Source organism: Spinacia oleracea, chromosome 4 (genome assembly GCF_020520425.1).
Source record: "Spinacia oleracea cultivar Varoflay chromosome 4, BTI_SOV_V1, whole genome shotgun sequence".
Taxonomy (NCBI): domain Eukaryota; kingdom Viridiplantae; phylum Streptophyta; class Magnoliopsida; order Caryophyllales; family Amaranthaceae; genus Spinacia; species Spinacia oleracea.
The window spans coordinates 139119325-139190848 of NC_079490.1; the positions used below are offsets into that span (position 1 = coordinate 139119325).

The 71524-nt window shown below is 36.7% G+C and overlaps 6 protein-coding genes, 2 long non-coding RNA genes and 1 other non-coding gene across 11 annotated transcripts; 7 read left to right on the forward strand and 2 right to left on the reverse strand.

Moving 5' to 3' along the window:
• Positions 1–7359: 7359 nt before the first annotated feature.
• LOC110797946 (uncharacterized) lies at positions 7360–8252 on the forward strand. Its single transcript, XM_056842315.1, has 2 exons — positions 7360–7710; positions 7791–8252. The coding sequence occupies exons 1-2, from the start codon at positions 7360–7362 to the stop codon at positions 8250–8252; spliced, it is 813 nt and encodes a 270-aa protein (XP_056698293.1).
• Positions 8253–9927: 1675 nt separating this feature from the next.
• Positions 9928–10819, reverse strand: LOC130472561 (uncharacterized). The gene is made up of 2 exons (XR_008933126.1): positions 10510–10819; positions 9928–10169 (listed from the first exon to the last, which is right to left on the reverse strand). It is a non-coding gene; the product is annotated as an uncharacterized lncRNA (long non-coding RNA).
• A 1857-nt stretch (positions 10820–12676) lies between these two features.
• LOC130471951 (secreted RxLR effector protein 161-like) lies at positions 12677–13472 on the forward strand. The gene is made up of 2 exons (XM_056842316.1): positions 12677–13067; positions 13393–13472. The coding sequence occupies exons 1-2, from the start codon at positions 12677–12679 to the stop codon at positions 13470–13472; spliced, it is 471 nt and encodes a 156-aa protein (XP_056698294.1).
• An 845-nt stretch (positions 13473–14317) lies between these two features.
• On the forward strand, positions 14318–14390 carry TRNAA-UGC (transfer RNA alanine (anticodon UGC)). Its single transcript has one exon. It is a non-coding gene; the product is annotated as a tRNA-Ala (tRNA).
• Positions 14391–14459: 69 nt separating this feature from the next.
• On the reverse strand, positions 14460–20353 carry LOC110797952 (putative beta-glucosidase 41). Of its 2 annotated transcripts, XM_022003085.2 has the most exons (13): positions 19947–20353; positions 19799–19865; positions 19463–19521; positions 16760–16835; positions 16582–16653; positions 16315–16402; positions 15946–16201; positions 15744–15859; positions 15429–15652; positions 15297–15328; positions 15109–15211; positions 14878–14986; positions 14460–14781 (listed from the first exon to the last, which is right to left on the reverse strand). In XM_022003085.2, the coding sequence occupies exons 1-13, from the start codon at positions 20097–20099 to the stop codon at positions 14583–14585; spliced, it is 1554 nt and encodes a 517-aa protein (XP_021858777.1). In that variant the 5' UTR covers positions 20100–20353; the 3' UTR covers positions 14460–14582. The 2 variants fall into 2 exon arrangements, with proteins under 2 accessions (XP_021858777.1, XP_056682622.1); XM_056826644.1 differs by lacking the exons at positions 16582–16653; positions 16760–16835 and having other exon boundaries at positions 16315–16358.
• Positions 20354–21368: 1015 nt separating this feature from the next.
• Positions 21369–32799, forward strand: LOC110797951 (organelle RRM domain-containing protein 2, mitochondrial). The gene is made up of 4 exons (XM_022003084.2): positions 21369–21595; positions 28713–28781; positions 28868–28974; positions 32556–32799. Exons 1-4 carry the CDS (start codon positions 21451–21453, stop codon positions 32658–32660), a joined length of 426 nt encoding a protein of 141 aa, XP_021858776.1. The 5' UTR covers positions 21369–21450; the 3' UTR covers positions 32661–32799.
• A 6224-nt stretch (positions 32800–39023) lies between these two features.
• LOC130460086 (uncharacterized) lies at positions 39024–44180 on the forward strand. 2 transcript variants are annotated; one of them, XM_056827738.1, is made up of 5 exons: positions 39024–39533; positions 39613–39673; positions 39750–39876; positions 40524–40587; positions 42679–44180. In XM_056827738.1, exon 5 carries the CDS (start codon positions 42686–42688, stop codon positions 43328–43330), a length of 645 nt encoding a protein of 214 aa, XP_056683716.1. In that variant the 5' UTR covers positions 39024–39533; positions 39613–39673; positions 39750–39876; positions 40524–40587; positions 42679–42685; the 3' UTR covers positions 43331–44180. The 2 variants fall into 2 exon arrangements, 1 of the variants encoding a protein (XP_056683716.1); XR_008919992.1 differs by lacking the exon at positions 42679–44180 and adding an exon at positions 41573–41706 and having other exon boundaries at positions 39048–39533.
• A 2326-nt stretch (positions 44181–46506) lies between these two features.
• On the forward strand, positions 46507–49170 carry LOC130459488 (uncharacterized). Its single transcript, XR_008918902.1, has 5 exons — positions 46507–46992; positions 47072–47132; positions 47209–47335; positions 47983–48046; positions 49032–49170. It is a non-coding gene; the product is annotated as an uncharacterized lncRNA (long non-coding RNA).
• Positions 49171–55094: 5924 nt separating this feature from the next.
• Positions 55095–59550, forward strand: LOC110797950 (uncharacterized). Its single transcript, XM_022003083.2, has 2 exons — positions 55095–55646; positions 59363–59550. Exons 1-2 carry the CDS (start codon positions 55282–55284, stop codon positions 59418–59420), a joined length of 423 nt encoding a protein of 140 aa, XP_021858775.2. The 5' UTR covers positions 55095–55281; the 3' UTR covers positions 59421–59550.
• The last annotated feature ends 11974 nt before the right edge of the window (positions 59551–71524 follow it).

Below are 71524 nucleotides of genomic sequence, written 5' to 3' on the forward strand. Positions count from 1 at the left end.
CCCAGCCAAAGCCATGGGCGCGCGCAGACAGCAGCATGGGCCGAGCGCTGTGTGCTCAGCGTGGGCCGCAAGGCCTGCGCGGGTGTACGGTGCTCGTGCAATGCTCGTGTGCGAATCCTAAAGCTATCGGGATTCGATAAAAGATTAAATCCTAAACCTATTAGATAAAGTTTATTTAATAGAGTACGTCCTAGCAGGATTCTAATTAAATTAATTAGTATCCTAATAGGATTCCAGTTCCTTTTCCATACCTCTATAAATAAGTGCCTAGGGTCATTATTTACAGATACGATTGAAGTATTCAAAGGGTAAGTTTTTAAAAGAAAATTCAGCCATACACTTGCACAACAATAGCCGAAAATTCCTAGCACCTTAAGGGCGATTCTAGTTGGTCAATCTTGAGGCGGATCCGGACGTACTGTGGACTATCTACGGAGGGACGACACTTGGAGTCCTAAAGACTTGTTCTTGTTCGGTTTGGGCGCAACTAGGGAAGGCACGCTACAAAGTGTATGCATCTATACTATGCTAAATGATTATGTGTAAATAATATGCTTTCCTGGCTTTATGGTTTTTCCGCATGATTTATGTATTGTCATATGTATCATAACCTAACATATATATTATTAATTTAATAGAAAAATAGGCATGCTGGATGATAGTGATTTTTTTTTATAAAATCAAGTATAAGAGAGGCAAATCATAGTATCGATACGTCCAATTAGAAGTATTCAAACCCATATATATAATTAAAATTTATAAATTTACGGGGGATTACAGGACATGAGATGTACATATCGATTCTGATATGGACATGATCTGCACATACTGGTTCTGATCAAGACATAATGGTTCTGATCTGGATATGAAGGTTCTGATATGGACATTATGGTTGTGATATGGACATGATCTGCAGTTACCGATCATACTGGTTCCGATTGAACCAGTTCTAATCTAGGCATATCAGTTAAGATCTGGACATATTGGTTCTTACCTGGATATATCGGTTTTGATCTGGACGTATCGATACTCTAGTAATAATAACAATGATATAATTATATACCAATAATAATAATAATAATAATAATAATAATAATAATAGTAATAATAATAATAATAATAATAATAATAATAATAATAATAATAATAACCTAATCTGAACTTATTTTCTTTGATCTGATCTATTTTCTGATCTATTTTCTAATCTGATATGATATGAACTTATTTTTTCTCATCTCATCTGATTAAATCTGAAATAAGTAATAAGGTCCTGAAATAAGGTGAACTAAACAGGGCATTATTTTACTTGATTAAAATATTTATCCCAACCCCACTTGCTTTATTATTTTATTTCATTCACCTATTATTCCTTAATACCGTGCACGGCCAAGTGTGTCTCCTATTTAAGCACGGAGGGGGTAATTTATTCTGGAGATGATACGATGTATGATTATCAATTATAACTCCGTATTTTGTTAGAGAAATAGCCGGAAAAAGTGATAATAGGAAATTGGAAAGTGCATCAAATCTATATATAATATTAGATCTTGACATAACATCATTGCGTCATGTCATATGCACACATAATTGTTTATTTTGTCCTCACAAAAAAATATGTTATTGCCTGTCGTTGAACCATGACCTTTCATATGTTAATGGAAAGTTTTATCCATTACTCCAACAATACAACTTATGACTCTAAAACAATTTTAAAAAAAAAGTTTTTCTTTTGAATATATAAAAATTTAATGCCTAAATTTATCTATTTGAGTAACAGTTTATGATAACAAAAGTTTTCTTAATTTTTATTCATTTATTAATCAAATCATATATCTTTTATATAGATTTGAATTGAATAAAAAGATCAAACTATATGCGACACTTTGGGACATCGCCCGAGCCGCTAACTAGTTAGATTCTAAAAATCCATAATAATGTACTCCGTATTATTACCATTACAAATAAAATAGGAATAAATCTTATATATTGGGCTTGTTTTCCAATTGCCTGTTGGCTGGTGGTTGTTTCATTTGACTTGTTTGACCGGCTGTTTGTGTTGCTTTTTATGTTGGTTGTTTGACCGTATATTTTGTAAAAATGTGTTTGGTAAAGTTGGATGTTGGGTACTAGCTATCATACAAAATGTAATTACCAAAATGAAAAGTCACAACCAATGTAACAATCTAATATTACTAACTTTTGAGTTTTGGCAGAAAAACCGACTTTTTAACCAAGAAAAAGTCATTTATTAAACATGTACCCAAGGGAAGATTCTCTCAACAATTATTTAAGAAAATTGATGGCAACCAAAAAGAATATATGGGCCCTCAAACCACCCCACGCCCGCACATCGCATTCCCAAGGCCCAACCCCTACCTAACCCGGTCGGCGCTCACGCGCACATCTGTGTGCGTATGTGCACCATACCTCTCTTCCAACTCTTTTTCTTTTGCTTTTCAACAGAATTTCCAACAACATGTACAATCAAATTGCTTGTTAAGTTCACCTTGCATATAGTAGTAAGGAAAAAAAGTCTTAGAAAGTGGATTTTTTTTTTTTTTGAAATAAGCTCAATTTTGCATAAGTAAAGGAGTTTACAAACTAAGGCCCTTATAGACCATTACATATACTACAAAACAAACTAAAAACATAATTTTATTGATTTCTAAGGTAGCATGCTCTTCTTGGTTGGCACCCCGATTGTTGACTTGACTTTGTTTACATTGCCACACTGAAAGTAGCATACCATGCAAAGCCTTTCTTGATGCTTTCTTTGTGGAAGACTGGGATATTGGGACAATACCCTGGAGGTTCCCTTAAATACTGAAACACTTAAAATCCAAAGAAAGAAGTAGAAGAGTAGTAATGACACGAGCCGGTTGCAAAGGAGTTGTGATTTGCTCACAAGATACACGAGTCACTAAAAGTAACTAAAAAAGCGTGCTTTGAACAACAGCGTTGAGATATAATGTTTTGAAAGCGACAAACACAGTCATCGCTAACCTAAAATGAGAATTAAAATAAGTTAATCCCATAGACGACCTAACAACCAAGACACATGTAAACCTAAACCCCCTCCCACACATATCTCCTTTCCTCAACATAACACCCAAAACAGAACCTCCAATGATGCTAACACCACAACAGGTCATTCGACCATTTGAAGAAAAAAAATGCCCATAAGAGGAAATGTCATTAACACACATTCCCTTAAATTTCCTATTACCTAATCCCAACACACCTACTTCAATCTTCCAGATTAGGACATCCCACATAGGACTCCCTAGAAACATCCATGAACTAAGAAACCTAACTTTAACTGAACCTACAACAACCTCATATTGGTAAAAAAAACAGAGCTACCCAAAGCAATCTACATTCAACTACACACAACAACCTATGCATCCACCATAAACACAGTAAAACAACCAAATAAGATAACAAATCCATAATCATTGAGGTTACTAAAATAAGAGGAAATTAAATAGCCTTAAACTGAATCCCGGACCTAACCTTTACCTTTATCGACAAGATCGGGAGTTTCCCGACACTACAAGACGACGACGGTTAGGAAAACTTTAGAAAACAGAGTCTTAATTCCCAAACACCAAGAATACAACCCAAACCCAGAAAATCTATCCCAACAATTAAACCCTACCCATAAAAATTAACCTTTACCTGCGAATAAAACACCGACATCACTTTACCTTTACCAATGACTAAAGCAGCGACGATTAAGAAGTAGATGGAATAGATTAGGTTGAAACTCTGGTCCAATAACCTTCAAAACGGATGAGCCGAAACCCTAGCTTGGTTGGATGGCGGCGCAGCAGCAAAACCCTAGATTCGGAAGTTCCCGATGAGAAGGCCGACGCCCTAAGTGGAGGTGGAAACGTAGGATGTAAGCTTGACTCCTTCTTCGTCTTCTCCCTCGGAAACCCAACAAAACTACTACGAAGAGGACCAAATTCGAAACCCTAATTTCAAAATCTGGGTAAAAACCTCCTTCTAGCTATAACAATCGAAAAATTAAAAAAAAAAACTAGTGTTGATTCTCGCCGGCGACCTGAGATGATAGGCGAACTCAGGCCGCCGATGAGCAAGGAGGCTAGGGTTTGTGGTTTTTTGAAGAGAGAAGGCAGAGAGTTTTTGAAGAGAGATAGATAAAGTTTTGGAATCGTTTTGGATTGTGGTAGAAAGTGGAAAATTGTTGCATCGTTTGGTTGAAAACAAAAAAAAAATCATGAACCACTTGAAGCTGTATACATGTTCTTTTGTAAGTAAGTTGCATTCATGTGAAAAGTTGTGGATTCCCATATTTAAGCAAGTTCCTTTTCATTGATTATTGAACACGTTTCAATAGCATGATTTTAATTGTATTACTTTAATAATCAATAAATCTAATTACAGAGTATAAAAGTTAATATTTTGAAAATATATGTTGAGATCGACAAATCTAACAAGATTAACATGACTATAATTTTTCCTTAAGTGTAAATCATTAAAGGTAATTAAAATGAAATTTATAAGTAGTGTAAAAGTCAAAGTATTATAATAATACACGACAGAGAGTCGGAGAAAGTATATTTGAGATCCAAGGAATTTCAACTCTTAGAATTCCGAAATCAACCTTGTACGACAATCAAATGGAATTTGAATTTATAATTGGATGTTTATTTAACAACTACAGTTACATTACAAGGACAAAGTAGTTTGTAAGCAACATGTTATGAATTAAAGCCGTATTAATTCAATAAAGATCGAAAGATTTTGATTTGTGATTTTCTAGTTGGACAATAAATGAAGAACAATAAATACTCAAATAAATAACACCAAATTTATAGTGGTTCACTCATAAATGAGCTACATCCACTTTTGGGAGGGGGATTAATGCTTGTATTAAACTATTAATCACTTCACACTTTGAGGAGGTATTACAAGTAGAAATGGTGTGAGAATGAGTTTAGATCTACTTTATCTCTGTAACTCTCATGTGTTTATGTGTTTCTCTCACTAAAAACTTTCTAGACAAATTAGAAAATAGGTTTAGTTGGTATATATAGTACCAAAGAAGAAATTGGATCAACGGAGTAGAAAATGCCACGTAGCCCAAAACAAAAGGCGAGAAGAGATCTCGCTCAGTTGTGCGCGCGCACAACCCTTCTGTGGGGGCGCACAACTATTCTGTGTGCGCGCACATGCCATTTTTGTGCGTGCGCACAAAATGCCCTAAAACAGGCAGTATCTCCGTTGAAATTTGTGCGTACGCACAGTACAGAGGAAGCCAATTCTTCATTTCCTTTCTTCCTTAAATTCTTCTTTGCATAATTAGTAAACCAACTATATTCCTCCATTAAGGGTTTAATTCAACTATTCACAACCCAACAATATATATCCATGTACTATCTAACATAGACCTCAAGTACGTAATTAGAAGAAAATTGAGTTAAATCTCTTGGTGGTTGGATTAAATTAATAAATTTTTATGTTAAAAAATACGAGTAATAGAAAAATACGTATCTCCATAAAAGAAATTCAAATAAGTGAAAATCTGGTAAATAATACGTACTATAAATCTTAATTTTCCTTGATCATTTATGCACGTATAAAGTATCATATTTCATACTCTAAATAAAAGTCTCTATCAAGTCGAGTATTTTGGTATATGGACAACAAATAATTTTTTTTTAATAAAATAAACAATTTAACACATGTTAAGAGTCAAACATTTACACCATAAAATGTGAATGTCCAACCTAGCATTTAATGTATTGCAAAAATGTCTTGCCTCCTATTCTAGGTAAGCTACTTAGTAGCTTGAAAAATGAATAGTGGTATTACCACTATAAATACCAAAGCATTCTGATCATTCTAAGCAACTCATACAAGAAATTCATCAGTTGTGTAAACTTCATCAGATAGTAAAAACTCTAGATTTCTTCCTATTATCTCATAGCACGTTATCAACACCAGTTTTTCCTCAAGTATATTTTTACCTGTTACTCAAAATTTAGAAAAAGTGGTATATATTCTTAACAAAATGTTTTTGAGGAGTATGCTCTATAGTTGCCCATATTTGGGATCCTCTATATCAAAAACTCTAAACACCCGTTTTAATCATCAAAGAAAGTCCGCATTATTTTCGGTGTTATGGGCATCCTGGTAAAAAGAGAAAATGCTTATGTACTATATTTATGACACTTGGTTGTTTTTCTTATTCATGCATAGTTGTATACATGTACTCTTACGTACTACTTGCATGCATAGTAATATTAGCCATGCATTATCATTACATATATATACTATTCCTTTACATGCCCACATGCATATAGCTAGATTAGACTTAAAATAAAATAATTTTTTTTTTGATAAAAGAGATGTAGCCTTTATTTTCAGCTATATCTTTATTTTTGTTTTTCGAACCCACGATCTCTTAAACAGACTAGGATTCTCGGACAATTACGACTTGCATCCCGGGGGATATCCTTTGACAAATTTAAATCTATATATACAATATTTCTTTTCAAATCCACACTGACATTTTTTTTTCTAGTAGTAATTAATAAAATTATTAACCCCTTTAGACTATTATATACCAGTTTACCGTAACAAATTGTATAATACAATCATGATTTATCCCCTATAAAAGGGGGATTACCCGTCCCATTTTCACCACACAACATCTTATCTCCTTCTTACTTTTTATCCAAAATCACAAATTTTCCTCTTATTTTCCTCCTCCATTTTTTTCCGATCAAACATGTTTCCGGCCGGCGACCCCAATCCTCCACACGTCTTCACCTTCGAGGAAGATTTAAGAAAATTAAAACAATATTTTGTTTTAATGATGGCCTTAGTAGTCCTTCTTATGGCATTAATTATTTTCATAATTTTCAACAAATGAAGATCTCCATTTTTTTTTATGTTTTTGTTTATTTCCGGCAAGTAAGAACAAAAAGCAAATTCTTGTAGTACTTCATTTTCCATTTTGATGTATTAATTGCATTTTGTTGCATTTTGTATTTTTTTAACCATATATGTAATATTATTATTGTCATTGTCAACTTATTTTTTGCTTAAATTAACGTTATTATAATGATTTATTTATGCGTGATTCATATTAATTAACTAAGGGGGAGAAGAAAAGACAACATTTTAATGATAGTTAGTTATTATGAATATGATTAATTAATTATAATGTTGATTACTAAGTTTAATGATTATTTGATTGTAGTTAAAATGGGAGATTTGATGAAAAGACAATTCAATGTGCTAGACTTGTCTGGGCACAATTTTCTGGAATGGAGTGCACAGATGAATTTAAAAGCCCAATGACTGGACCATACCATAAAAGATATAATGGTTCCAGGCACTACAGAAATCAAAACTGCCACCGAGCAGGAAAAGGACAAAGCCACAATCCTTATAAGGCATCATTTACATGACAGCCTGAAAACTGAATATCTGTTAGTGGAAAATCCCAAAGAGTTGTGGGATAGCCTTAAAGAAAGATATGGACACCATAAAAGGGTGCTCCTACCAAAGGCTCAATTTGACTGGACCAATCTGAGGTTCCAGGATTTTAAATCTGTCAATGAATATAACTCAACACTATTCAAAATTGTATCATTACTGAAATACTGTGACCAAGCGGTCACAGAAGATCAAATGATAGAGAAAACCCTCTCCACATTTCATGCGAACAATATTGTATTGCAACAGCAATACCGAGAGAGAGAGGCTTTAAGAAATACTCTGAGCTGATTTCTATACTACTGGTTGTCAAACAGAGCAATGATCTTCTGTTGAAAAACCATAATCTTAGACCAACTGGGTCTATGGCATTCAATGAATCAAATGCTGTTGAAAGCTCAAACCCACCTGAGGCAAATGGTGCACGTAGAGGTGGACGTGGAGGATATAACCACCGCGGTAGAGGACGCGGAAACCACCGCGGGCGTGGCCGTGGTCGTGGTCGTGGCAGGGGTTATCTCGCCCCTAGAAACAATAACCACAAAGGGCATCAACAAGGAAATCAAAAGCAGACCCCCTCAAAAGAAAAAGACACATGCTTTAGATGTGGCATGCCTGGCCATTGGGGGAAAACATGTCGTACTGCCAAACATTTGGTAGATTTGTACCAAGCATCCATAAAAGGCAAAGGAAAAGTTGCAGAGACAAACTATGTAAATGAGGAAAATACCTCAGTGCCAAGCTTTGATGTGTCTGATTTCTTCGTGGCAATAATTTGATATTTGGGGATAATAGTAACATATAGATACCCCCATCTAAAATTATGTCATGTATTGTTCATATGTATTTTTTTTATGTACTTTTCGATTACCTTGTCATGAGTTTTTAATCAATAAACCTTTTATTATCATCATTTCTCTAAACTAATTGCATATTTATTTATGAAGATATGAATCTACCTGAAGTTGGTTCCCAATACCAATGCCTTCTCGATAGTGAAACAACGCATACTATCTTAAAATATAGAAAGTATTTTTCAAATTTGACAAAGTTTCAAGCAAATGTCAATACTATTTTCGGGACAGCAAAGCTAATAGAAGGACCTGGAAGAGCTTGCATTGTGCTCACAAATAGAACAAAATTGATTATTAATGACGCTTTATATTCGAGTAAATCTCGAAGAAATCTCTTAAGTTTTAAAGATGTGCGTCAAAATGGTTATCATTTAGAAACAATGACAGTGGATCAAAAAGAATAATTATGCCTCACGGCAGAAAAATGTGGCAAGAAACATATTTTTGTGAAATTTCCAGCATATTCTTCGAGGTTATATCGTATAGATATACGGCCAATTGAAATAAATATGATATCTAACAAGAAGTTAGATGACAAGAATTTTCTCACATTATGGCATGACCGTTTGGGTCATCCTGGAACAGGAATGATGCACAAGGTTATAGCAAATTCAATCGGGCATTCAATAAGGAATGTTAAAATACCCCGATCAAAAGAATTGGCATGCTCTGCATGCTCACTTGGCAAATTGATTATAAGGCCATCCAAAAACAAAATTGCCACTGAATCTCCATCATTTTTAGAAAGAATTCAGGGAGATATTTACGGGCCAATTAATCCTGCAAGTGGACCATTAATCCTGCAAGTGGACCATTTCGATATTTGCTGGCCAATTAATCCTGCAAGTGGACCATTTCGATATTTTATGGTATTGATTGATGCTTCAACACGATGGTCACATGTGAGTCTCTTGTCAAGTAGAAATGTTGCATTTGCAATTCTACTTGCTCAGATCATCAAATTAAGGACTCAATTCCCAGACCATACAATAAAGAAAATAAGACTCGACAATGCTGGGGAATTTACATCCCAAACTTTTAATGATTACTGCTCGTCGATTGGAATTTTTGTTGAACATCCAGTGGCTCATGTGCATACACAAAATGGTGTCGCTGAGTCACTTGTCAAGAGACTACAATTGATTGCAAGACCATTGTTAATGCGATCAAAATTACCCTCATCTACTTGGGGCCATGCTATTTTACACGCGGCAACGTTAATAAGATTGTGACCGACAGCTTATCATGAGTTCTCACCATTACAATTGGTATATGGTTAGGGATGTCAATGGGGCGTGGCGGATGCGGATGTTGGTGCCTCCATCCCCATCCCCATCCCCATCCCCACCACAAATTTCCATCCCCATCCCCGCCCCATCACCCATGACGGTACAAAATTCATCCCCATCCCCGCCCCAACGGGTACAAACTAAAATTCATCCCCGCCCCACCACCCGTCTGGGTATCCAACCCCGCCTCATCCCCGCCCCGTACTCGCCTATTTTTTTCTTATTTAACATAAACCTAACAACTATTATATAATGAAATATAACTTTTAAAAAATACCTTCCAATTAAAAATAACATATTAACATTTGGAATGGAAAAAAAAACTACCTGCCAATCATCCATAATAAAATCCATCCAAACAAACATAAAATTCTCACATATTATCCCATACATATAAATCCAAACATAAGAAAAAAATAGACTTCTAATACATCGTAGTTGTCTTTAATTAAACTTGAATTAATCGATCTCAATCCATGTTAATCGATCTCACTTTCACATTCATCTTCTAGTTCCTCCACCAATTTTGAGTACTCCATCTGTTTCAACTCACCTGCATATTTATATACAAGTTTTCAATAATTCAAGAGAAGAGTACAATGTCATTTTAGTTAGGTTGTTAGTTTATCAGACTTTATCCATATAAACAACTAATTAAACTAGTAGTAAACATGAAATTTGAGAGAACGTGTAAATTCTTATTTAATGGTGGTCATATTTCAGCATAGCTAGATAATATTTACGGTATACAAAACAAAATTTGAGACAAATAAAGAATGACGTCTGTTCCCAATTAGCAAAACACATTACCATGTCGAAATAGATTGAATTAATTGAGATCTATAGAGCTAATTAGTAAAAAAAATTAAAATCGACGACAAAAGTAAACTAACCTCGTGTACTGGAGTCTGGAGGGAACAACGAAGAGACTAGATGACCGAGAACTTCCAATAATCCAAATCCAAGCTCATGAGAACCAAAAAATCAGAGAACCGCAAGAGAAGATGGAGAGCAGGAGGGAAGAGAGAGAATGAGTTTTTGAGAGTGACGGCTACTGAAGAAATAATATTAGGGTTGTTCAACTTCAGTCAATTAGTCTTTTAGTCTTCTTTAACTTAGGGTAGTACTTCGTATATGATAATAATCTAATATGACTGATTATAGGGTCTTTGGTCATCTCCAATAGGATAGGCCGAAACTAAATGGGTGGGTAGTATTTCAGTATTTGACAATTTGGGTCGGGTTGGCGGATATTAAACGGGGCGAGAGGGGATGGGGCGGGGCGGGCGGGGATGGGGCGGGTCCAACATAAAATCCACACCCACCCCATCACCCATGGCGGGTACGATTTTTATACCCATCCCCGCCCCATCACCCGCCAAACATCCCCCCATCCCCGCCTACTTGGGGCGGATGCGGGGCGGGTCTCCTATAAAACCCGCCCCACTGACATCCCTATATATGGTCGAGAACCAAATGTCTCACATCTAAAAATATTTGGTTGTGCCGTGTATGTTCCCATTGCTCCACCCCTACGCACAAAAATGGGTCCACAAAGAAGGCTGGGAATTTATGTTGGGTATGATTCTCCCTCCATAAGTAGATACCTTGAACCAATGACTGGCGATTTATTTAAAGCAAGGTTTGCTGACTGTCATTTTAATGAGTCAGTATTCCCAGCCTTAGGGGGAGAGAAAGTGGACCCACGGAAAAAGGAGATTGAAATCATATGGAACGCAACATAGCTGTCAATATTTGATCCACGAACAAATTCATGTGAACAAGAAGTCAAGAAAATTGTTCATTTACAAAGTGTTGCAAATCAATTGCCTGATGCATTCACGGATACAAAGAAAGTGACAAAGTCACATATTCCAGCAGAGAATGCACCTGCACGCATTGAAATTCCCATTGATAATAAGGCCATTGAAAACGAGTCTATGGCACGACGAAAACGTGGAAGGCCATTTGGTTCAAAAGATTCTAAGCCAAGAAAAGTAAAGAGGCCTGATGGAGTAACAAATGAAATCAATATTGATCCTCCAAAAGAGGGTCATGAAAGACCAAATAAAGAGGAAAATATTGATAAAGATGATCCTTCTAAAGAGGAGGAAGAAAAACATAAAGAAGTCGATAACGATGAAATTTCAATGAACTGTGTTTCAACCAAGAAACATTACAACCGGAAAAATGTTATCGTTGACCAAATATTTGCTTACTCCATTGCAATTGAATTGATATCTGATAATAATGACCCTGAACCAAAAACAGTGGATGAATACCGTCGCAGACATGATTGGCCAAAATAGAAAGAGGCAATTCAGGCAGAATTGAAATCCCTTGAAAAACGAAAAGTTTTTGGGAAAGTATCCACTACACCAAAGGGTGTAAAACCTGTCGGACACAAATGAGTTTTGTGAGAAAAAGGAATGAGAACAATAAGGTTACAAGATACAAGGCAAGGCTAGTTGCCCAAGGTTTTTCTCAAATAACAGGGATTGATTATGAGGAGACATATTCTCCAGTAGTTGATGCAACTACACTAAGATTTCTAGTAAGCTTGACAGTTTCGAAAGAACTGCAAATGCGATTAATGGACGTTGTGACCACTTATTTATATGTGTCACTTGACGCAGACATTTATATGAAGGTCCCTGAAGGACTAAAATTACCAGAAAACCACAAACCTAAAGAAATGCTTTCCATAAAGCTGAAAAGGTCACTTTATGGGCTAAAACAATCTGGAAGGATGTGGTATAATCGTCTTAGTGAATACCTTGTGAAAGAAGGATTCAAAAACAACCAAATCAGTCCCTGCGTTTTCATTAAGCGGTCCCAGTCAGGATTCGCTATCATTGCAGTATATATGGATGATTTGAATATATTATCATTGGAACTCCAAGAGAACTTGAACAAACTGCAAAATACTTGATGAAAGAATTTGAGATGAAAGATCTTGGAAAAACCAAATTTTGTCTTGGACTACAAATTTAGCACTTGAAAGAGGGAATTTTTGTCCATCAATCAAATTACACAGAAAGGGTACTAAAACGCTTTTACATGGACAAATCACATCCAATGAATTCCCTTATGATCGTTCGATCTTTGAATGTGAAAGATGATCCATTCAGACCTCGAGAAGAAAATGAAGAAATTCTTGGTCCTGAAGTACCATATCTAAGTGTAATTGGCGCTTTAATGTATTTAGCTAACAATACTAGAACCGATATTGCTTTTTATGTGAACTTCTTAGCCAGGTATAGCAATTCGCCAACAAAGAGACATTGGAATGGAATAAGGCATTTATTCCGGTATCTACGAGGAAAACCAGATCTTGGTCTACTCTATCAGTCAAGAAAAGATGCCACCCTCATTGGATATGCAGGTGCTGGATACTTATCAGATCCACAGAAGGCCAAGTCACAAACTAGATATCTGTTCACTTATGGAGGTACTGCAATATCCTAAAGCTTTTTGTAGAAGCTTACAACTTCTTCCTCAATCGAGCGGGATCCGAAGATCAATCGAATTGAATTGACAACAGAAACTCTCAACGGATCTTCTGCGCGCTGGGCATACTTCACCTGACAACGTTATTCAGGAGTTTCATCAGCAATGGTGAGAGTGGGAAACCTACTCTCCAACATACATTGCAGTGGAGGACCCCGCCAGTGGCATACTTTTGTTTATGGATAAATGCTCTCCAACGGCAAGGTTGAGCTTAACCTTTGAGCGACGTACCGAGGACAGACTTTGACCTTACTTTTTTTTGGCAGGGTGTCGAAGTCCTGAAATCAACGAAACAAACATTGACCGCTACATCATCAAACCATGCGGAATTGATTGCTCTTTATGAAGCTGGACGAGAATGTGTATGGCTCAGGTCAGTAATATCCAAGAAGGATGTGGAATGAACTCAGTAACAGAAAATCCTACCATCATCTACGAAGACAATACTGCATGCATCGCACAAGTAACTGAAGGGTACATCAAGGGTGATCGAACAAAACACATATCTCCAAAGTTGTTCTTCACACACGATCTCCAGAAAGAAGGAACGATTAACGTCCAACAGATTCAATCGTGTGACAATCTTGCTGATTTGTTTACCAAATATCTTCATTCGAAGAGGTTTGAGCAGTTGGTACACAAAATTGGAATGCGTCGTCTTTGTGAGATATATTAAATTGAGGGGAGTATTATATGCACTGCACTCTTTTTCCCTTCGATCAGGTTTTTATCCCACTGGGTTTTTCCTGACAAGGTTTTTAATGAGGCAGTATACAAAAGCATATAATCATAAAAACTAGTACATCGTTAAGGATGGACACTCAAGAGGGAGTGTTAAGAGTCAAACATTTACACTACAAAATGTGAATGTCCAACCTAGCATTTAATGTATTGCAAAAATGTCTTGCCTCCTACTCTAGGTAAGCTACTTAGTAGCTTGAATGAATAGTGGTATACGACTATAAAAACCAAAGCATTCTGATCATTGTAAGCAACTCATACGAGAAATTTATCAGTTGTGTAAACTTCATCAAATAGTAAAAACTCTAGATTTCTTCCTATTATCTCATAACAACACAAGATTTCTAACGGAAGCAAAGATAATTGGCTTTTCGGTTAACTTTACAAAAATCAATTAAATGTTCCTAGATCTTGTAGATATATAACAAAAGTTAGGTACTTATATCCAAAGGGGATGTAGCTCAAATGGTAGAGCGCTCGCTTTGCATGCGAGAGGCACGGGGTTCGATCCCCCGCATCTCCATTACTTCTTGTGCTATAAAGTTGTATTTTTTTTTGGAGTATACACAAATTCTTGCGGATAAAACGAACATTCATACAACGTAGATATTTTCTTTAGAATTTCAAGTAATACTCTCTATGTCATATCATGTACATTGAGCAAATGTAATTGCCAATTCAAGAACAAAGAATATACAGAAGAAACAAAGCTAAGTTAGTATTCTTTGTGAAGCCTAATATCATCGAACCTAAGAAAACTCTTGAACCACTTGACAGAACTCTTAGGAATTCTTGTTAGATTGTTCTTGTAATCCACATAGTAAAGTCCAAACCGATGCGTGTAGCCAAGATTCCACTCCCAGTTATCTAGCAGTGACCATATGAAGTATCCTCGTACGTCACAATTATCTTGCCTGGACATTTATATATCAAATTAGCACATCTTTTTCTGAATACTCACCTCACAAATATGTCGTACTAACAAGCATACAAGTGAATTTCGTGTATACCTTATGGCGGCAGAGAGATTTGAAAGGTAGTCCCTATGAAAATCAATCCTTTTATCATCTTGTAAGGCATCGTTTAAGGCTACATGTGGCGCGTCTTGTTCATCCATGCCTAGCATAATATACTCCAATTTTTATCAGCCTCTAATTGTTTTACAGATTAACATGAAACTTTCAAAAGGTTGAAGGCTGAAGCTATACTATAAACTAAAAAGTAGGATAACAGTAAGTTACCATTTTCAGTAATGAACATTGGTAGATTGATATACCTATCCCGCACATACTTTGTCAAAGAACGCATTCCCCAAGGCACGATGGCTAGCCACCTTGAAGCAGCCTAAGAGAAAAAAATACAACAAAAGTGTAAATTAATTTCCAAAACCCTGGTATAGAATATGATCAGGAATATGTTGGGAGATTACCCTTTCTCCGATTGGTACACCAAACCTATAATCTGGATCCATAGAAAGAACATCATTAATCAATACAAAATTATATAGTTAGGAACTTAATTAGCATTATTAGGAAGAGATTTAAGATGGCTGATCTCTTACGAGAAGTAATGACTGCAGAATCAGTTGAGGCATCTTGGAGTAGAAATTTTCTGAAGCGGGTTCTGTCATTACGAACATACAATGTGGTGTAATGGTTTATACCAACAAAATCCAGTGACTTGTTCAGTAGATTGGATATCTCAGGTGAAATCTCAGGAAGCCTGCTTCCCACAAGCTCCTGCATCGAATTGGGATATTGACCAAAGAAGAGTGGATCGAGGAACCTGATCATTTTACATTCTTTGTGTTATACAGTTTAGAGTACGTAGATCAATCTCATTCAAGAAAAGGCATGAAATTTAAGAAATCACCAACCATCCAAGAGAGAAATCCATTGCCCGCTGTGCTGCATCTTGGTCCTCCTTTTTACTTGTTATTGGTTCATACCATTTCGCATCTAATGCAATCCCAATTGATCCTCCTTGTTTTTCCTAGCCAAATCAAGACCTTTTTTTGTTAATGTCTTTGCACAAGTTTTAAGGAGGGAAAAAGATAGAGAGAAAAGGCAAAATTATACCTTGAAATTCTTTTGGTAAGCATGGTAGACAGCAGCATGAGAAAGGAGAATATTGTGAGCTGCCACATAAGGCTCAACGCCTGACTTCCCCTTCTTACAAAGCAAATGACCAATAAATGAGCACCTCCCGGGAGCTTGGACCCCGAAATCATAGCCATTGATAGAAAATCCATGGGGCTCATTGAAGGTCACCCAATGTTTCACTCTATCCCCGAAAGCTTCAAAGCATGTTGATGCAAAATTCTCAAAGTCTTTACTGGAAAAATTTAAGCAAGTTGTTTTCATCAAACACATTTAGCTAGTCTTACTTATAATTACTTACCAAGTATGAACAAAAGTCCACTTATTTCTTAAGTATATGTTACTCACATAACTTGATTGCTCAACCATCCTTCATAACGGTCTTCAAGAGCCTGTGGAAGATCCCAATGGTATAAGGTTACATAAGGCTGGATTCCTGATTAAGAAAAAAAAATAGTTAATGCAACTTTCCCTTAATAGAAAATTTGATTAAGCCCTTTTATAGAACTATTATTAGAATAAACTACTAGCAGACCACCAATATTTGTCACATCGCTAGTCTGAACTACACTATTAACTTGACAATCAATTCCAAATGGATAACAACAAAGTCACCTTTCTCAAGCAAAGTATCAATAAGATTGTTGTAGTAATTTATCCCTATCGGATTCGGTTCTCCTGTACCATCTGTGATGTAAAAGGGGAAAAAAGCAGCAGTTTAATACTCCGTATTTTTCTTTTTTATATTCATCAAACAATACTTCTTTTTTATATTGTTTGAGAAAAATCTTACTAGGGAAAATTCTTGGCCACGAGATCGAGAATCTGTAAGAATCCATTCCCATATCCTTCATCAACTCTACATCGCTCTGTTTATTATTCGTCCATTAACAAGGGACAAAGTAAAGAAAACAATGGATGTTAATACTACTCCGTATCGTATAGTACATTCTTCTTTTTTAAAACATGAAAAGAAGACATAACATTTGTTTAACATATGGAGTACTCCATTTGACTTAGCTTGGTCATATTATCATGTAACAAGCTGAAAACTTAAATTCTTTGATAAACATAAATCTATACCTAGTCTATAAAAACTCAAACCATAGTGACATGTGTGACATGTGTCCAACTGTCCACTTCCTCATCATCTCCATCCTTTTCCCATTATTTTCTTTCATTGACTAATTATAATGTTATTATTCAATATTAGTACTTGTATTAAAATTGCGGCAACTCAAAAGACAACTTTGAATATGAAAATAATAAACAACTCAAAATTCACCCATAATAAAAACATAGAAGTAAATAACCACAAATAAATAACATTCGTAATTATAACTTAATACTCCGTAATCGTTTTAAATTCTTAACTTCGGGAAATAATAAGAGTCGCATAAATCTATCATCTCCTTTGCCCCCTATAAATAAATTTGACTACCAAACCTTTTTGGTTATATCATTCGCACGATCAATTGATCAACATACATTTCAGAGGTAATATGCCTTTATTTCGTGTTTTTTCTACCTTTTTAATGACTATTTTTTTGTAGTACCTTTTTCAATGACTATGTCTTATTTTTTCCCTTTATTTTTATTATTTTAATTAATGATCATTTTTCTTTGCCATGTTGGAAGAAATTATATTGTATATCACGTTATCACTGTAGTTGAGTGTTACTCCTGAATTTTGTTTAGGCTGAATTTATAATAACATTAAAGTAGAAAAAGAGTAATAAACATAAAGTGGCTATAATTATTTATATTTTACACTAAGCAAATATTTGTGAAAGTACCACATAAAAAAATTATATTTTATGATACCTAACAGTTGTATGTGAGGGATAAAAGTTTTCACACTTTATATATATAATGCTCACGTGCATTGCACGGGTCAAAATACTAGTTAATATATATAAAAACCATTCAAATTAGGTAGCCGACCAATAGGTCCATTAGGGTACATTATCATTAGAGGGATAGAAACTACTCCCTATGTGCTACATTATTTTATACTAGTCTTATATGCACGCGATGCGTGCAAATATAAGAAACAGATTTGTGCTATTACATTTAAAACTGAAATAACATGTAAAAAATATAATATAAATGCGATGCGTGCGAATATAAGAAACATATAAGTTAGACAGAGGTGAACCCATATAAACAAATTGATTAAAATGGTAAAAGTTTATTTAAGGGACTAGATTGATTAAAATGCTTTTTTGGGCTTTTTCTATTGGGTATTATTTAAGTGTGGATGGTATTTTAGTAATCCAAGAGGGACACCAAAAGTGGATTTACTAAAATAACCTCAAGTTCGGTTGGTCTCTCTCTTTTTCTTTTCTTTTTTCTGACTTGGACATATTATCATGAAATGAAACAAGCTACAAACTTACATGTCCTTTATTCTTTGATTAACACAAATGCATTTTAAAATCATTCAAATTAAGTAGCTCAGTAGTACTCCACTAGGCTACAAGTCATCGACCTTAACCACTAGGCCAAGCCATCAGTGGTAATTTGGTAGTGTACATTGTAGGTAGATAATGCAACATTAAGTATTCAACGCTTCGTATATACTTGGTAGTTGGTACGTACGTAGTACTCGTAGATAAGGAAGGTAAAGGTAGACCTAAACCACACATTTTAAAATCAACGGGCTCATATTAGTGGGAAGGGAAAATCAGGGACGGATATTTATCCCAAACCTTTAAAATGCATGCATTGAAAATACTATGCTTATCAATAGTGTTTTGAGTGTTAAAACCTTGAAATTCACTATTCACAAGGGATTGAAAATTGAAACCTTCCCTTTAGAAGCTCTATATTGACATTTGCAAAGGTCTTGAGTTCAAATCCCCTAACTTACATATTCTTCTTCCTCTTTCCCCAAACCTTTATACTTACAAAATCGTTCTACGAGTTGACATTATTGGAATAACGAGTTGACATTATTTTAAATAGCAGGGTATTTCAATTGTGACTATTATTAGTAACTAAGTTACATTCTACATTCGTTAAATTAATTCTTAATTACTTAATTAGGCAACATAATTACCCAACTTATTTTGCAAATTGATTTCAATTTCTTGGGGGACCACGCGCGAGGTCCAACAACTAGTGAGAAAAAATAGGGGGTTTTGAAAAGATAATATATGAGACATTGATTTCATTCAATGGTTGATATTGCTCAAACTCTATCTTGTAGAGTTGTTTTAGAACACTAGAGGATCCAAAATCTAAAGATATCGGTACTTCTTGATAGATCTCGGTACATCATTATTGTTGTTATTTTCTTTTAACGTCACTAACTAATAGTTCTTCCGACCTTAAACAAAAGACACCATTGATTTTTCTAATTTTCTTTTAGACTTTGTTATCCAACTTTACATTAATAATATGCCAAATACGGTACTAAATACTCTGTCTTTAACAAAGAAAACTAAATTTAAACCTAAACAAACAAAACAATCCCAAATTTGACAAAATTTACCTTGAATCTATGGTATTGATCAACAGCTACATCCGCATCGCTAAAATCCAATATCCTCCCTTCAATTTAATAGAAAATAACAAATTAATCAATTGTGCTACATAATACTTCTACTTAATCAAAATTAAGAAATTAAAATACTACCCCTCAAACGAAAACAAAAAAAAACAAAAAAAGAAAAAAAAGAAAACTACATAATGCTTCAATTTAATCAAATTAATGAAGCAATTATATTACATAATATCCTAAGAACATTAAAATTAACAAATTAATTAGTAATTGTACTAATAATTAACCTTCAAAAAAAATTGTACTAATAATTAAAAATAATAATACCTGGGAGTCTGGAGAAAGTATCCCATATGCTCTTCCCTCGATTTCCTTCATTTACAGCTCCTTCAAACTGCAGATTTTTTTTTATGAAAACAGTCAACTTTATTAAAAAGAACTAAAATCGATAAAATAAAAAGAAAGAAAAAAGAACCTGGTAAGCTGAAGAAGCGGTGCCAAAGATAAACCCATCTGGAAAATCAGCTCTACTAATAAATTCATCACCATTAGCAGATTGAATTGGTATTGCACAGAAAAATAACAAGTTTGCCGCAAAAAACAGAGCAATTTTGGGTGCAGGCGTCATTTTCTATTAAGATTTTAAATTATGAGAAAATTGAAAAACATATACTTATGCAAAAATATTTGCTTTGAAGATTGAAATTAAAGAATTAGATATTTATTTTATTATGGGTTGCTTGGAATTAAAATAAATTGAGGTGGACAGGTGGTGGGACTTTTTGGGAAGGTTGCGGGAGTTTAAGGCTAAGCTAATGTTTTGAAAGTAATGTGTGGTTTTATAGTTACATTTGTGTGGGAGGGGCGTACTTTCAGTACAAGTTTAGAAGATGAGATGGTCTTATAGTACTCTTATCCCTATCTTTCTAGGAAATAGAAATATGGATTAATTTATTGAGTAGGTGACGGGAAAAGATTCTTATTAGATTGACACATTAACATTAGACATAAAGTTATTTTAAAGTGGAGAACAGATGATAAATATTTTTGTTGTCTGGAACTTCTTAATAAATTTGATGTTATGATTTGTGACCATGAAATAACGAGACTAAACATTCACTATTACAGTTTATATGATGCTCTCTATTAAAAAGACTAAACATAAAGCTAATCCAATAATTATCTTACAAATATTATAAGTTCTAAGTATAGTATTGAATTAACTTGATAAGATTCTCTCTATTAAAAAGACTTGTTAAAATCATAAAATAAGAATTTCATTGTATACTTCTTATTGATAAGTCTTGTTTATTGGCCATCCTAATCTCCAAAGACAAGAACTTAGACATTCAAATTTATAATTTGGTCGGCAAAGGGAGTTGCTTGAATTAGAATGGTTAAATGAATAGAATCATTAGACGAATGGTGAGGTCTGTCTGATCAACAATATAAAGACGATCTTTTCCAACTTATACCAAGTTAAATGTGAGGTCTGGCTGATAAAAAAATCTCGGATCTATTCCACATAAATTGACTAGCGTCCACTTAACTGCTTGAGTTTTTACAAGGTGTTTAAAAAGATTTCATATGGAATAATAATAAAACGGAAATATTTTAATTTTTATAAAAACAGAAATCAAATTTCACAAGGTATTTAAAAAGATTTCATATGAAATAATAAAAAAACAGAAATCAATTTTGACTTTTCTAAAAACAAAAATCGAAAACTCACAAAGATAACGAACAAGCCTTGAATTACCAAACACATCACACACGTACGCAATTCATGGACTATGGACCGTGGTGCACATAGAGCTATGTGCACCATGGTCCACTTTCTAAATTGCGCACACGTACGTGTTGGGAAGAAAAAAACAAATTTACTCCGTAGCCCCTCTCCTTCTCTCTCTCTCGAAACTGCAACACAAAACCTCAGATAGTGAAAGTGTAAAACCTTAAACCCTCCCCCAAAGTCGGCAATGGCGATGAGAGCAGCAGTCATGGCGGCGATGGCGCCTCGAGGTTTAAATCGTCTTTTATCAACTTCACCATTCAACTTCAAGCCTCCGCCATCCTCTAACAATCCCCCAGAGGCAGATCCGTCTCCTAACCTCTTCGTCTCCGGTATCTCTTTCTCTCTCCTTAATTAATTTGTTAATTTTTTGTTTGCAGCTTTTAATTGTATTACTTGTGTATTATATTTAACCTAATTGACTACCAAACTGCTTGTCTCCTGAAGAAATGTAATGAGATGAATTACATTGTTTTTGTAACATATGATTCCTTTTATTTTTTGTTTATTGTTAATATTAGTTGATTTGACGAAATATAATTTGGTGTAAGAGATATTTATATAAGGTCAATAACTGATTAGATATGGTGTTATGAATTTAATTAAAACTAAGGGAAGGAAAAAATGGATGGTTGATTCACAAATCGTGTTTTGGGAAAGGTTAAATGTTGGCGGCGCATTTTTTCCGCAGAAGTTTAGCAGGATATTTGAGTATTTGAATATCTTGTTGTGTAAATCCTGTTTATTTTGTGTTTTTTTCTTCTCTATTATGTGGCATGAATGCATGATTTCTGTTGTTACTTTAACTGGGGTTTTCGAAGTTTAGCTATCTCTGAAGATTAAGAGAGAGGGTGGTCATAACCCATAAGCTTCTTTGACTGTTACTCAGGATAAATAATGAAGTTTGAGTATTCTGTTATTTTTGTAGCTGGGCTAGGCTAGGCTATTGCCGAATTATTTTAATTGGGTTTTTGAAGTTTATCGATGTCTGAAGATTAAGAGAGAGTGTAGTCATAACTCCATAAACTTATTTTATTGTTACTCAAGAGTCAAGACATAGAATGAAGAACTTTATAGGTGCCTGTATGCTAGGGTATTGCCTAAGTATCATAAAGATCTGGGTCAATTCTATCTTAATGCATTTTATTTGAAGTACTAGGGGGTGGGGGATTTGAAGGAGTTGCGGTTGTTATGATCTAGGCATCTAACAGGGGCTTTTGGTTGATGCAATTAGCAAAGTTCTTATTTTCCCACTGTTTACTACCCATATTTACAGTACCTGATAGGCTGATACAATACTTTGGACCAAATGACACCTTAGATTATTTGTCAATAATTCTCTAAAAAGTTCCAAGAAGACATTGCTGGATATTTCCTCCTGAAGTTCTTATAGAACCCCTCTTAGTGTATTTTCTAGTCTCTTCACATGCTTTCCTTAGAGATTTACAAAAAGGCTAAAATCACTTCAAACATTGTCCTATGTAAATTGGAAAATTTCTTGATACCGTCTATTGGTTACTTTTAGGTAGACATGTCAGGAATCGACCGAATACAATACCGACCAGGTGTTGAACAAAATTTTGTGACCCAAAACCGGATTTTATCCGAAACAGAACAACCCGAAAAATAATGGGTCAAAACGGGTTTGATTGAAAATCATGGTCTTTGTAGTAATTTATGAGATTACGAGGAACTTCTCTAAATTAGTAAAGGAAGAATATTGGAGTGAGGCTTTGGAGGATACAAGTGATAAGAATTAGGTATTGTATGCGTAAGATCAGATGGGAAGCATTTGAATATTTTTTGTGTCACGATTTCATCTCCCCTTATTAGATATGATAAATTGCTTCTGCTATCATTAACTTGTCACTTGTTTTTGTACTTCTTTTTATAAAAAATGGCCATATGCTGATTATTTCTCTGTAGAATGGTAATGGTGTTTAGGGAATTTTAAATTGTTGGTAAAAGGGTGGAAGCTTTACATTTTTTTTGCAACTAAAATAATAAGGGGGCATTTGGTTCGCACGGGGTGAAGGGAATGGAATCAACAAAGTGAAAGAAAGAGAATGGGAATAAATCCCTTTGATTTAAAATGTTGTTTGGTTATCATTTGTTCAATACTCCGTAATTCCTTCTCTCACAAGAACTCCACCCCTTGCAGCCGCCGCCGGCGACCTTCTTTACCCTAGTAGGCTAGCAGCAACCGCCGTCGACCTTCACCCTAGCCCGACTCCTCCCTCGTCGGCTTCTTCACCCTAGCACGACTTCTCCCTCGTCGCCTTCTTCACCCAGCAAAGCTTCTCCCTCGTCGGCTTATCCCTCACCTTCGCGACCTTCTTCTCCCTCTTTGTGCGCCGAAGGTAGGTAGGGTTTCTTTGGTGGCCGATTTGTGGCTGGGGTGGAGTTTCGGTGGTGTTAGGTGGGATTTTGGGTGATCTCTAGTGTGACAGAGGGAATGGAAATACCTTGGGGGGTAGGGTTTCAATGTAGAGGAGTTTTGGGGTAAGTGAAAAAGAAAATGGGTAAAGGGAATGACAAAAGATGCTTAACAAACATCAACAAAGGGAATAATACAAGTTGATTCCCTTTCCCTTTGATGAAGACCCCCATCCATACGCCCCTAAGGAGGCGTTTGGTTTACTTGGGTAAAGAGAATGAAATCATGAAAGGGTTAGGAGGGAATTGAAAGTAATTTCCTTTGATGTATGGTTATGTTTGGGTGTATTTGGTCATAAAACCCTACTTCCTTCTCTTCGTGTTTCTCCACCACATTCTCCCTCATTCATGGTGTTGCCACCGCCCACCTTCCTGTTGCCGCCATTGCACGTGACCACGTTGTCGTTGGTCCGTCGTCTCCCTCGCTGTTTTCTCGTGCTGGCACACCGTTGCCCCCTCTCTCTCTTCTCCAATTTCTTTTGTTTTTCCACCACCAAAAGGGTTGATTTTGAGGTTTTAAAGGATGGTCGAATTTGACCATCTAAAGCCATAATTAATGATAAACAAAGTATTTTTCTTCATTTGCTCTTTACCTTTTTTCAAACTTTTAGGATTAGGGGGTTATTGGTGGGTGTTGGTGGTTCTTCAGTCGCTGGAGTGGGTTTTGAAGGTGGTTGGATTATTTTCAAGGGGTATAAGTGGTATTTCAGGACTAAAGTTTTTGGGTAGGTGGGGAGGTTTTTGGTGGGTGTAACTGGAGTTTCATGGTGGGGTTGGGGTGGACGGGAGGGGTTTTGTGGGTGGGGATCATGTTTCGTGGGTGAAGATGGTGTTTTGTGGGTGAGGCCGGAGTTTTAGGCAGGCGGTAGTGGGTTTCGTGAGTGGAGGTGGTGGTAGGGAGGTGTTCTCGGTTCTGGTGAGGTGGCAGTAGTGGTGCGGTTATGGTAAGGGTGGCGGTCCTGGGCGGTAGGTGGCTGGGCCGGTGGTGGTAAGGTGGTGTTGGTTGGGCAACGTCGGTAGGTGTTGTGATGTAGGGAAGGGAATGGAAATACCATGGGGGTGTGCAGAATCAAAATGGAGGGTTTCGGGGGAATGGAGGGTAAAGGGAATGATTAAAATGTAACAGAAACAACGAAGGGAATCTGCCTTGCTCATTCTCGTTCCCTTTCCTAAGTTCATATCAAAAGCACCCTAATTTAATTAATCACCAGACTCGAGTCAATACAGCCCAAACCACCAGTACAAAATAAACACCCCCCCGACCCGACCATTTTAAAATTGTATCAGCACTTCAGCCTCCCCGCCGGCGCGGACCCGCAAAATCTGCAAAACCCGAAGCAGATTCGTAAAATCGCAAAATGCCTAAAAACGTTGCTTTCGAAGACGAAAATTAATTGCCTTAAGCATCAAGCCAAAGCAAGGACGGAATATTACAACCGCCCTTAGGCCGCCAACGCACCCTAGTAACAACTATTGTTGTCGGGATGCGTGCTAGTCCGGCGCCTGGAGCAGCAAGGGCCTTGCGCCCAGTGCAGATCTCGCCCTGGCGCAGCCTCTAATTTAATTAATCACCAGACTCGAGTCAATACCGCCCAAGCCACCAGTACAAAATAAACACCCCCCCGACCCGACCATTTTAAAATTGTATCAGCACTTCAGCCTCCCCGCCGGCGCGGACCCGCAAAATCTGCAAAACCCGAAGCAGATTCGTAAAATCGCAAAATGCCTAAAAACGTTGCTTTCGAAGACGAAAATTAATTGCCTTAAGCATCAAGCCAAAGCAAGGACGGAATATTACAACCGCCCTTAGGCCGCCAACGCACCCTAGTAACAACTATTGTTGTCGGGATGCGTGCTAGTCCGGCGCCTGGAGCAGCAAGGGCCTTGCGCCCAGTGCAGATCTCGCCCTGGCGCAGCCTCTAATTTAATTAATCACCAGACTCGAGTCAATACCGCCCAAGCCACCAGTACAAAATAACCAACCCCCCCCCCCCCCCCCCCCCCCCCGACCGTTTTAAAATTGTACCAGCACTTCAGCCTCCTCACTTTCTAGGAAGTGTCGAAGACCAAAACTCTGAATGCAATACTAGAGTCTAAGCCACAGCAATGGAAACTTGAAAAAGGAACAAGCAACAAGCTTCTTTGACTGTCATTGCACCTGCAGGAGACCTTGAAACCCTGAAAAGCATAATTAGCAGCAACGTTTCTTTGCAGAATTGCAGCCACAACTGATAAATAGCTTCTAGTAAGAGCATCAGTCACATGTTACACGTTGCATCTTTCATTTACCCTTTTACTCCATATTAGCTTGTAAAGCTGTATGGATTTCCACTTGCAGCTCTACAGGCCTTCTGTAGTACTGTTGAACTTCAACTGAGCCATGACCTTACTCCGAACACCAGCAAAGAAATCACATATGAAGAGGGGATGATTCGCAGAGTCATGCTCATTACTACATGTCGAACACATGATATTTCATGAATGTGCAACTTACTAAGCCTGTCAGTAGTAGGTAATGTGTTAAGGAAGATAACCATGATATATAGAAGCTTTAGGGGTAGCTTGGCTATTGCAGAAAAGTCTCCTCCATGTCACCTTACGAAATTATCACGGCAAATGTTTATAGGTAATGCCAATAGAGAATATCTGATTTTTCTGTACTTTGTCCCATTCACCAAACTCAGCAACTATTCATCTATGAAGCCTGGGTACGCCTGGTAGGTGCCGTTTCCCGTACCGTGTACGGTACGGGTACGCCCAGGATACGTACCCATGGCGAATCCAAGCGGGCGGGTACGCGGTATTTTTTGGGTACGGTTCAGATAAATTCGAGGACGGCTTGGGTACGTTTTGAGGCCCTAATTCACGTTTGAAGGTTTTACTTTTCATCCATTGCATCTGCAATTGAAGAAGATGGTGAAGAAAGAAGACGGACTTTTTTTTGGTTAATAATGGCGGAGAAGGAGACGAAGGAGGAAGAAGAGACGACAATTGAAGTAGATGAAGAAGGAAGAATGGCGGTAGAGAAGGAGGAAGAAGAGACGAAGAAGAAGATGAAGAAGAAAGAAGAATGCGGCACTTTCCCTTTTATTTTATTTTTTAGTATTTTTCTTTTATTTATGTACAGCTGGCCGACACTCTTCCTTATATTATTTTTTAGCATTTTTCTTTTATTTATTTACAGTTGGCTGGCACTTTCCCTTTTATCATTTTTTAGTATTTTGTCCTTTCATCAAACTTTTTTTTTGAATTTTTCTTTATTCCTACGAAATACAGAGCTTTTTCTCTTTTTTCATTATTTTCTTTATTCATGTATAGGGATGTCAATGGGGCGGGGCGGGGCGGTTGCGGATGTAGGTCCCTCCATCCCCATCCCCGCCTAAAATTTTCATCCCCATCCCCGCCCCATCACCCATGGCGGGTACAAAATTCATCCCCATCCCCGCCCCAACGGGTGTAAGCTAAAATCCATCCCTGCCCCGCCACCCAACTGGGTATCCATCCCCGTCTTATCCCCGCGCTAATACCCGCCTAATTTTTCTTATTTAGCAAACATTTTCCATATATACGGATTAATCAAAGTTAACTATAGAAAAAAAAATCTTATGACTAAAGTAACCTATATAATTGAAAAAAATACTCGTCATAAAAAAAAAAAATCCAAACAAAAAACATAAAAATCTCACCTAAATTTATACTATCACCTAAAGATGCAAATAAAATCAAACTCACCCCATCACCCATGGCGGGTATGAAGCGGGGCGAGTGGGGATGGGGCGGGGCGGGCGGGGATGGGGCGGGTTCAACACCCATGGCGGGTACGATTTTTATACCCATCCCCGCCCCATCACCCGCCAAACCTACCTCCATCCCCGCTTACTTGGGGCGGATGCGGGGCGGGTCTCCCGTAAAACCCGCCCCACTGACATCCCTATTCATGTACTCTGTTTTTTTTTTTTTTGGGTAGAATGTACTCTGTATTTTTAATTTAGTCAAATTCTTGTTTTTTTTGCCGAATCCATGCCGTACCCGTTTTTTGCAATTTTGATTTTTTTCCGTCCCAGTACCCGTCCCGGTACCCATCCCCGTACCCGTACCCGTTTCTATGCAACCTAGCTAGTATTCAACACCTTTTTTAATACCCAAAACACATTTGCTGGAATAACTAGATAATTACATCCCTTCCTTTTACACAGCTATTCACCCACTTTAGATATCACAGCTTAGAAACAGCAGTTTTATCCCGTAGAATAAAATTCTTTAAGTTCAACGGTTCCACCCTTCAGCAGCCTTCGGAACGCAATATTTCCCAATTCAACAAAGGGTGGAAGCTTTTGTTTTAATGGTTGGTTATAGTGTTGATACTAATGATATGTTGCAAATCTGGAAGCTAAGAAATCAAAATTCTCTGGAGATATTTATGTGACATTTGTTGTGTATGAAAGAAACAGAGTGGCTTTTGGCAGCAACTATCTTGCGCATTTACAGGTGAATCCTGCAAGAAAAAGTGTACTGTCTTCGGTGAAGCGATTTCATGACTCGTGCATTGTGATTGAGAAGACCTGCTAGTCATAGATGAGCCATTAATTGATTTACGTGAGGGACCAAGTTGCTTTCGAATTGGTCTTTTGTTTGTATGCAATACTTGTGTATGCGCCCACGTTTTTTATGGGAGAATGCAGCAGGAGTTTTCCTAAGGCCGTTTCTGTAATTGTTTTCAGATTTTTTATATGCCTATCCAACTAAGAGCTATGCCAACATTTTATTGTCCTTTTCTCTCTAACAATACACTAGATGTTTTTTTTTCCCTTGTGTCTGTGTCACTGTTTTTAACAAAATGCATTATCTTTCTGTCAACCCACAAGTCTATGCAAAAAGTGTCGGGTTTTGTAGTTCCGCCAATTTAAGTGTTGCCTTCATGAAGAAATATTATGCTACCGCATATCTTTATGAAGAAATCGTCCCTCATTAATAGTGTTGATACGTAGATAACATCATTCCTTTTTTGTGTAGGACTTAGCAAACGTACTACTACAGAAGGATTACACGAAGCCTTCTCAAAATTTGGTCAAGTGGTTGATGGTACGTTCATGCAAATTTTTGTACTCCGTATGTTGGTAAGTTTTCTGAGGGTTGGGATGTGCTAACGAGGTTTTACATTTCTCCAGCCAAGGTGGTGACTGATCGTGTCTCAGGATATTCGAAAGGCTTTGGTTTTGTCAAGTATGCTACTACAGAAGAGGCTACTGTAGGTAAACAGGGCATGCATGGTGAGGTATGTAAACAATTTTGGAGTAATAAGTTTACATATGGAGTTTATGGATTTCTTTATTAACTTTGCTTATAATAAATAGCTGATTTTAGTCGAGAGGTACTTTATTTATTGAGGGGTAGTCGTGAAATACTGAGTGTAGGGGTGAGCAAAAAGCCAGGGTACCTGAACCGGAACCGAAAACCTGTTAGGAACCTACGATTTTGAATCATAATCTGTTGTATAGGTTCTGGTTTCGGGTAACAAAATTGGGAACCTGTTGCAAATTTGCAATAGGTCAATAGGTTATGGTTCTCAATTTTTTGGAATGGTACCGTATTGGGTACCGTGTAAATACAAATTTCAATATCAAGTGCTCGAAATTTGGAACTGAACACAATAAAAATGCCACATAAGTCAAACATAAATAATTGAAGCTCATTTTTTGAAAAATGTATATATATAATAACAGTTAAGCTTGAACAATAAAACAATTGAAGGCCAAATTTTAAGTTATATACTTCCTCTGTTCCATAAATATCGCACCATCTTGTTTTTACACTATACACACTAGACATTTGTTCATTTTTTGTGATATGATGATATCTATCTAAGAAAAATTGTAGCTATGTGAGATATTGTTGGATTCGTATCGATATATATTTTCTAAATCTAATTTTTTTTAATAATTTTTACTTATATATAATTCGTGATATTAAGAGTCAAATTATGTGTTGGGAAGCGTAGAGTCAACCATGGTGCAATATTTAAGGAATGCAAGAAGTATATTTTTTAATATATAGAGTTATAGACAACATTTCTTTTTATTAATCTATTGAAATTTAAGGCAAATTTGTGAAAGACAACCTTTTAAACCACCTTTTTGCGAAAGACAACCTTTTATAATTTTTTTTTGCGAAAACAGACCTTAAACTAAATTAAATTTGCGAAAGACAACCTAAATGGGTTTTCAGGCGTTGCCCCAACATTTTCCGGCTTGACTTGTCCGGTTTTGCTACTTACACCCTCTTTCCCTCCCTTTTTCCCACTTAAAACCAACTTGGAGCCAAAAAAAAAAATTCCCCCAGAATTTCTCTCTTCTGTGTTCTTCCTTACCCCAATTTTTTTTCCCGCCCAATCTTCCCGCGGAATCATTGGGATGGAATTGCTGCAATTGCTTCTCAATTACGCAGTAACTGTTTTTCGACACTCTACAACTAAATTTCGGTAAGTTTTGTTCATTAATTTTGTGTAATTTTGATGAAGAAAAGTTAATGCAAGTACTGATATAAACAAATCCATGTTCATTTTCGATGATATTACAGACTTTCATGATGTTCTGCATTTTTCTTAATTGAAGCTTCTGTTCTTGTGAAACCAACATCAGCAAATAGTCAAAACATCTCCATTATTTCACACAAAAGACAGGGTTGCTTGATTTTACGAATTCTAGAAAAAAAAAATTGTTGAACTTTTGCGGGTAAAATTTGGAAAATTTGGGTTACTGTTACAAAATAGTGAATAAATTTGGAGGGTTTTGTGATAGATTGAAAATTGTGGGTACCCATTTGGATATTTTCGCATGAGATTGCAAAATTATTAAGGGTTTGTTTCAAATGAGTGAATATTGTTGATTAGAGAGAACTGAGAAGTGGGGTTTTTAATTAAGGAGAGAGAAAATGAGTGGGCAACAGCAGAAAAGAGAGAAGAGCGAAAAGAGTTCATCTGAAGGTATTGAGAAGGTTATGGTTGTTGTGAAAGCTTCAAAGGAAATCCCAAAGGCAACTCTTGTTTGGGCTTTGAGTCATGTTGTTCGACCTGGTGATGGCATCACTCTCATTGTGGTTGTCCCTCCTCCCAGTTCAGGTCTGAATCCCAAACTCGCTTTTACTTTAATATTTTTTGTTTTTGTTCAAGGTCTGCGGAAGATTGGGCAAAAAAAATTTCAGGGGAAGGAAGAACACAAAAGAGAGACATTTTGGGGGAACTTTTTTTTTTTTGATTTTTGGCTCCAAGTTAGTTTTAAGTGGGAAAAAGGGGGGAATAGAGGTGTAAGTAGCAAAACCGGGAAAGTCAAGCTGGAAAACGTTGGGTCAAAGCCTGAAAACCCATTTTGATCGTCTTTCGCAAATTTATTTTAGTTTAAGGTCTGTTTTCGCAAATTATTTTATAAAAGGTTGTCTTTCGCAAAAAAGTGGTTATAAAAGGTTGTCTTTCGCAAAATTGCCTAAAAAATTTAATAGGGTCTGTTGTGAGTGAGAATGTGCATTTATAAGGGGCCAATTAGGATTGCTACCCAAATTTGGCGTTGATTTTGTCCAAGGGTGCTAATGAGTACTTCGTTCCTTCGTTCCATTATGATGTTCCAATTTCTATTTTTTTTACGTTTGTCCACATTTTATATCATTTTTATTTCAAATTACACAACATTAAAAATTATAAAATTTCAATATTCTTAAAATACTCCTTGATACGATTCAAACAAGACGCCACATGAATATTTTTTTTCTTATATGTTAGAGTAAACTTAGAAGATTTTCTCCAATTATGAATAGTGTTAAGATTCTGAATTGGAATATCATTATGGAACGGGGGAGTAGGTCTTAGTAAAAGTTTTAAGAAAGGAAATCATACGTCAGATGTAAGATTTGATTGGTAAGAATGTCAGAAATGGTCTGGGTCACTGGTTTGTAGGCTTTGCACCCTTTTGGTGCAAATTTTTGTGTGAAACGTTACTAGTTTACTTACTTTACTATCCTCCCCCAAACTAGGAATGTCAATTGGTTGGATTCCGATTGGTTTAACCAGGCACCATACCAGTCCATTTGGAATGAATTTTTTTAATCGAATCCGTATTTGATTTTATATCTCTGTTCGGTTCGGTTTTTTCCTCGGATTGGGTTGGATGCGGATAACAGGCAGGAGTTTAGAAAAATTACAAAGTCTACTGTCCACGCTCCTAAATGTTCTTGGTTCCCTATAAGTCTGTTCTTTCCTGTTCTTTTCCCTATAAATTTGTAAAATAATAGTTTACCCCCCAGACAACCCCAATAAAAGATGGGAAGAATAGGAAGAAAAAAAAGGAAGACAGAAACAATAAGTCACTCTGGAAATGACTAGACAAATCAATGTCAATGTTTTTACGAGGAAAGATAAGAATTGCTAAGAAATAAGAAGTGAGACTTGATGTATTGCTGCTGGAATGCTGGATACTGAAATCCCCAACGAGTACAGTTCAGTAAGAATAACAGAGGTGCTTTTTGGTGGACTCTTTCTGTTCTCAGAGCCCGATAGAGTATCTTACCTGCTTACAACGTGTAGCCTGATTCCCTAGAAGGTTCTCGAGAAGCTACGAGTCATGTCCCAGTCCTGTTTTTTTTCCCTACTTTCCTCTGTAATTGTATTCTTAGTAGCTTGATATAATGCTGTTCTTGTTTTAAGAACCTTTCTACAATCCATGCATATTTATAATGTTGTTCATGGGATGCTAGGCTATCATTTAGTTTCCTTTTACTTCTCTTTTGTCGGGAGGAGGAGGATAGAGGCAATGCCACAGATTCTCAAGTTAGTTATGATCAAGTAACATGTTTAATTGTTGGCTGCAGTTCTTGGATGGTTGGGTAATTTTCGCGGAGTATGCAAAACCACGACCACCCGTCACACAACAGCAATTTGGAAACCCTCCATTCGGCTCATATGGTCAACGATGAAATTACTTGGTCTATTATTGTTAATTTTGATGGGTTGATCATTCTTGTCATGTTCCATGTATTAAGAGAATTTGATTTGTCTACAACAGTTTATGAACTAATTTTGAAATGAAATGAAATGAAATCCATCTTTCTACAATTGTGGCTCACTGATATTGAACCGTGTATAAACGAACCATTTGCTTAACTTGGGATTAATAAAGAAATGAATGTAATATGGTCGAAACTAATCTCTCTTAGTAGCATTACAATAAACATAATATAATTGAGAATGTATCCGTCGACAACTATTACTTGGTTTATTTACTCAAAAAGCTGTATATGAGATCCCCCTCTTTGCTCAGGTGTTATCTGCACTGATAGAGGAGACAAGGCTCCATGTATTCATTTTGTTTCCCCTTCATGGTAACACAAACTCTCCTCTAACTCCCACAGTCCACACATATTCATAGGCTACCAAACATTCAGATAATGAAATGAGGTTATTAGCTTAATCTTATTACCTTACACAGTAAAACAATAATGGAAATCAATGATTATCTTACCGACATATATAATTAGGAATATATACGTACTTTTGCCTACCAAACAGGTTGTTAATACTTTTCAAAAAGGATTAATCTTTATTTATATCCAATCTTCCTCTTAACTAATAAAAAGGACAACAGATGGTAAATGCATATTGGACAGTATAGTACGTAGTTGAGAGTTGAGAGTTGAGAGTTGAGAGTTGAGAGTTGAGAGTTGAGAGGCGTAATAAAGGGTCGTTGTACATAGTTACATACCAAGACCTTGGGGAATTCCCAGGAGTTCATCCTTTAAACGACTTTCTTGTTTGTCGTTTGGTGGTGGCCTGGATCAATGATCATGCGTTGTTGAACCCCACCATCATCCATTTGTTAAGTTAATACTCCCTTGGTATTTCATTTGTGTTGCTAATATACTTTGTACGTACTACAAGTAGGTCGTTAATTGGCAAGTTAGCAGAACTGCCCTATTGGGTCAGAGATCGAGTTGAATCTGATAACATTTCCAAACGTGCCCTTAGTAAGGGTTGAAGCCCCACCTGAAAACCTCAGTACGTTCTAATTTTGTACTCCCCTTAGTAAGTGTTTAATTGATAGCGTTGAAAGTTAGTTAAACACATCCTTTCATTCTACGTGATCCTAAATTTAACAATCTTAATTTCGCCATTTCAATATTTCATTCTACGTGATCCTAAATTTAACAATCTTAATTTCGCCATTTCAATATTTAAGATTTCTACTATTTATGTTGTTCTAATCATATGCATGTCCTGGTATTGGATCGACTAGATAAATCCTAATAGGATTTACACATCTCGATCGATCTAATTTCTTGAAACTCTGGTTATTTCTATACAAAATCCATATCGATTCTCGTATCGTAAAAGGATAGTTGGGGACACAAGGTTGTTCGAGCCATTCACGTAATCGCTTCACTCTTGGTTGTTAATTATGTTTAAGAAATTGCTAATTAATGAAAGCGAAAATGATGGCACTCTAGTCTAGTACGTATTGTGGATATGTGGTGGACTGATGGAGTTCAATATCAAACGCGTACACTAACGACTCGTTGGTAGTTGATAGTAAAGGTGAGAATACGAATAAATCTAAGTGTTATTTAACAAGAAAAATAACATCATTGTTTATGGTATGAAACCTTATCTCAACCTTGTTGTTTTTCTTCATGAATTCGGATTATCACCAATATTACTTCCTAATTGTAATGAATGTTAATTGAAAACAGATAATTTTGAGTGAATTAGTAATACCATGGAAACGAATACTAATTATTTCCCTTAGAAATTTACATTTAAACCAATTCTCATTGACATTATTTATAACCGGCTATCAAACAGATCATTAGTATCATACATGTCGACGGATTTTGATGGATTTTGAAATCATCCGTAATCCCTTTTGATGAAGAAATTTGAAGTTATTTGTCCTTATAGAGATTGAACACGTACGGTTCCGATTAGTGTGTCGCATGCCTTAGCTAAGGAAAATACAGAATACGACGTTGCCTCTCACTCCGTCCCAAATTACTCATTACACTTACTTTTGCACAAAGTTTTAGATGATAAGTGGTTGATTGATGATCAATTGTTATTTTATTGAAAAAAGTAGATGAGATAGGAGTTAGCGAATTATTTTATTTTAATTGAATGAGAGAGGGTGTGGGGACAAAAAAAATTTGGTTAGAAGTGAGAGATAATATAATAATTGTGGGGTAGTTCCTAATTTAGAAGTGTAACAACTAATCTGGAACAAACGAAAAAGAAAAGTGTAACAAGTAATCCGACATGAAGGAAGTACAATATATGACGAAATACAACTGCACAAGGTGATTATCCGATCTTTATGTGAGAAACAATACATATACTTCTACATAATCCTGTCAATCATATCATTCATTACATTCATAATAGGAACCCCAGGTTTAATGTCGGCAATTGTGGATCTTGAACAGTTTTGTATATAAGGGGACAATAGATAATTAAGCAATACTCCGGATAATATCAAATTCATACAATTACATTCAAATTTTAGGGGGATCGGAACTAAGAATATCAAATTCATACAATTACATTCAAATTTTAAGGGGTCGAAACTAAGAATACACTATGGAATTTTTCAAGGGGAAACCAGGCTTACCCAGGCCAGAATGAAAAACCGACACTGTCGGAATGTACAATCCTTATCATTAGGTCGGATTGTACTAACACGTACCCTTTTTCTTTTTGGCAAGCAAGCAAGAGATTATATATCAATCTTAAATTGGGAAGTACACCCTAACCAGCATTTGAACTAATTAAGGAAAAAAAAACCCCCAAGAACAAACCTGAAACAGCTAAAGGCTCAACACACTGAGCCAAAACAACAAGGGATAATTACAAAGAATTAAACCGGCCACTCCCTATCAGTATTGCTAATTTTCTTACCTAAGCAGATTCCTAATTCTGTGCTTAGTATCAAAGTGGATAATTCGTGGACTATGGACTGTGGTGCACATAGAGAATGGTGCACCAAAAGAACATATGTGCATAAGCAAAATAACATGACACTACGGCAAAAGAACATGCGATATAATTAATATTTTACTTCTTTGTTATAAAAATAATATATCATTTTACTATTTATTAAAAACTTAAATAAAAAAAATACTCATGTTCTTTTCTCGTAACCAGATGTTCTTTTAAGTATATATATACTAGTGTTCTTAAGGTGCACCATACTCTATGTGCACCATGGTCTACCTTATAAATTGCGTCAAAGTGGATGTTTTGCGGAATAAAATGTGAGAGTAAAATATCAAAGTAAGAATTCATTGCGATTGATTTTTTTTGTTGCCTGGTCGGGAAGGCAACTACTGAACTAACATACACTTATAAGTTATAATGATGGGTTGGGCTTAATTAGTTGTGTCATGGTGTGTGTACCACGTTGCTCCCATTGTTGTTGGCCCTCTATTGTTCAATCACTACCAAGACAAAATTAAATTTGTCTATGATAAATAAATTCGTTATTAGTTGGTAGTTTCAACCAAATGCCAATCCTTTTCCTCCCTATGCAACGACATATTGTAATACTTGTAAACTAAAAGGTAAAATAGAGAGGGATAACACAAATTCAATTAAAAAAAAAATTGTACATTTTTCTCTCAGCGTCAAACACTTCATCTCTCTTTAAAAAAGCCAAATCGCCAAGCGCATAGGAGTGATATGACAAGTGCCAATCACGTGTATGTATCCCTAACGAGTAATGATACATGGCTAATACAAGATGTATTAAGGCATGACATGATCAAGCACGTAAAAGGCACGACCCAATCACACAACCCAATTCCCCCAAGTGCACAACTCATCAAGTGATCAATGCGCATGTTTTCACACATAGAATTGTAAATTGTAAAAAAAAGCTAGAGTAATAGATAAAATATACACCTTGTTAATTTGTTACCTAAGAATCGGTGAAATGTGCGTGCAGAACAAGAATATGAATAAATTTGCAAAATTATGATATAGATCATCCAATATTAATTGTTTCAGTAATTATAAACTCTCACATCGAAAAATGCACTTAAGTCGCAATCTTAGAAGAATAACATTATAACAACACATACATTAGGAATCAAGAATATATTCAAGAGGACATAATAAACCTGAATCTTTCGTTGTGCAGCGTCATGCGTAGTGCCGTGGTTAACACGCTATTTTCTCGTCTCAAACTGTCCAATTTAATTTCCACCCTCATTAATCAGGTATTCTTATACTCCACAAATATATATCTTCAAATTTGGAGTTATACACTCTTTCACATGTAACAATCTAACCCTTCTCATCTTCATATTTATGACACTAACGTTTAATTCGTGGATTATGGATAAAAATGCACAATGTTTTTACTATGCATCAAAAAACCACATATATCACTACAAGAAATTGTATTATTAACGATGGGAAATTCCGTCGCTAAAGGTCAATAATTTTTGATTAACGACGGGATTTTCCGTTGCGAATCCATCATAAAAGGGGGCCATCGTTAATGGAAAATCCCGTCGTTAACCCGTCGTAAAAGACATTTGCGACGGTTGTTCCCGTCGTTGTTGGGTTGTTATCCCCGTCGCAAAAGCCCTTTTGCGACGTGATTTTTACCCGTCGTTATTAGGTTGTCATAAAAGATACAAATTTTTGTATATGCATATATATGTAAACGAACATGTAATTAAAATAAAAAAAGAACATGATATAATTTTTTTAAGGGAAGAAAAAACGTGTGCTATTGCTAAAAAAAAAAAAAAAAAATCTACTCTGTATATTATTTTATCGCCGATCATGTTTTTTACACAAAAACATGTATCATTTGGGTGCAAAGTATGTGCTCACCGTGCACCCTTGTCCATCATTTATATTGTAACTAGCTTTGGAGGTTATATATGAATCAATCAACGAAAGAAAGATAACTTCCCTTTTGTTCCCTTCATCCCTTGACATGAAGGCATTACAACTTTAACAAGGCTTATTTATTGTTATTGTTACTTTTGAAATTTGAATATATAACTTGCAATAATAAATTGCTAATTCATTTAACCCGAATGGCTAACTCATAGACCATGATTGCATTTAATCAATCAACTAGTGTGTGGCCTGTGCGATACCCCGGTTGCTACTTTGAATAACTAAAATTTGAGATTCTTTTTTGTCAAATTAACACAATGTCTCAAGTGTTCTCATTAATCTCAATTGTATATATATTACACAGGAAGGCTAATTCGGTAATTCCGTTTATCCTACAATATATTATATTAACATAATATACTCCTTATATATCGTAACATCCCCCCTCAAGGTGGAGCATTAAGATCTCGAATGCCCATCTTGTTAAAAAAAAACTCAAATTGCGCCTTCCCCAATGCTTTGGTGAAAATATCCGCTAATTGTACCTTTGTTGAGACATACGAAGGACAGACGACCCCCTCTTTTATAGCATCACGAATAAAATGACAATCCGACTCAATATGCTTTGTCCGCTCATGGAACACTGGATTCGTGCAATATGCAAAGCGGACTGACTATCACAAAACATACTCATACCTTGGTTATGCGCAACCCCCAAGTCACGTAGTAGTTGCTTTAACCACTTCAGCTCACATGTCAATGCCGCCATCGAACGATACTCCGCCTCTGCAGAAGAACGAGAAACCGTATGTTGTTTCTTAGTATTCCACGATACAGGCGAAAGACCAAGAAACACAAACCATCCTGTCAAAGAACGACGAGTCAAAGGACAACTCGCCCAATCAGAATCACACCACCCTTCTAGCTGCAACGTACTATCACTCCGTAAAAGTATTCCCTGACCCGGACACTTTTTCAGGTACCGCACGACTCGCAATGCCGCCTCCCAATGCTCCTCTCGTGGAGTCTGCATAAATTGTGACAAAATGTGAACGGAATACGCCAAATCAGGCCTAGTCACCGCCAAGTATATCAAACGGCCTATCAACCGTCGGTACTTCTCCCCGTCTGCTAATACCTCTCCGTCTGCAAGAGCCAGTTTATGATTCTGCTCCATCGGAAAATCAACAGGCTTCGCTCCCAACAACCCAGTTTCTGAAATAATATCCAGTGCATATTTTCGTTGACAAACATAAAACCCATGCTTGCTACGAGCTACTTCCAATCCCAGAAAATACTTCAGAGCACCCAGATCTTTCATCTTGAAACATTCACTCAAATATGATTTAAAACTCTCCAATGCAAACTTATTATTTCTTGCAATAATCATATCATCCACATATATAAGATGTAATCCCCCGCAAATTTATAAATTTTATTAATATATTTTAACGTATAGTTATTTATATTTAAATAGAATTTACGAATTTTAGTAATAAATATATAATTAACATATATTTATTTTATTTAATTACATACTAAATATTTTAACGATTTATGCAATCAAAATGATTTTAGAATTTCATGTTGTAAAGAATTTGAATTGCGAAAATACATTTGAATTTGGAAAACAATCCTAATCAGTTTTTGATTCAAACACATAAACTCAATTATAATCCTAGCCCAAATAACAAAGCCCAAAATAAATAACCCCAAATAAACCCATAACCCTTTCTCCTATTCAACTTCACGTGAAACAAAAATAAAAAGAGAAACAAAAGAAAACTCTCAAACCCTTGCTTCACCATTCACGTGAAAACGCACAAGACTCTCTGCTTCAGCCACCGCCGCTCCTCCTTGCTGCTATCCCTCACGCCGCCGTTCCTCTCCCCCGCCTTCACTTTCGTTGCTGCAGCCTCCCTCGCCGTCGGACCACCATCACGCCACTGGTAAGGTTTCGACCTCCTCCTCTTCTCCTTCTCCCTTATTTTCTTTCTCTGTTGTTTCATCCCTTCTCCTCGCTCGCAGTTTCGTTCGCAGCAACCACCACCGCGCCACCAGCCGCGCCCATAACGATTGTTCGCCGCCGGTAAAGCACCTCCTTCCTCTCACCTCTTGCTTCGTTCTCCCCTTTCGTTGCCCTCCTTAATTGTTTTCTTGCACAGCACCACCAACAACCATCGCGCGGACGCTGACACCCTCCGCCGTACTCCTCCGACCAGCGTCGCCGCCCACTGTTGCCGCGCCGCCCTGCCTGCCGGCCAGCAGCTTCCCTCTCCTCTCTTTTTTTTGGTTAATTCTTTACCCTTTTATTTAATTAATGTAATATTTATGTTTTAATAATTTAATTAAGGTTTTCATAATTTAAATTATTAGTTTTGATAATTTATATTTAGAATTCAGATTATATATTATAAACTAATTTATTTTCAGTTTGTTAATAATATTTAAGTTAGATTTTCAATTATGTTTACAAATTTGATTAATGTTTTATTGGATTAAATTATAGTTTTATGGTTTAACTATAAATTTCAGATTTTATGTTTTATATAATTAAATTATTAATATTCGGATTATGCGATTTGATTGAAATAATGGTTTTAATTATTAAAGTATGAATTTTAAGGTTTTAATGGTTGTAAATCATGGTAGGACGATTGTGGTTTATTAAATTTATTGTTTCGATGTTCTAAGAACGTAAATTGGCCTTGGTGAAGTTTTTAAATGAGTTCACATTGCTGAAAATTTAAAGTACGATGTTTGCAAAGAGTTTTCAACGAATTTCAATCATTGATTCAATAATTATGATGCTAGGAAATCAAATGTTCAAGTTTTAATGTTAGGGAATGTCCTAAATATGTTTAGGATGTAGTTAGAATGTGTTATTATAGCTGTGAACGATTAGAAGTTGATTGGGAATCCTTGTTGGTTGTTTTTAGGCGGAGAATTCTTTGTAGGCGACTTTTGAATTATTAAAGTGGTCTTGCAGTTTGTTTACACAAGGTACGTACATACCTGTGTGCTTGGAATGTGTGCTAATTGTTGAAACCATGTGTATTATTGATGAACCTGGTTATGTTAATGTTGTTGATGAACTTAGTCGGGTTGAAACTGCATGTTTGACACTGTTGGGTGAACATATTAAACCTTTATTGCATTTTGAGGATTATAACATGTTAGTATGGAAGATTGATGCAAACATGTTTGATTGGGAACACTAGATTGTTTAGTATATAATTCAGATCAGTTAATTGTTGTTCCCTTTTTAGCTTTTCACTACTTTATGAGGGCGGAGGACCTCATTTAGTAAGTTGAAACCTTATACCCATATTCAGGGGTTGATTAGTATTAAAGAAAAGATTGGAGTTAATTGGAATGAGTCTTGTTAGATGCCTTTGTGATTACTTACTCAATTCCAAGATAAAAACAGTTATAAATAAATGTGAGTTGCATGCCTTATGTGATTGTTGAGTCATAACAGGGTGTCAATTTGTAAATCATGTAAAGTGAAACTGAGTAGCAATAGCTTTAGACTGTGCACGTCTAAAGTGACGGACAAACAGGAGTTGGGGTTCATGGTGGTAGCCCATGGCCTTTCATTCGGACCGGATTGATCACCGCGTCCTATTTTCAGTCAAACGTTCCTCGATATCGCAGGTCACTGAGGTTACGGAGTCGCGCCCGTACCTCGTCTAGCTAGAAAACTCGGTCCATTGCCTATTTCAATTAAAATAATATTATTGTTACAAAAGTCTAGTCCAGTCTAGCCTAGTCTAGTCAAGTATGATCTTCAGATTATCATGATTTGTCTGCCCTTATTTATGTTCATTAGTGTCATGTTAGGATTGATCGTTTAATAGTATCATGTTAGGATTATCATTGATTTAGTATGTAGTACTCAGCTTTGCTGATTACGTGCTTTTGCTTGTGCATGTTGATCATGGCTATGCCTTATTGATCCTGTGATGACCCAATCTTTGGTGAGCAGTCTCTAAGGATCAATAAGCATTGTCCATCTGCAGGTTTGAAGATGTTGCATCATTGGGATCGGGAATAGAGAGCTTGTATTTAGTTTTGATTTGCTAAGTTAACTTGGGTTTGTTAATTGGGACTTTAAACTCGTCGTACTATGTATATTTCCTTATTTTCGTTGGTTGATTTTTGGGGACTAAATCTGTAATCGATTATTTATAAACCTAAAGTTAGTTTTATGTTTTCTGCTGCAAAATTCTGAATAAGCCGTTACGTTTTCATACGGGCGATAATGCCTTGATAATTCGCTACGTTTTATATTAAAAGATTATTTTAGAAAAGAGAGAATTGTCGGGGTGTTACAAAGTGGTATCTAGAAGCTAAGGTTTTACTTTAATAAATTTTTAGGCGCCTAACTATCTAGTTATTTAAAATAAATTTCTTAAAAATCGAGATTCTACGTATTATAGTGTTCAAAAATTGGTACTTTTTTTTGGGGGGGAAGATCTCCTTTTATCTTGTTTGAAAGTATATAATATTTCTTATTTAAGTTCGAAATCAAATTATTTATTCGAATTAAATTGACTTTCGAAATTTTTATTCTTTTTCTTATTAATTATTATTCAAAAAAAAGGGGTACAATTTTTTTTAGAAGTTCAATTTTTTTTAAATTGTTTCAAGAGTTAGAATTCGTTATTTAAAAAAAAATATATATATATATATATATAAATCTTCTTCGAATTAATAACTTTATTTTCGAATTTATTCGCTACGCATTTCCTTAATTTATTTTACTTTATTTATTTTATATTTTTATTCTATGTTATAATTTTATTATATTATCGTCCTTTTAATTTGTTATTTAAACTATTTCAATGCTTTAGTTTATGAGAGATGGGTAGTATAAGAAAGGCATATAAGATAGAATTATATGTGCATTAGCAGCTAGTCAATGCTAGCATAAGAAATTGATTGTTATGTACGTGCGTATGCTAATTGTTTAATGTTACATTTAAATGTGCATAAAGAATTGTTTGCTTCCACCAAACTTATTGCATTATTGAACTTTGTTTATGATTTGGCTGGAAAATCGTTAGTGAGACTTTGAATTGTTTATTCCAGGAATAAAATGTTTCTTTCCAAGTATACTAACATAGGATCCTTCGAGAAACTTGATATAGAAACCCCTGATATTTACGTGAAGAAAATTGTGTTTGGATGTGAATATTATGCTAAAGTTCAAGGGCAACCTATCTTAATGAGAAAGGATATCATAGCAGCCACAATCATTAATTGCTTACCTAACAAATTTCCATACCTAGAACTCAAGGAAAAGTTTAAAGACATGCATTCTGATAATGGGACTCCAAACTTGACTAAGTATGGAACTTGGGATGGTAGATGGAAATATGATTCAGAAATTCTGACCACCATTATTGAAGCGGCAGAAAGTGGGTTTAGAGACGGTAAAATCGTAGGGAGTCATGTTGGAAATTCAGTTACAGAAGAACCTATGGGAATTAGTGTAAATAATGACCTAGAGGAAAATGATGTAGCTGTGGAGAATGAGAATGTAGGTGTTGAGGCAGAGTATCCTAACCCAGCGGCTCATGAGCCAACCATTGAGATCTCTAGTGATTCGGATGCAGAGCTCGAAAGTGAACAGGAGATGGCAAGTGAGCCTAATCAAGATGAAGACATGGGTGAAGATGCAAACCCTGAGGAAGACCCCGATGAAGACCCTGAAGAAGAGTTCGATAATCTTGAGATCTAAATTTCACTTCGCAAGTTTCAGGAGCAATGGATAGGCAAGAGGCCACAAATATTTTGAAGTCATAAATAGTTAATTTAACTCTTTTATGTTTTAGAGAATAAGTAGCGAAGCTACAATAGTTTAAAGTTAAAGTTTATTGAAGTTTGAAATGTTCTTTATTATTTTGAAGGATGTAATAAATATTTATGGAGTTAGCAATAAAAGTTAAAGTTTTCAAGGAATTGTTCTTTATTCTATTTTGAGGATTCCATAATACCCCAACCTTTAGGTAACACGTCATGGATTAATTTTCCATTGGTTGCATACTCAGTGTGAATTGTGGATCAATTTAATTGCCACAATAATATTAAATGATTTGAGTACATAAAGAAAGTGAGGGCCAATCTAGACCCTCATGACCAATATGATTCAAAAGGTTATGCCCTATGTGCAGTGTGTGAATGTCTTTCGTGAATTATCGAGGATGATTATTTTTCAATGATTATTGCATCTTGTAGACGATCGTTGCACCTTCATAAACGATTGTCGTGCCTTCATAAATGATGTGTATTAATGTGAACATTGTTGGTTGAGGCGAACTTTATGGTCAATTCAAGTATTAAATTGTATGGGATAACGTATAGGTGATGTTTCAAACCTAAAGTAGAGTATACTAATTGCAGGCCGCGTTCTAGAATGGCCAACAATAATGACTTAGTTGTTGCTATTCGCCTCTTGGCGGAAAAGATGACCCCACCTTTTTAGAAAACCAGATTGGAGAGTTTGAGAAATTGTTTGGGGATTTGAATTGTCTTGAGAATATGAGAGTGGGTCAAGTTGTCATGTATTTGAAAGATGAAGCCGATTTACAGTGGAGAGAAAATGGGGTTAGACTTAGCGTTGTTGAGAGATTCAATTGGGATTCATTTGTTACCGTCTTAAGGAAAAAGTTTTATCCTCTTTTTATGAGAAAACAAAAGGCACAAGAATTCATAAACCTTAGGATGGGATTGGCTAAGTTTGTACAACGCTAAGATAGACGTACTGTGAAATTCAGAAAGTAAAATTAAGGAACCATATTGGAAGATTGACCTCGTATAGATGTTTTGAGAAGTCCAAAAACCTTTAGTCATTTCTGTAATGCAAGTGAGGACTTGATGAACAAGAAGTGTGAACTATTTTTCGATAGTGTGTTAGAGGTTAGTAAAGAAGTTGGAGTGAAAATCGAGGATGTTACCTTTGTGAATGGATTCATTGATGTGTTTCCGAGTGAAATTGCGAGTATGTCACCTGCTAGAGCCTTTGAGTTCATTATAGAATTAAATCCTGAAACGACACCTATATCCAAGGAACCTTATAGCATGACACCTCCTGAAATGAGCTAATTAGGACACAGTTGTAAGAGTTGTTTGGTCAAGGAATATATTAGGCCTGGTGCATCACCGTGGGGAGCTCCTGTGTTGTTTGTTAAGGAGAAAGATAAGAGTATGGAATTATGCATCGATTTTAGGGAGCTAAACACCATCAATAACAAGTATCCCTTGCCTAGGATAGATGACATATTGGATCAATTGAATTGGGCGAGTGTGTTCTCGAAGACTGATTTGCGTTTGAAGTACCACCAATTGGGAATAGCTGATAAGGGTCTAAGACCTCATTAGGATTCGTCATTGTCATTATGGGTTTTAGAGTAACGTCTTTTGGGTTAACCAATGCACCTGCATTAATTATGGATTTGATGAATGAGATTTTCTACGAATTCCGAATTAAGTTCGTTATGATGTTATTAATGATATCCCCATTTATGCAAGGAATGAGAAAGAGCATGACAAACACTTGAGGATTACTTGGAGACGCTTAGGAAGAATCTAGTTTTATTAAATGAAGTATACAAATCTTGAAGTCATATGTGTATAAGTGACACCGACAGAAAAGTGAAGGACTAAATTGATTGAGAACTATGTTACGTAAGGGAATAAATTTAAGAGAAGATTTGAGTGGTCCAGGATCGTTGGAAATCATTGTTGGCTAGAAAAGATGAAAAGAAATACATGAATTGGTGCAAGAGCTAAGAGTTAAGCCCAAAAGTTATACACCCATGAAAAGTGTAATGAGGTTCGGTATCAAGGAAAAGTTGAACAGAAGGAGTTTCTGTAGATCATGCTAAGATTCAAGCTGTGAGTGAGTGACCTACTCCAAAGAACGTGTCCGATACTTGAAGTTTTATAGGCCTAGATGACCATTATAGGAGGTTGTGAAAGACTTTTGGAAGAAAGCAAAACCAATGACCAACTTGTTGAAAAAGGAATCGAAATTCAAGTGAAGTGAGAAATGTGAGGAAACTTTCTAGATTTAGCTGTTGTCGCGTCAATTGAAACCTTATAAGGCTAATTACCAAACCCATGACCTAGAGTTAGCTGTTATGGTGTTATCTACGAATATTTGGAGACATTACCCTTATAGGGCAACATATAAGATCCTTACCGAGAACAAAAGTCTGAAATTTTGGCAATAAGGTCCAGTTGAATCTTGGGGACAACATTGAAAATGAATATTTCTTTCCGCCCTGCAACCAATAGACAGATTGAGATTACTAACGGAATTTATGTTGAAAACCTGTGTTATTGACTCTAAGGGTAATTGGGAAAGCCACCCAGGTTCGATTGAATTTTCGTGCATCAATAGTTACCATGCAAGCATTACGATGTCACCTGTTGAGGCATTGTGTGGAAAGAAGTGTAGAAATCCCACTTGCTATGATTTTAGTGGAAATATAGCTTTGGGGGCATGATTCGTTGAAGTAGAAATATCCAAAGTCATTCCCTGGGGTGAGTTACGAGGGCGTAACTCGTTTTCTTTAAGGGGGTAGAATGCGATAGAAATTCGCGCTTTTTACCTATTTTTATGGTATTTTTATGCATTTTATGCTTATTTTTAGCAACTTATACATGTTGGTGCAAAGTAAATAGATTCTCCGCGTAAGGAAATATGTTCGTGAATATTACAAGTAACTTTTAGTTGGCAAAAGAGTGCACAAGAGTGGCACAAAGTACTCCTCCAGTAAGAATAAGTTGAAAAGTTGGAAAGATATGTGAATTTTCGTGCCAAGTTTCGGGACGAAACTTCTTTTAAGAGGGGTAGATTGTAATCCCCCGCAAATTTATAAATTTTATTAATATATTTTAACGTATAGTTATTTATATTTAAATAGAATTTACGAATTTTAGTAATAAATATATAATTAACATATATTTATTTTATTTAATTACATACTAAATATTTTAACGATTTATGCAATCAAAATGATTTTAGAATTTCATGTTGTAAAGAATTTGAATTGCGAAAATACATTTGAATTTGGAAAACAATCCTAATCAGTTTTTGATTCAAACACATAAACTCAATTATAATCCTAGCCCAAATAACAAAGCCCAAAATAAATAACCCCAAATAAACCCATAACCCTTTCTCCTATTCAACTTCACGTGAAACAAAAATAAAAAGAGAAACAAAAGAAAACTCTCAAACCCTTGCTTCACCATTCACGTGAAAACGCACAAGACTCTCTGCTTCAGCCACCGCCGCTCCTCCTTGCTGCTATCCCTCACGCCGCCGTTCCTCTCCCCCGCCTTCACTTTCGTTGCTGCAGCCTCCCTCGCCGTCGGACCACCATCACGCCACTGGTAAGGTTTCGACCTCCTCCTCTTCTCCTTCTCCCTTATTTTCTTTCTCTGTTGTTTCATCCCTTCTCCTCGCTCGCAGTTTCGTTCGCAGCAACCACCACCGCGCCACCAGCCGCGCCCATAACGATTGTTCGCCGCCGGTAAAGCACCTCCTTCCTCTCACCTCTTGCTTCGTTCTCCCCTTTCGTTGCCCTCCTTAATTGTTTTCTTGCACAGCACCACCAACAACCATCGCGCGGACGCTGACACCCTCCGCCGTACTCCTCCGACCAGCGTCGCCGCCCACTGTTGCCGCGCCGCCCTGCCTGCCGGCCAGCAGCTTCCCTCTCCTCTCTTTTTTTTGGTTAATTCTTTACCCTTTTATTTAATTAATGTAATATTTATGTTTTAATAATTTAATTAAGGTTTTCATAATTTAAATTATTAGTTTTGATAATTTATATTTAGAATTCAGATTATATATTATAAACTAATTTATTTTCAGTTTGTTAATAATATTTAAGTTAGATTTTCAATTATGTTTACAAATTTAATTAATGTTTTATTGGATTAAATTATAGTTTTATGGTTTAACTATAAATTTCAGATTTTATGTTTTATATAATTAAATTATTAATATTCGGATTATGCGATTTGATTGAAATAATGGTTTTAATTATTAAAGTATGAATTTTAAGGTTTTAATGGTTGTAAATCATGGTAGGACGATTGTGGTTTATTAAATTTATTGTTTCGATGTTCTAAGAACGTAAATTGGCCTTGGTGAAGTTTTTAAATGAGTTCACATTGCTGAAAATTTAAAGTACGATGTTTGCAAAGAGTTTTCAACGAATTTCAATCATTGATTCAATAATTATGATGCTAGGAAATCAAATGTTCAAGTTTTAATGTTAGGGAATGTCCTAAATATGTTTAGGATGTAGTTAGAATGTGTTATTATAGCTGTGAACGATTAGAAGTTGATTGGGAATCCTTGTTGGTTGTTTTTAGGCGGAGAATTCTTTGTAGGCGACTTTTGAATTATTAAAGTGGTCTTGCAGTTTGTTTACACAAGGTACGTACATACCTGTGTGCTTGGAATGTGTGCTAATTGTTGAAACCATGTGTATTATTGATGAACCTGGTTATGTTAATGTTGTTGATGAACTTAGTCGGGTTGAAACTGCATGTTTGACACTGTTGGGTGAACATATTAAACCTTTATTGCATTTTGAGGATTATAACATGTTAGTATGGAAGATTGATGCAAACATGTTTGATTGGGAACACTAGATTGTTTAGTATATAATTCAGATCAGTTAATTGTTGTTCCCTTTTTAGCTTTTCACTACTTTATGAGGGCGGAGGACCTCATTTAGTAAGTTGAAACCTTATACCCATATTCAGGGGTTGATTAGTATTAAAGAAAAGATTGGAGTTAATTGGAATGAGTCTTGTTAGATGCCTTTGTGATTACTTACTCAATTCCAAGATAAAAACAGTTATAAATAAATGTGAGTTGCATGCCTTATGTGATTGTTGAGTCATAACAGGGTGTCAATTTGTAAATCATGTAAAGTGAAACTGAGTAGCAATAGCTTTAGACTGTGCACGTCTAAAGTGACGGACAAACAGGAGTTGGGGTTCATGGTGGTAGCCCATGGCCTTTCATTCGGACCGGATTGATCACCGCGTCCTATTTTCAGTCAAACGTTCCTCGATATCGCAGGTCACTGAGGTTACGGAGTCGCGCCCGTACCTCGTCTAGCTAGAAAACTCGGTCCATTGCCTATTTCAATTAAAATAATATTATTGTTACAAAAGTCTAGTCCAGTCTAGCCTAGTCTAGTCAAGTATGATCTTCAGATTATCATGATTTGTCTGCCCTTATTTATGTTCATTAGTGTCATGTTAGGATTGATCGTTTAATAGTATCATGTTAGGATTATCATTGATTTAGTATGTAGTACTCAGCTTTGCTGATTACGTGCTTTTGCTTGTGCATGTTGATCATGGCTATGCCTTATTGATCCTGTGATGACCCAATCTTTGGTGAGCAGTCTCTAAGGATCAATAAGCATTGTCCATCTGCAGGTTTGAAGATGTTGCATCATTGGGATCGGGAATAGAGAGCTTGTATTTAGTTTTGATTTGCTAAGTTAACTTGGGTTTGTTAATTGGGACTTTAAACTCGTCGTACTATGTATATTTCCTTATTTTCGTTGGTTGATTTTTGGGGACTAAATCTGTAATCGATTATTTATAAACCTAAAGTTAGTTTTATGTTTTCCGCTGCAAAATTCTGAATAAGCCGTTACGTTTTCATACGGGCGATAATGCCTTGATAATTCGCTACGTTTTATATTAAAAGATTATTTTAGAAAAGAGAGAATTGTCGGGGTGTTACATAAGAACACTCAATTGCAACTCACCCTTGGATAATGTGAACAAGGAATAATCAGAGTATGATTGTTTAAAGCCGTATGTCTTCAAAGCCGTAGAAAGTTTCTCAAACCAACATCGAGGTGCCTGTTTCAACCCATACAAGGATTTCCTCATTCTGCAAACTTTATCTGTATTATTTTTATGAAATCCGGGTGGAATTTTCATATAAATCTCTTCCTCCAAGTCACCATGCAGAAATGCATTATGTACATCCATCTGGTGTACCTCCCAATCTTTAACAGCTGCTACGGCAAGAAACGTACGAACCGTTGCCATTTTCGCCACCGGAGCGAATGTTTCATTGTAATCTAACCCTTCTTCTTGATGGTTTCCCAGACATACTAACTTGGCTTTCAATCTTAGCAAGTTACCATCTTCATCTCGCTTTTCAGTATACACCCATTTGCTCCCGAGCGCTTTCTTGCCCTCAGGCAAACTCTCCAATGTCCAGGTTCCTTGTTCCTCAAGAGCATTAATTTCTGCCGTCATAGCCTGTCTCCATCCCTCATGTTGCATAGCCTGTTTAAAAGTTTTAGGTACTTTTGCTTCCTGCAACGCTGCAATAAAATTTCTGTGTTTCGACGAAAAACGTTCATAGTTAACAAAATATGTGATAGGATAGGGAGTACCTGAGGAGGATGACGTAGTGAATGAGTTTTCAGGAGGACTATATTTTTTCCGTATTGTATGAAGAACACAATCTCGCAGTCTTGTCGAGGGAAATTTTTCCCTTTTTCCTCTCCCCATTGCTTCGTCCTCAACCTCACTAATATGCGCATCCTGTGGCTGCACTACCCCTGCACCAAACTCACCATTACTTGCTGTTGGAGCACGTTGCCGCGCACCATCACAAGACCCAGAATGCAGCGCCTCATCACTCGCCTGATTCAGCGCATCACTCGCAGCCTGCTGCGTCTCCTCCTGCGCCTGTTGCAGCGCATCACTCGGCCTGTGCAGCGCCTCACTATACCTGTACAGCGCCTCACCTTGCAATGCCTGCTGCTCCCCATTGCTCACAGCACCCTCATCACTCACAGCACCCCTCACTACCCCCTGCAACACGCCAGCAGCTGGCACATGGATGCCCATACCCTCACTCGGACATACGTCCTCCTCCACGCCCTCATCCCAATGCTCTACACCTTCATGAGCCTCTCGCATCTCATCAAGCCCCACAACAAGCGTGCACTTTCCAGCATCCTCCACAAAAGGAAAAACACGTTCATGAAATTTCACGTCGCGGGAAACAAAATACTCCTTACTCTCCAAGTCATACAATTGCCATCCTTTCTTTCCGAACGGATACCCAAGAAACACACACTTGCGACTCCTTGACTCAAATTTGTCTCCCTTACTCCGGAGATTGTATGCGTAACACAAACAACCAAACACACGAATGGACTCATACGAAGGCAATTTTCCAAACAACATTTCATACGGGGTTTTATTGTGAAGAATAGGAGTAGGGGTACGATTAATCAAATAAGAAGCTGCAAGAATACATTCTCCCCAGAACTTTTTCGGCAAATTACCCTGAAACCGTATAGCCCTACCCACATTTAAAATATGTTGATGTTTGCGCTCAACTCGCCCATTTTGTTGAGGAGTACCAACACAAGATGATTAAAAAAATATGCCATGTTTGAAAAAATAACCTTGCAAGCAATTAAACTCCGTTCCATTATCACTGCGAACAACTTTAATGACTTGATTGAATTGCCGTTGAATCATAGCAACAAAATGAAAAAAAACCGACTCAACTTCTGTTTTATTACTAATCAAATAAACCCAAACGGCTCTAGAAAAATCATCAACAATTGTTAAGAAATATTTCGCCCCACAAGACGAAATCGTCTTGTAAGGACCCCACAAATCAATATGAATCAATTCAAACACACGGCTAGCTTTACTATCACTAATAGGGAAACTCTCTCTACATTGCTTTGCACGAGGGCATACATCACAAATTTGATTAGTTTTTCTACTTAAATGACTCACAGGAGGGATCAATTTCAATATCTTCTCTGACGGATTCCCCATACGTTGATGCCATAAATCCACCACACACGTTACTGCCATCACCCGCACCCTCGGAACACCACGGAAAAAATATAGACCGTCCTGTCGTTCACCCATGCCAATCACCATCCTCGTCAACTGGTCCTGAATCACACAAATTTTGTTAGTAAACTGAACGACACAACGTAATTCGTCACTCAATTGAGTTACAGAAATTAAATTGCAATTTAAATTGGGCACAAATAGAACATTATCAATTTGCAAACTACCACCCAATATGACAGAACCCATTTGATTCGAGTTCGCAAGTTTTCCATCCGGCAGTTCGACAAGATTATTGTGTATGGTTTTGATGTTGCTTAAAAACGACAAATTTCCCGTCACATGATTAGAGGCGCCTGTGTCTATTATCCAACAATAATCGATTTTACCTTGCAATTTGGATTGAGATTTATTGGAAAGAAGATCAATTATTTGTTGAACCTGCTCACTCGACACACCAGCCAGCCCTTGAGCATTCACTGCTCCCTTCACAGCCTGCTGCTGCGTGCCACTGCTTGAAGCGGGCAGTCCCCCCTGCACTGCATTCGCACGGACCACCATGCCACTGCCACCTGCAGATTACTGACCACCCCTGCCTCCTCTAACAGACGCACCTCTACCACCCCGTCCGGGACCTCGGCCTCCCCTCTTTTTCTCGTCCCACCACTCAGGAAAACCAATAAGCTGATAACAAGACTCTTCCGTATGCCCCTCACGATTGCAGTGTTGACAAAACGGCTTCTCACCATCCCAATACCTCTGTTTCTGGCGTGCCTCAATTTTAAAGGCCATTACGGGCTGCTGCCCTTCCTTGACTCGAAGACTCTCCGTGTTGATGACAGTGTGGTACGCGACATCAACAGAGGGCAGCGGGACCTGAGCCAATAGCTGGGCACGAATTGCCTCGTAGGGTTCATCAAGCCCTATCAAAAAGTAATGCAAATGATCCTCCGCCCTTATGTCTCCAACTTGTTGCGCAATATTACATTTGCACGCACCACACGTACACCTCGGCACACGACTATACATCACATACTCCTTCCATAGCTTGGACAACCTCCCGTAATACTCCGTAACAGACTCCGTAGAGGTCTGTTTACACGCTCCTAAGGCTGTTTTGACGTGACATGTGCGGGTGCCGCTCACAACACAAAATCTCTTCCGCAAATGAATCCACAACTCCTCAGCAATATCAAAATCTTCAAGTTGGGACCTTAGATTCTCAGCAACAGTATTAGTGATCCACGAGACGACCATAGAGTTAACGGCGATCCAGTGCTTCATCTTGATCCCATCTCCCGTCGGCTCCTTGATCGATCCATCAATGAAACCGTACTTGAATTTCGACACCAAGGAACGTCTCACGGCCTTAGCCCACTCATCGTAATTCGATGCTCCACCTAGTTTCACCGGCGTAATAACAATCCCTGGACCATCACCCGATCCCAGATGATAATCGAGATCAACAGTTTTGTCTCCTGCGGATTGATCATCAGCGTCGCCCATAATTTCTCACGTACAATATTCTCAAACTCTCTGGTACGGCAAGGAGAAAAAAAAAATTAGGGTTAACAACCGTGGCTCATGATACCATGTCAAATTAACACAATGTCTCAAGTGTTCTCATTAATCTCAATTGTATATATATTACACAGGAAGGCTAATTCGGTAATTTCGTTTATCCTACAATATATTATATTAACATAATATACTCCTTATATATCGTAACATTTTTCAATTCAATATTTGACCAAAATGCATTTAGTCCATAAAAGTGAAAATATTCATTGAGTTCATCAATTACACATATACGTTACCGTCATTTATGATGCCAAATAATTTTTCAGTTAGATCAACTTACAATTCGTTTAATTTATTTTCTAATGGAACTACGTTCTTCAAAGTAATAAGATATATGCATGGCAATTCGATCTGTAGTTGATGCTTATGAGACTTATTTTAATTCATTGTTCTCCTAATATTTTTTTTTTTAGTTTTTTAAAAGAGTATGTACCTTAACATACAAACACATTTAAAGTTCAATCAATTTAGGCTTTATTCTGTTCGACTTATTTGACTTATTTCAGACAAAAAAGTTCATATAAGTTCAGTTAAGATAAGTTCAGAAAAAGTAAGTTTTTTTCATACATTTTCACACACAAATAAGTTTATTTCAGATAATTAAAATAAGTTTTTTTTTAGTTCAGATAAGTTCAGTTGAGTTCAGATAAGCTAAGTTAAGTTTAGATAAGTCCAGTTAAGGCTCCGTTCTATTGGACTTATGTTATCTGAACTTATTTTTATCTGAAATAAACTTATTTGTGCGTGGAAATGTTTGAAAAAAACTTATTTTTTCTGAACCTATATTACCTGAACTTAACTGAACGTATCTGAACTTAACTGAATGTATCTGAACTTAACTAAACTTATTTTGTCAAAATAAGTTGAACAGAACAGAGCCTAAGTTCAGATAAGTCCAGTTAAGTTTAAATAAGTTCAGATAAATTTAAACAAAATAAGTCGAATAGAACGTAGCCTTAGTGGAATAAATTTATATGAGCAAATAAAAAAATCATTACAGATCATACCAGAAAAATTCATACCATATATTTTATTTTAGATGAAGACAAATATTGTCTTAGCTCAATAAAAAACAAAGAAATTAAACATGAGTGATAATAAAGGTCGCAAATTGTGACAAATTAAATAAGTCTCAACCCTACGTGACACATAATTAATGGTACCGCATAAGTTGTGACTCGTCGATTAAATTTTACCATCAATTCAATAATTTTACTATAAACAAATGAAAATAAGGTAAGAAATAAAAAATAAGGAAATAATTTTTTTTATTATAGTTATAGACTTATAGTAAATCTATGTTTTCTTTTATTTAAATTAATAATTGAAAAATAGAAAAACATACGTAGTCTGAAACTAAAAAAATCACTAGGAAATTAACAATGACCAAGTAATTAATCAGTTGATTTGATATAATGAGTGCAGACTTTTCAAAAAAAGAATTAACATATTGCAAATTAGAATATTAAGATTTCTTACATTTTTCTATAATATTATTATAATATTGTATTTTATTAGAAAATCTTTAATTTCCTATTATTGACATGAAGTATTATTTTGTTAAATGATGTACTTTCCATTTTTGTATTTTTTTCACATCTAATAATATCTCTCTCCTCTCATCGTTCCACTCACTTATTTTATTATTTTTTCTTTATCTTTTACAGCGTTTGAATAATTTAATACTCACATTATCTTTTATTAGAATTATTTTATTTCCTACTTCGTATATATTTACTCAATTTATATCTTTATTTTATTAAAATCAACTTATTAAACTCTGTTTCAGTCGATATGCACCATTTGATAAAATACAAAGGGACCTTCTAAATAAACATATTCCAAGTAGGTCTTAAATCATTAAATACGGACACATCGTTTTCGTGGGAGGAAATTCGAAGCAATCCTACAACACACAATATACAACTACGGTACAAAATAGCTATTCCTTTTTCTAAAAAAAAAAAGTAAAAAAAAGTAATATCCACGTAATAAAATCTGATCTATAAATTAAAGCAATAAAAAGTCCTCTAAAATTCACGATCCCCCATATCAATACGACAATACATGATCCTCATCATAATATCCAACTTATGATCATCACACCACAAATCCACAATTAATAAAAATCTTTCAAAAGTATTTACAACATATATAAATTAGCCATCTCTCTTGTTTCATTCCCTTAGCTTGAGGCTGGGAAGAGAGAGAAAGATATCGAGGATGAAGTTTCTTTTTGAATGTGTTACTTGCAGCAGCATGATCAACTCTTCTTCTTCTTCTTCTTCTTCTGATTCTGAAGATTCCTTGTCTCCTCCGACATCGACGATGGAGGAGACAAGCTCCCTTGTGGCGGCGGTGAATAATAACAATCGCCGTAAACGAGTTCCCACCAGGGGATCGTCTGTGGATTGCAATTGGAAACCCTCTCTTTTCGCGATAGCCGAGGATAATGCTGTCTCGGCTACCCTCAAGAAACCGGTTAACCGCCAACAACCGGTCAGTAAAGTGGTCTCCCAAAGGAATGTCAAGAGATGTGCTTCTTCCCCGGTTGAGGTCAATGCCCGCTCCCGCTCTCATGATTTTAGGTATGGATCGATCATTAACCCTTTTCTTAAAATATTATTATAATTATTTCGTCTACTTTTTTTCTAATTTTAAAAACAAATTAGTATTTTAACCTTTTTTCTAATTTCAATTTCGATGATGTAAAATGAATTAGAGACGAAGCCAGGTTTTGGCGTTGATGAGTATGAGGACTAATCTAATATACATCCAAAATAATTTGTAACTACATCCATTAAAAATTTATATAGCTAGAAATATGCATTAACGGAATTAATTAATCATATAGAGTGTAGCTCCAAAATTATATACGTCATACATGTAACGAAGATGTGTATATATTTGATCGACCCTGTTTAAATAATATATCATGTTTGATTCATTATGTTCAATATTTTAAAAATTAGCTTGGTTGAAGTAACATGTAATTATATCATTTAATCAGTAACACACCTATCAAGAGGTTGAACATGAGACATGATACTATTTGTACCGATTAAAAAGTGTGTGGGGACACATACAAATTAATATCCATGATCAACATGAATTGAGTGAGTGGTTTGGAGTGTTTCCCAATTTTATAGATCGAAATTTAGTGTTAAGAAAAAAAAATCACTAGCTTCCTCAATGAGTAGTAAATTAGTTCAATAAGTTGTATGTGTATACATTTGATTTAGACTTGTGAAAAATGTGACTCTTATCTGTTCCTAAATTCGGGATTTCATGAAGGATGTAAAGTAAAAAAAAAACTGTTCACTTTCTGTATTCTCCAGTTTTAGTTGAGTTAGTTATTATAATAATAGAAATAAAAGATAATTCTAGAGATACGAACGGGCAACCCATACTCTTTGGAGAAGAGATAATGATAAATATTCATTATTACTCCGTAGTAATCAAAGAATAATATAGGTCCTACAAAATAGGATAATGAGAAGATAAGGATTAAAAAAAGATATTGTTATGTACGTAGTACTACAATATTTTTTTTGAAGGTAAGTTTAATAGCTCTACCAAGTCGGAATATGCACGGGTTAACCCACTCGCATTAACATGTTTGACACTTTCTCAAAGTTTCCCTGTAATATGTAACAACTTAAAAATTTAGTAATTAAGTGAAACTTACAAAACAAATGAAAACAACAAGTGATTATAGCTTTCAAAAATTGAAATTGTTGAGTCATATTCTTTGTCGTATTCTTGTTAACAATAAGAACTTCTCACATGATGATTGAATTAAGTTACGTCGGAAGAAACGGAAACCTTAATTGAGTTACGTTGTCTACGTACAAGCTAAGCAAACCACAATGCCACATACCTAATACCTTTCACGAGATGACGTCAAACTTATTAACTAAGCAAACAAATTTTGTAAAAAATGGTGGAAAAATTACTTTGTTACTTTAATATTTTACTTCAAATTTTACTACCACGTATCTGATTGGGAGTGAAATTCCCACAAAAACATTAAAACGGATATTAATACGAGTCTTCTCTTAGAAAATTACATTAATTTCTTATCAGGATGTATTATGTGGATTGGTAAGTCTTCAATGCTAACAATCGAGAGATTCAATATAATTCGCTTAATAGCAAAATTCCTTAACATTTGTATTTATCATCCAAGTGCTAAAACTCTTAAATTCTCTTATCATAAAAATCAAAGTGGGAATAAAAGATAGGATGTTTATTTGAATTTAGTGTGTGGGTGTACACGTATTTAAAAAATAGCTTGTTAATTTTTTTTTTTTTTTGCTTGTTCATTTTTGGCACGAGTAAAACGAGTAAGAGTAGCTTCGTTATTTCAATCAATCAACTTTTGTTTAGTGCGCAATTGGCTTAGGAAGGATGTGATGGTAAATTCCAAATGCCTTTTTTGATATCCAAATCCAAGTACGAAGTAGATTTCATTGACATGTCATAGTTTTGCTGTTAGTGCTCTATGATTCATGCTTTTGTTTGATTTGATTAATAAAATTACATCAATCTTTTGCTTCATAACTCAATTGATTTTTCGAAAATGATAAAGTTCACAGCATGCGACCTTTAAACCGTGTCATAATGATGACAGGACACACTTATGTGTCATGATTTAAATTGGAAACTAAAATATTTAAGTTATATAATCTATTATACATGTTTCAGAAAACCTAAAAAAATCTCAATATTTTAATTTGTTTCCTTTTTTATATTGACTACCTTATTTACATATTTTCATAGTAAAAATATTAAACTGATAGTAAGAATATCTGTGAAACATAGCCTACGTGGCGCCTATATATACCAATTAAACTGCAACACGTAAGATTATGACAACTAAATATTGTCGCAACTTGCGACCTTTATCATCACCCTTGATTTTTTTTCAATTTATCATCCCCATATTGTATCCGGATATATTTAATGACATAGGCGGGTACATCGTCTAGCTAATCTAGGGATTTTCTTTTGCTTATAGATTCAATAACAATATTTTCATTTTGTTTTATTTCACTTTGATTTGTTGACTTGTTTCTTGTCATGTTACGAAAATGATAAAGGTCGCAACATGCGACCTTTAAGCCGTGTCACAATGATGACATGGCATGCTTATGTGTCATGATTAAATTGGAAACTAAAATATTTAATTTATATATCCTACTTTAAATGTTTCAAAAAAAGTTAGGAAAATCTTAATATTCTAATTTGTTTCCTTATTTATATCGACTACCTTATTTACATATTTTCATAGTAAAAATATTGCATTTATAGTAAAAATAATATTATGACTCATAGCCTACGTATCGCCTATATGTACCAATTAAACTGCGACACGTAAGATTGCGACAACTAAATATTGTCGCAACTTGCGACCTTTATCATCACCCGTCATGTTATTCTATCTTCCTTTCTCACATGACCAAACTTTTGATATTGACGTAAGTATACAAGTATTATTTATACAATCATATACAATGTATAATATACTCTAATAAACGTAGAAGACTTTTTCATGATAACATGAACGTGTCACAAGATTCAGTATTTTTTTTTAACGCACAAAAGGAGAACTTTATATTACTAGGATGTTAGCGTTAAGCACTTTACAAAAGATAATCGGATAAACCCCAAAAACTTGTATTAAGTACTCCGTATAAAGTATTAAGTCATGGGATTGATCAGCTTTTTATGTCATAACATTATTAAAGTGTTCATCAAGTTGCCCGTTAATTAAGTTCTAATTAGTCAAACAGAGCAGGTTAGCAAACAATTAAACTTTATTGATTTTCCATATCCTAATCTAATCAAATAATTGCACAAAATATTAGCAACACCAACTACGAAATACTTCATCCGTTCATAAATACTCGTAACATTTGTCACTTTCATGCATGCCAATGCACAATTTAGATTGTCAATATCTTAAATTATTTTCAAGTAAAAATTATAAAAAGTTGATATTTTGAAAATACGTAGTGAGACGAATCTAACAAGATCCCACATGATTATGTTTTATTTGACATATAAATCACCAACAATAATCAAACTGTGAATAGTGTAAAAATATCAAACGTTGCGAGTATTTATGGACAGAGGAAGTATATATTAGTAAGAACTAAGAAGATATAATGATAAACACATCCAAGAAATCATATATCGATTCTACACGTACTACCTTATTTACAGTCTTAAAGGTTGTACTTAATTGTATACTCTGTGTATAATTTTCACTAATACGTATTCTATTTTGTAATTTTGACAGCCGAGAACCTCTTCCAATGGTCTTCCCAGCTTTCTCTGCAGCTCCATTCATGTTTTGATCATCATAATATTCGTTTTGTATGCTAATCCCTCTGTGAAGGTTGTAATTAAAATGAATTTCATGGATGAATACCAACACCGATTGTCCCCCTTCCATTTGTGATTATGTCAAGCACTTGTGTTTACTCACTTGGTGAAATTTAACCCATGCTAGTTAAGAGTTTAATACCCAATAATCTTACCTAACCCGCCTATCATTTAATGAATCCGCATCTTCTATCACACAATTTGTGTCACACTTCTGCCATTTGTTGGTATCTATACTTGATCAACTACTTTGTATTAAAAAAAAAATATCAATCAATAGAAAAATGTAACACATAAGTGACAAACAAATTGTGGTACATAAGATTATAATCTCAATTTGACTTGTAACCTATTTTTGGTTTAGGCCTCGTTTGGTAAAGAGAGGTTTAGGGGTGGATTTAGAGGTTTGGACAACTTTTAGAGATTTGACTACTCAAAATCTCTAAAAGGGGTGCTTAAATTTTTTTATTGAAAAGAGGATTGAGCTGATTAATCTTTCATTTTAAAAAAGGTTCTTTCACCAACTTTTTGCTTAGATGGTTGTTAATGTAACATTGAAAATGACATTTTTGTCCATAATTACTATTCTTACCTAATTTTTTAAAATAAAAGCTATAAAAGATACTCCCTCCTCCCTACTTGCACCGTTTTTCTTTCCGAGTCGTACCTTAATACTTACACCGCTTAGATGGTTGTACAGCCTTTAATGGGTGCTAGGCTTGTATGCTGATTATAGCCTATTGGGTTGTAGGACCACTTGGGAGCCAATTGGACAACCAAACAATTAGTATTATTTTATTCCATCTCCACATTTTGCCTCACTATCATTATTGTCATCGGTCATCATTAACTAGTATTTTATCCCATCTTATTTACAAAATTCAAACTCTTAACCTGCTCTTGTGCTATCAGTAAACGGGAGAGAAGGATTAAATCTCTGACCTATTATACACATGCAATCAGTAAACCAGTAGATCAAACTTTAATACTCCGTAATATGTAAAAATGTTCAATATAAAGTGTACGGAGTAGAAGTAACCTAGCAGATCATCCATGTCACAGCAGACCATCGGGCATCTGATAAGACCGATCAAGCAAAGCAACCGCAGGAAGTACCTATTGAAAGTACCACAAGTCCTCAAGAACCGCGCAGACCCTTAGGTCTGCGGTGTTAGGTTATGATTCATATGACAGTTCATAAATCATGCGGAAAAACCATAAAGCCAGGAAACATATTATTTACACATAATCATTTAGCATAGTTTAGATGCATACTCTTTGTTGCGTGCCTTCCCTAGCTGCGCCCGAACCGAACAAGAACAAGTCTTTAGGACTCCAAGTGTCGTCCCTCCGTAGATAGTCCACAGCACGTCCGGATCCGCCTTAAGATTGACCAACTAGAATCGCCCTTAAGGTTCTAATATTTTCGGTTAGGTAGGCAAGAATATTGGCTGATTTTTCTGCTTAAAAATCTTAGTTTTGAATACTTAAAACTTGTGTATAAATAATGACCCCTAGGCCTTTATTTATAGAGTTATGGAAAAGGAATCGTAATCCTAGTAGGATACGAATTAATTGAAATTAGAATCCTACATGAATTCTATTTAATTAATTTATCCAATTAGGAATAGGAATTTAATCATACACTAACTCTTGTAGATTTAGGAATCACGCATGAGCACAAACTCACACACACACGGCAGCCACAAGGGCTTCCCATGCGCGTGCGAGCAGCAGCCCACGCAGCGCGGCCCACGCATCCGTGGCCTTGGCGCGCGCTGGGCCTGCCTTGCGGTAGGCCTGGGCGTTGCCTTGGCTGGGCTTGTGGCGCGCGTGCTTGCTGGGCGATGGCCCGGCTTCGTGCTGGGCCTTCGTCCGGCAGGCCTCGTCCGATGCTAATTCGTACGATACGCTTCCGATTAAATTTCCAGTTCCGGAATTTATTTCCGATACGAACAATATTTAATATTTCCGATTCCGGAATTAATTTCCGTTTCGAACAAATATTTAATATTTCCGTTTCCGGAATTATTTTCCGATTCCGGTAATATTTCCGATTCTGACAATATTTCCGTTTCCGGCAATATTTCCGATTCTGGTAATATTTCCATTTCCAATAATATTTTCCGATACGTACCATGTTTCCGTTTCCGGCAACATCTACGACTTGGATAATATTCATATTTCCGATACGATCCATATTTCCGTTTCCGGCAATATCATCGTTTCCGGAGTATTCATTTCTTGCCTGTGACGATCTTAGCTCCCACTGAAACCAAGATCCGTCGGTTCCGAATATTCATAGATGGAGTATTTAATGCCATTAAATACTTGATCCGTTTACGTACTATTTGTGTGACCCTACGGGTTCAGTCAAGAGTAAGCTGTGGATTAATATCATTAATTCCACTTGAACTGAAGCGGCCTCTAGCTAGGCATTCAGCTCACTTGATCTCACTGAATTATTAACTTGTTAATTAATACTGAACCGCATTTATTAGACTTAACATAGAATGCATACTTGGACCAAGGGCATTATTTCCTTCAGTCTCCCACTTGTCCTTAGGGACAAGTGTGCATTTCCTAATTCCTTTGTCGCTCGATGCTTGCTCTTGAACATAAGGTAAGAGTTGTCATCCTTATTATGTCCAGAGGCGTTCCTCGGTTTCAGAGTTCAACTGATCAAATAAACAGATAATCATAGCCTATGATTCATCCGAGCACGGCCATGCATTTCACAGTTTCTAGCTCTCCGAGTGGCCTTGTACAACTTTTAAGCATCTCATCCCGATTTATGGGAGGACAATCCCAATCTTGCGATCTTGAGATTAGACTTCGTTTGATAGGTGATTACCTGAGCGTTGACTTTATAGCCTCCTTTTACGGTGCGACGGTTGGTCAACGTCAAAGCAACCAGTTCTCAAACAAGTAATCTCAAATCACTCAGGTATTGAGGATTTAGTGTCTAATAATTTAATGAAATTTACTTATGACAGACTTTCATCTCTTACAGTAAAGTTTCATAGGTCTTGTCCGATACTAGTCTTCCCAAAGTAAGTATCTATGCAAATGATTATGACATTGCCATGTCCACATAGTTCAAGAAACAGAACTACTAGTCATCTTGCATTCTAATCGTCTAACGTTTTCTATGCGTCCAATTTTATAGAAAACTCCGATTAGGGACCATTTTCAACCTTTGACATTCAAGTTCACTTGATAGACATTTCTTAGTCACAGGACTGGTCCTGACAGTCTATCTTGAATATATCGTCAAATTGAAGGGACTCATCATTTAATAAACCACAAATTAAATGGAAAAATGAATTCCTTTCATTTATTGTGAATGATTAACCAATAATGTTTTACAAAGATTTAAACTCTAAAACTTTAAAACATTAAACAGAGACATCAAAGCCATTCTCCAATATGCTTGATTCCCATAGCTGCAGTGTGCGAGTTGTGCTTCGCTTGCGGCAGAGGTTTAGTTAATGGATCTGATATGTTGTCATCAGTTCCAATTTTGCTTATCTCGACTTCTTTTCTTTCAACGAACTCTCGTAGAAGGTGAAATCTACGAAGTACATGCTTGACTCTCTGGTGGTGTCTAGGCTCTTTTGCCTGTGCAATAGCTCCGTTATTATCACAATACAGGGCTATTGGTCCTTTAATGGAGGGGACTACACCTAGTTCTCCTATGAACTTCCTTAGCCATATAGCTTGCTTTGCTGCTTCATGTGCAGCAATGTACTCCGCTTCAGTTGTAGAATCCGCAATGGTGCTTTGCTTAGCACTTTTCCAGCTTACTGCTCCTCCGTTGAGGCAGAAGACAAACCCAGACTGTGATCTGAAATCATCTTTGTCGGTTTGGAAACTTGCGTCCGTATAGCCTTTAACAATTAATTCATCATCTCCACCATAGACCAGGAAGTCATCTTTGTGCCTTTTCAGGTACTTCAGAATGTTCTTGGCAGCAGTCCAATGCGCCTCTCCTGGGTCTGACTGGTATCTGCTCGTAGCACTGAGTGCGTACGCAACATCCGGGCGTGTACATATCATAGCATACATTATTGAACCAATCAATGATGCATATGGAATCCCATTCATTCGTCTACGCTCATCAAGTGTTTTTGGGCACTGAGTCTTGCTTAGAGTCATTCCATGAGACATGGGTAGGTAGCCTCGCTTGGAGTCCGCCATCTTGAACCTATCAAGCACCTTATTGATATAAGTGCTTTGACTAAGTCCAATCATCTTTTTAGATCTATCTCTGTAAATCTTGATGCCCAATATGTACTGTGCTTCTCCTAGATCCTTCATCGAAAAACATTTCCCAAGCCAAATCTTGACAGAGTTCAACATAGGAATGTCATTTCCGATAAGCAATATGTCGTCGACATATAATACTAGGAAAGCAATTTTGCTCCCACTGACCTTCTTGTATACACAAGATTCGTCCGCGTTCTTGATGAAACCAAAGTCACTGACTGCTTCATCAAAACGTATATTCCAGCTCCTGGATGCCTGCTTCAATCCGTAGATTGACTTCTTTAGCTTGCATACCTTTTTAGCATTCTTTGGATCCTCAAAACCTTCAGGCTGTGTCATAAACACAGTTTCTGTTAAAACGCCGTTTAAGAAAGCAGTTTTGACATCCATCTGCCATATTTCGTAATCGTAATATGCAGCGATTGCTAACATTATTCGAATAGACTTTAGCATTGCAACTGGTGAAAAGGTTTCATCGTAATCCACACCGTGGACTTGCCTGTAACCTTTTGCAACCAATCTAGCTTTGAAAACTTCAAGTTTCCCATCCTTGTCCTTTTTCAGTTTGAAAACCCATTTGCTTCCAATGGCTTGGTAGCCATCTGGCAAATCGACCAAATCCCATACTTGGTTTTCAGACATGGAGTCTAATTCAGATTGTATGGCTTCTTGCCACTGCTTGGAGCTAGGGCTCGTCATAGCTTGCTTGTAAGTCGCAGGTTCATCACTTTCAAGTAATAGAACGTCATAGCTCTCGTTCGTCAAAATACCTAAGTACCTTTCCGGTTGAGATCTATATCTTTGCGATCTACGCGGGGTAACATTTCTAGATTGACCATGATTCTCACCAGATTCTTCTAAAGATCTCTGAGTTTCATCCTGAATGTCATCTTGAGCATTCTCTAGAGTTTGTTGTTCGACTCGAATTTCTTCGAGGTCTACTTTTCTCCCACTTGTCATTTTGGAAATGTGATCCTTCTCCAAAAAGACACCATCTCGAGCAACAAACACTTTGTTCTCAGATGTATTGTAGAAGTAATACCCCTTTGTTTCCTTTGGATAGCCCACAAGGATACATTTGTCAGATTTTGGATGAAGTTTGTCTGAAATTAATCGTTTGACGTATACTTCACATCCCCAAATCTTAAGAAAAGACACATTTGGAGGCTTTCCAAACCATAATTCGTATGGAGTCTTTTCGACAGCTTTAGACGGAGCTCTATTTATAGTGAGTGCAGCTGTATTTAGTGCATGTCCCCAAAATTCTAATGGAAGTTCGGCCTGACCCATCATTGACCTGACCATGTCTAGCAAGGTTCTGTTCCTCCGTTCCGACACACCGTTCCATTGTGGTGTTCCAGGAGGGGTCAATTCTGATAGAATTCCACATTCTTTCAGATGGTTATCAAATTCATAGCTCAGATATTCACCGCCTCTATCAGACCGCAGTGCCTTGATCTTCTTGCCTAATTGATTCTCTACTTCACTCTGAAATTCCTTGAATTTGTCAAAGGATTCAGACTTATGCTTCATTAGGTAGACATAACCATACCTACTGAAGTCATCAGTGAAAGTGATAAAGTAGCTGAAACCACCTCTAGCATTTGTACTCATTGGTCCACATACATCTGTATGGATTAAACCCAATAGTTCATTTGCTCTTTCTCCAACTTTAGAGAAAGGTTGCTTTGTCATTTTGCCAAGTAAACATGATTCGCATTTACCATAATCCTCTAAGTTAAATGGTTCTAGAATTCCTTCCCTTTGAAGTCTTTCTAAGCGTTTCAAGTTTATATGGCCTAATCGACAATGCCACAGATAGGTGAGATCTGAATCATCCTTTTTGGCCTTTTTGGTATTTATGTTATATACTTGTTTGTCGTGATCTAATAAATAAAGTCCATTGACTAATCTAGCAGATCCATAAAACATCTCTTTAAAATAAAACGAACAACTATTGTCTTTTATTATAAAGGAAAATCCCTTAGCATCTAAGCAAGAAACTGAAATGATGTTTTTAGTAAGACTTGGAACATGGAAACATTCTTCCAGTTCCAAAACTAGCCCGGAGGGCAACGACAAATAGTAAGTTCCTACGGCTAATGCAGCAATCCGTGCTCCATTTCCCACTCGTAGGTCGACTTCACCCTTGCTTAACTTTCTACTTCTTCTTAGTCCCTGTGGATTGGAACATAAGTGTGAGCCACAACCTGTATCTAATACCCAAGAAGTTGAATTAGCAAGTATACAGTCTATAACGAAAATACCTGAAGATGGAACGACTGTTCCGTTCTTCTGATCTTCCTTTAGCTTTGGACATTCTCTTTTGTAATGGCCTATTCCATCACAATAAAGACAGCTTGATGTGGACTTGTCCTGCTTTGATTTAGCATTGCCCTTGGACTTTCCACCTTTCTTGAATGGTCTCTTTCTAGCCTTGAGTAAATCTTTGGCTTCACAGTCCAGTACTATTTCAGCCTTTCTGACAAGGTGAATAAATTCTGCAACTGTTTCTTCTCTTGGTTCACTTAGGTATAGTTGCTTGAAGCGACCAAACCCACTGTGTAGTGAATTGAGCAAGACAGAGACTGCCATCCTTTCGCTTATTGGTGTTCCTAGTAGACTTAGGCGATCAAAATATGAACACATAAGATCCACATGGAACCTCAGTGGGACGCCTACCCTCTGTTTAGTGCGAAGGAGCTGAACATGTGTTTCTTGGACCTCCATCCTATAACACCTGTTGGGAGAACTAACCTTTAGACAAGACATTGATTCAATCAACTCATGGACGTTCAGGTCCCTGTCCTCCGTACTTCCACGACAGATATCCCTCAGATTCTTGATGAGCGTAAAAGGTTCATAGGCTACAAACCTTTTAGCCCAATCATCAGGGATATTGTTCAGCATGAGACTCATAACCTTTTTGAGATCCGCATCCCAGGCGTAAAATCTCTCAGGGGTCATGTCTCTGGCATAGTAGCTTGGCATGGGATGTGACAGTACATACTCAAGTCCATTGAGTTTGACTATTTCAACTAGCTTAGCTTCCCATTCAAGAAAATTTGTCAGGTTCAGCTTGACCATAAGCTCAGAACCCATGATGATGTTTTGATTGTTGTTTGCCATATTAATACTACAATTGAAAAGAATAAACAAATAAATAACCATTCACAGTTTCTCTTAATAAACTTAAATTCTAGCATACATGCATAATTCAATGTTTATTAAGCATTTTATTCAAATTATGTGTTCCGGCAGGTGTGAATAAAATGATTCCAAGGTCCTAAAATCATTGAAGAACTAAGCACAGTTTGTCGACTTAATCCTAGAACATCTTAGGTAAGCAAAAGCCTTTTGCTAATAGTCTAGAAACTATTCTTGGTTGATAGGTACGTCTAAGAACTTATTAGGTAAACCTATCGAATTTGCCACGACATAAAAGGACTCCTTACTTATATCGTTGAGTTTCACCAAAACTAACATGTACTCACAATTATTTGTGTACCTTGCCCCTTTAGGACCAATAAGTAACACCTCGCTGAGCGAAAACTATTACTAGATTGATGTAAAGGATATCCAAGCAAGTGTATATTTTGGCATGGCACCTTTTAACTCAATTTTTAAGTTTGGAACTTAAGGCTCTTACTATGTTGGTTAGATTTTAAGTGAACTAAAATCCTTAATCATGCAACATAATCAAGCTTTTGATCTCATGCATTTTAAGACATATTTAAAACAATAAATAACTTAAAACATGCATAAGATATTTGTGATCTAGTATGGCCCGACTTCATCTTGAAGCTTTGACTTCAAAGTCCGTCTTGAAAATCTCCGTGGGAGGCACCATTTTCTTCAAATAGGATAAGCTATAACTAATTACAACTATTTGATGGTTCGCAGACCATATTTGAATTGAAAAATAACTTTGGTACTTTAGACCAATTACATTCAAATTAATGGTACGCAGACCATATTTTCTATCCTATTTGGGCCATACTAGTCACTTCATAACCTGCAAAACAGTACATATACAATATATACCATTCACCCATTCATTATCATGAATGGCCCACATAGCTGGTTAGTAAAACACATTATGCATCACGTAAACATTTGCAGCAATTAATCAAGGGCACCAATAATCTACCAATTATTCAGTCCTTATTAATTCTAATCAAGTTGTTTTAACCTTAAGGATTTGTAGACCTAATCAAGAGTTTATGACTAAAAAGCGCTCCCACTTAAACCAATAAATTCATATGCTTTACCAATTTTAAACATAAAAATGTATTTCTAGTCCAACCGGAAACATACAAATTTAATTAAAATTTAAAGCTCATATCAATTTATAATTGAATCCAAAAATTTAATTTAATTTCAGTCGTATTAATTCATGATTTTAATTTTAGTAAAATAATTAGAATAAATAACATTTATTATAATTATAATATTCAAAATTAAAATCCAAGAAAATAATTCAAATTATTAATTTTAAAATTAATTAAAATTACGTGAACTGAAATTTTCAAATTAAACATTCAAAACGATCTAATCGTAACGCAAACACCCTACGCGTTGCACGCCCATGGGCCGTACGCACACAGCCATTGCTGGCCATGTGCGCGCAGCCCATGCGCTCGTCGCATAGCTGCTGCTTCCCTATCGCAACCCTCCGCACGCATTGGTGCTCGCTGCGCGCGCCAGCGCTCATCGCACGCGAGCTATCGCTCGCTGGGCGCGCGACATCGCTCGCTGGGCGCGCGAGCCATCGCTCGCTGGGCGCGCGACATCGCTCGCTGGGCGCGCGACATCGCTGGCTGTGCGCGCGAGCCATCGCTCGCTGGGCGCGCGACATCGCTCGCTGTGCGCGCGAGTAATGCTGGGCGCAGCGCTCGTGGCACGCGAGCTTGCGCTCGCTGCGCGCGAGGCTGCGCGCTCTTGTGCGAGGCAGCGCGCGTTGTGGCGCAGCTCGCTTGCTGCCCACACGCGACTGCCTTGGCTCGCCCTTCGCCCATGCCCATTCGTTCATTTCTCGTGGCACACGACACAAGGCAGGGCTGCTGCCTTGTGCTCGTGCACTACGCCCTTGCTCATTGCATTCGTGCCGCACGGGCGACGAGCTCCCTTGCTCGTCGTCGCATGCCCGCATTATACAACACCCCTTAAGGGTAACACGAAGCGTCCATTGCTTCGTGCGTGCAAGTTATATGAACGAATCGCATAAAATTTAAAATTTATATTTAAAATTAATGACAAATTAATAAATAATATTAATTTCATAATTTTAGGGCGAAAAATCGAAAATTTATTATCCAATTGATTTCCGATTGATATGGATTTACACATAATCATTTAGCATAGTTTAGATGCATACTCTTTGTTGCGTGCCTTCCCTAGCTGCGCCCGAACCGAACAAGAACAAGTCTTTAGGACTCCAAGTGTCGTCTCTCCGTAGATAGTCCACAGCACGTCCGGATCTGCCTTAAGATTGACCAACTAGAATCGCCCTTAAGGTTCTAATATTTTCGGTTAGGTAGGCAAGAATATTGGCTGATTTTTCTGCTTAAAAATCTTAGTTTTGAATACTTAAAACTTGTGTATAAATAATGACCCCTAGGCCTTTATTTATAGAGTTATGGAAAAGGAATCGTAATCCTAGTAGGATACGAATTAATTGAAATTAGAATCCTACATGAATTCTATTTAATTAATTTATCCAATTAGGAATAGGAATTTAATCATACACTAACTCTTGTAGATTTAGGAATCACGCATGAGCACAAACTCACACACACACGGCAGCCACAAGGGCTGCCCATGCGCGTGCGAGCAGCAGCCCACGCAGCGCGGCCCACGCATCCGTGGCCTTGGCGCGCGCTGGGCCTGCCTTGCGGTAGGCCTGGGCGCTGCCTTGGCTGGGCTTGTGGCGCGCGTGCTTGCTGGGCGATGGCCCGGCTTCGTGCTGGGCCTTCGTCCGGCAGGCCTCGTCCGATGCTAATTCGTACGATACGCTTCCGATTAAATTTCCAGTTCCGGAATTTATTTCCGATACGAACAATATTTAATATTTCCGATTCCGGAATTAATTTCCGTTTCGAACAAATATTTAATATTTCCGTTTCCGGAATTATTTTCCGATGCCGGTAATATTTCCAATTCTGACAATATTTCCGTTTCCGGCAATATTTCCGATTCTGGTAATATTTCCATTTCCAATAATATTTTCCGATACGTACCATGTTTCCGTTTCCGGCAACATCTACGACTTGGATAATATTCATATTTCCGATACGATCCATATTTCCGTTTCCGGCAATATCATCGTTTCCGGAGTATTCATTTCTTGCCTGTGACGATCTTAGCTCCCACTGAAACCAAGATCCGTCGGTTCCGAATATTCATAGATGGAGTATTTAATGCCATTAAATACTTGATCCGTTTACGTACTATTTGTGTGACCCTACGGGTTCAGTCAAGAGTAAGCTGTGGATTAATATCATTAATTCCACTTGAACTGAAGCGGCCTCTAGCTAGGCATTCAGCTCACTTGATCTCACTGAATTATTAACTTGTTAATTAATACTGAACCGCATTTATTAGACTTAACATAGAATGCATACTTGGACCAAGGGCATTATTTCCTTCATGCGGGGCAACGACCTGCTAGACGACAACATAGATACGTCGTTAAGCAAAAGGACAAACAACAAGTACATCACTAGCGTACACGCGGCAACATCTGAATAGGCCAAAATACTGAATAGTACGCCTATAAATACTGCCGTCCCCATTCATTTGCGGACACGTTCATATACAAGTACAATTCTTAACCCTCTCTACTTTCTCTCTCTAGAGCATTATCTCATTTGCTGACTTAGGCATCGGAGGGGGTTTCCTCGGTTAAACCCCCGAGGTTAGCTTACGTTCGTTCTGTCTGACAGGGCAATGTCACCAGGCAGGGCTCCCCCAGTTCCATACTCGGAACAAGTGGCGCTAGAAGGAGAGGGACTTCCCAGACCTCGCTCTTCAAAAACCTACCCTCCCACATAATGACCGAGTCAAGCGAACCGGTAATCCAACAGATAGAACCACCCATCTCAAAAAACAACCAGAAAACCACAAACATACCCTTGTTTGGCATGCCTCAAAATCTTGGTCCGCCAAGAGAAACACCACAACCCAGAGCTATGGCAACCCCTAGCCAGGCCCAGGGTATCCCAATTCCGACCAGTGCCTCGCTAGCACGGTTGGGGGCACAATTCTCACCTGACCAGATGCACACAGCAATAGAAGTCCTGACCTTCCTTACTCAAACAACCCCACAAGCCCAGGTCATGAGAACAGCCCCAGAGGTTGAGGTTGAGCAGAGGAGAAAACGTCCCAGACCCCAACATAGTCCGAATGTTTGGAGGAGGAATCTTCAGGAGGACATGGAAGGGGCTGACAATCAAGAGTATGAAGCAGAGAGTATCACACCAAGCAGAGCTCAACCCCGAGCAAGGACTGAACAAGCACCTAGTCATAGACACCACTCCGTGACAGATACGCCCAATCCCATCCGAGCAGTAGTTAAGCCTGATAATTCTCCCTTCTGCGATGAAATACTCTCTGAAAGAATGGAAAAGATAAAAATGCCCACTTGCAAATACTCCGGAAAGACAGACCCAACAAATCACCTCTCTGCCTTTGGGGGACACATGATGCTATATACCAACACAGACTCTATGTGGTGTAAGGTCTTTCCTTCCACTCTAGAAGGGATGGCACAGAGCTGGTTCCCTACAGCATGAGCGAACCTTTTAGG

Bases quoted from the DNA above. Each gene is read 5' to 3' on its own strand.
- LOC110797946 (XM_056842315.1), top strand. From the start codon at position 7,360: ATGGTTCCAGGCACTACAGAAATCAAAACTGCCACCGAGCAGGAAAAG. The intron at 7,711-7,790 runs GTATTGCAACAG...GTTGTCAAACAG, and splicing joins CATTTCATGCGAACAATATT to AGCAATGATCTTCTGTTGAA.
- LOC130471951 (XM_056842316.1), top strand. From the start codon at position 12,677: ATGGACAAATCACATCCAATGAATTCCCTTATGATCGTTCGATCTTTG. The intron at 13,068-13,392 runs GTACTGCAATAT...TTTTTTTGGCAG, and splicing joins ATATCTGTTCACTTATGGAG to GGTGTCGAAGTCCTGAAATC.
- LOC110797952 (XM_022003085.2), bottom strand. From the start codon at position 20,099: ATGACGCCTGCACCCAAAATTGCTCTGTTTTTTGCGGCAAACTTGTTA. The intron at 15,860-15,945 runs GTATAATTTTGC...TGATTTGGCTAG, and splicing joins CTTACCAAAAGAATTTCAAG to GAAAAACAAGGAGGATCAAT. The intron at 15,212-15,296 runs GTAATCTCCCAA...TTTTTCTCTTAG, and splicing joins GTGTACCAATCGGAGAAAGG to GCTGCTTCAAGGTGGCTAGC.
- LOC110797951 (XM_022003084.2), top strand. From the start codon at position 21,451: ATGGCGATGAGAGCAGCAGTCATGGCGGCGATGGCGCCTCGAGGTTTA. The intron at 28,782-28,867 runs GTACGTTCATGC...ACATTTCTCCAG, and splicing joins ATTTGGTCAAGTGGTTGATG to CCAAGGTGGTGACTGATCGT. The intron at 28,975-32,555 runs GTATGTAAACAA...TGTTGGCTGCAG, and splicing joins AACAGGGCATGCATGGTGAG to TTCTTGGATGGTTGGGTAAT.
- LOC130460086 (XM_056827738.1), top strand. From the start codon at position 42,686: ATGTTTCTTTCCAAGTATACTAACATAGGATCCTTCGAGAAACTTGAT.
- LOC110797950 (XM_022003083.2), top strand. From the start codon at position 55,282: ATGAAGTTTCTTTTTGAATGTGTTACTTGCAGCAGCATGATCAACTCT. The intron at 55,647-59,362 runs GTATGGATCGAT...TAATTTTGACAG, and splicing joins TCCCGCTCTCATGATTTTAG to CCGAGAACCTCTTCCAATGG.